This window comes from Prenolepis imparis, unplaced genomic scaffold, assembly GCF_030444845.1.
Source record: "Prenolepis imparis isolate NDT839.2.m4 unplaced genomic scaffold, iyPreImpa1.0 SCAF_104, whole genome shotgun sequence".
In the NCBI taxonomy this organism is placed as follows: Eukaryota; Metazoa; Arthropoda; class Insecta; order Hymenoptera; family Formicidae; genus Prenolepis; species Prenolepis imparis.
Genome location: NW_028141262.1, coordinates 18,408 through 90,496, shown reverse-complemented (window position 1 = coordinate 90,496; position 72,089 = coordinate 18,408). Strand labels below are relative to the sequence as shown.

Genomic DNA, 72,089 nt, shown 5'->3' with positions numbered 1-72,089 from the left:
AGTGACTGATAAGAATGACGATAAAAAACTTTAAAAGGTGACTCAGAGCATACAATATATGTCAAAGTCAAAGTTATCTGCATTATGTATTACATTAAAATGAATATTTATTCTAATTTATTTTATCATATTTTACAAGAAAAAAATTCACACGATTCTTTACTTTTTTAGCGGATGTGCTGATAGTCTCTCTTCCTTTTTCTTTCTCACTCTCTATAAACACTGCCAATAATATTTAATTCGCCGATTTTATGATACCTTCCTGATAAAAAAAATCGATAGAAAACAATAGGAACCGATACGATCTGTAGAAAATCTTATCGTTTCTTATCGTATCTTATTGTTTTACTTTTTAGATTTCGAAAGAAATGTTATCGTTTTTTATCGTTTTCTTTCATTCTCTGTTAAAAGCGGATTCAGTCGTTAGAATACGATAAAATTCTTATTGTGATATATTGTTTTTTATTGTTTTATTGGAATTTATCAAGAAAAAATGATTGAAAATCTATTCGTAATCAATTGTATATTTACAATAAAAAAAGATTTAAGTTTTTTAACATACAATTACGAAAAATCCTATAATTTTTAATCATGCATCAACCATAAACAATTGAAAACGTATTTTATAAATGTATTATCGTAAAGTTACAACAGAAAACATCCCCGATAAAAAATCGATAGAAAACAATAGGAACCGATACGATTTGCAAAAACAGTACATTGCAATTACATTGCAGTAATATTACAATCTTGCAAGTTGCATTGTAATACTGTAGGGACATTATAGAAACATATAACTGTAATATTTTATGAAAAATCTTACAGCAACATTCCAAAAATATTATAAAAAAATAGTATTCAGTCAAATCGTTAGTTCCTTCATTTACCGCTATGCGTAATGACTCTTCGTCCGCGGGATTTATGTTCTGCATGGCATATGTGCACGCGTTTAAAAATTTTTGAAGCTTCTGTTGCGAAGTTCCGTCGAAGTCTGGGATCATTGTCCTTGCTTCTTTCAGGGTTAAATATCGCGAAGAGGTACTGCGTCGGTTCCTGATATCATTTTCGGATCTTCCGTACGTGTACGTTGCGTTGGGGTCGTCGTTGTATGTTTCGCGGCGATCCGTGTATCGGTTTCCCTCGGGGCGGTACCCGTATCGCGTCTGTCGTACTTCTCTCATATTTGCAGGGCGATCGTTTATTTGGTCGCGTAAGGAATCTACTTCTGTTCTCAATTCCCGGATTTCTTGTATGAGCTCAGTGAGTAGGGCGTTATTCGGATCGGATACTGGACGTCCGGCGTCTGCATAACACGCGGCGGCATTACCGTCGATTATTGATCGTAAGTGTTCGATTTCCCTGTCGACATCTTCAGGGGGGGCATTCCGCGTCGGAGGGTTTCGTCTCATGTCGTCCTCGCTTTGCGTGCCTAAAACGCTATCGTCGACTGATACGGGGGAATAGTTTCTCCTAACCGAAATTCGCTCGGAAGACGCGCGATCCGAGGGACGTCTTCTTTCGTCTAAATTAGAAGGAAGTACGTTTTCCTCGATAGGTTCGGCACCTGATTCTGGTGAGCTAGCGTCCGAGTAACGTCTATCTAAATTTGTGCGTACGTTATCGCGAATGTCGCGTACCGCTTCCTCGGCTACTTGTACGGGTGTTACGGAACCGAATCTACGATTAAGTTGAGCTGGTCCGCTCCAGAATCGTGGCTTAAATGAAACGCGTTTTTTAGGTCGTTCCGACATTGAGTAACTTCGGGCTTATTTCTCGACGCTAGAGGGGTTTCTCCCTTACAAGAGTATTTTTATAATAGTTAGTTTCGCGCTTACTGTCAGTTCGTGCCTTTAGTACGCTTTCGTCAAGACTATCGAAAGGGAACTTGCGTTTAACGGTGACGTTCGCGGGTAATTCAACTTCGCTTCTGTTTGAGTATTCGCTCTCTAATTTTCACGAACTCGCTCGAGTCTTTCTAAAGTTAATGGTAACGCTTGAATCGCTCACTTCGCGGAATCGCTATGTCTCCACGACTTGTTTAATATCGGTTGCCGGGAGGTTTCGTGTCCTTCCGACTTTCACGCAGAAATATTATAAGGATCGGACTTACAGTATTACGGTTCGCATCGTTACGCTCTTTATCGCTCGGTACGGCTTGGCTGCTGCTAATGCAACTCGATCGCTCGTGGGCTGATAACGGCTGGCGGCTCGATGCTCGTGCTTGACACGGCAGGTCGTCGCTCCGTGATGACGCGTTGTCCGTGAGATTGTCGCAGGTCGGCGTTGTCCTTGGGACGTTGGCGATCCTACTCGATACTCAGCTGCTTGCTTATCGCTCTTCGTATTGCTTGCGTTGTCCGTCCTTCTCTCTCACTGCACTGTGGCTTCTGCTTATTTCCGTCAGCTGTTTTTCTAACTGACGTGCCTGCTTCCACACGTTGTGTATGTGTGTATTGCGGGTCTTAATTTTTAGTATGCTGCTTTCTGTGTTGTCCGTCGATTATTTCGACGTGCCTGATTTTTCTAATACGGTTGTATTGTTTTTCAGGTCTTCAGGTTCCTGCTGGTCCTGGCGGTCCGTCGGCGCGATCCCACCGCTGCCACCAAATTGTTGTGTGCCTCGAACAAGGCACTGGGGTTGCGCCGAATTAAGGATGAGGATCCTCGGGTCGTGCAGGACTTCGTAGGAAGTTAGGAGTGTTGTACTCTTTTCTTTCTCTTAAAATACACTTTTATTTCGGATTGAATATGGTTTCGCTTTATTTCTCGTCCTTTCTTTAAATATATATTCGCGTAACATTCGATGAGCGTATATTCGTATTCCTCTCAATAATTCAGGTCGTTGTTAGTGAGTCTCGTTCTGATGTTCTGGTTTCTTATTAGCGACCACGTCTTGATGTTTAGGAATTGTATTCGAGACTCGCACTTAAGTTTTAGTCAGGAGAATTATATAAAGTTGATGAAATTAGCTCTAAGACTAAAGGTACAATTGTCTCTTAACTTTAAAATGTCGAGTAAATGCTAGATTTAACGCTTGATGTTATAACATTAATAATGTTTTATAACATCAGCATAAACTAGAATTTACTTAATTTAAAGATAATAATTATAGAAATATATATATTTTACTACATTAAATTACTATAAGTAAACATAATGATGAAAGCGCGTAATATATCGAAATAAAAAGTTTTATTTAATATTATTTTTAATATATTGCACAGTAATAATACCATAGCATTACATTGTAATTTTTTTAAAGGCGGAAATTTTACTGTTGCCACATTCTTGCAGTAATATTGCAGGAATATTTCACAACTCACATGCAATATTATAATGTTAGATCTATGCAATATGTTTCTACAATCATTCAATGCTGTATGGGTTAGCGAAAAGAAATGATAAGAAACGATAACATATTAATAGGATACTTACGAAAGGAAACGCTAGAGAATCAATCGTACATTTACGATATTCTTTCGTTAACTTTCGATTCATAACTACGATTAAAAACGATGTAATCGTTTTCTGTTGTTTTCTATCGATTTTTTTTATCAGGGCTGTCTCACAATTCTTTTGTCGTCGTCACTCGTTAGATCGTTTGTTCACTTCTACAATTCACTTATATTCACAGCTAGCGAAGTTAATTGACGACGAAACTACTAGAAAAAGTAGTCGTCGCACCTTAGCAGAAAAGATCGAACTACATCTTGCTATCCGTTTGCTTGTCTGTCGTTCCGGTGAAAGAAATAATTCGTTACCGATTTTAACATCTCAAATCAGCTGTGAGAGTTGAGTAATAGAAGAAAAGGTAAGTCGATCCGATCTGTGAGATTATCTTTCGTTATGCTGCCTTAGTGTCAGTTTTCAAAAGCTCTTGATATGGTGACAATCGCGCCTTTGTCTTTCGTAATGATAATGAATGATGGGAAATTAACACATTACCGGTCAAATACGCTATCGAATTTAGGTGGAAAATTTTATTATTTGGAAGTATATTATATATTCTCTCAAAATAATTGATCGCGATATGCAGAATAGATATCAAAGCTATGGTTGTTCATTGTAATTGAATCAAATTCTAGCTCAATCCTGAAGATTTTTATAGGTTGATAGAATGATTATGAATAATATTTGTTTCCGATTGCTACGACTTTCACAAGTTTCGCGTTTTTATGTGTGATATTTATATACATAAAAATTACTTTTAACAGCACCTTCAATAAAGTCTTTAATAACTTTTAATTAATCACAAATAATATAAACACTATAAATTATATGATTTTTGTAGTTGATATTATATAACATAAAAATTATAAGAAATTAGAGAATATTATCGAAATATTAAAACTTTAAATATACTAAAGATGAAATTTGCAAACAATTTAATGTTATATAAATGTTGTAGATAATTATTTATGAGATATTTGTAATATCTAACTAATTATTGTTATTCTATAATTATGGTTATTCTATTAATATTTTAGAGTGGAATTGTTATAGCATTTAAAGATATTATCGCTATTAGTATATTTTGAACGATGTATAAGTGCATATGCTCATAAAATATTAGATTACCGACATTTAAATAAAATTTGTGTCACATATACTTATAATGTATAAACACGTATGGTCAAAAATTTGACCAACAAAATTTAAATTTAAAAAGATATGTTCTTTATATGAACATAGCTTCTTGTTGTTTCATAAAATATAATAGCATTACAATTTAAATATGTTTTCCTGCATAATAGAAGTTGCAGTTTTAAAATACTTCTGTGTTTCATCGTATCTACTTCGATTTACTTAAATATTCAAAATTTTTATAATATCCGATAAACTTTGATGCCACTTGTAACATGTTAATTTAAATTAATTTAAATTAATTTGAATTGAATGAATATAATTTATTTCATATTATATATTCTATTTAAAAAATTTAAAAGTCAAGGTTTTTTGTTCACAATTAGTACTTATATAGTACACGCATATATGCACTATTAAATTTATTGAAAATTTAATTTAATAAATTAAATAGTATATATGCGTGTACTATATAAGTACTGATTGTGAACTAAAAACCTTGACTTTTAATTTTTCAAAATAGAATATACAATATGAAATAGATTATTCATTCAATTAAAATTAATATGTTGCAAGTGGCATCAAAGTTTATCGGATATTATAAAAATTTTGAATATTTAAGTAAATAAAAGTAGATACGATGAGACACACAAGTATTTTAATGCTGCAACGTACTTCTATTGTGCAGAAAAACATACATATTTAAATTGTATGTAAGACTACTATATGTATTTTATAAAGCAACAAGAAGTTATATACATATATGTAAAGAACACACATATTTTCAAATTTAAATTTTGCTGGTCACATTTTTGATCATATGTCTTTATACATTATAATTATATGTAGCACTAATTATTTATAAAATAAACATATTTATAAAATAAAAGTATCTATTTATTTAATGTAATGTATGTATTAATTATTGTTTCTATTTTAATTAATCCCATTCTATCCATATCTATAGTTATCTCTAACATATAATCTTACCAAGTGTATTTAACATATGTATATTGTAATCAAAACAAATTATTGCAAAAAAAGTCTTAAAATAAAATTAATAACGACACATATGTTACGATTTGTTCAGATAATTATTTATATTACTTTATTATACATTTCATATATGTTGCATACACATAATTGTATATGATAAAATACGGAAAATACGGAACAAGTTATTGTGCGCATAAGTAGTGTGCAATATAAGCACGCAAAAACAATGTATATATTTGATATTGTATATTGTATATCTATGTGATATTATTAGAAGATAATTCCTTGAAAATAGAATTTTCGAAAACAATATTATTATTATCTACATATGTCTATCTTTGATCGATTTATCTATCTATCTTATGTATCTTGATTGTCATTATAAGTTTCAATAATTCAATTATCATTTTCAAATTTATAAGAAATTTATAAGAATTTATAAGAAAATAACAATAAAATGACATTTTTTTAAAAAAAAGTTTTTTAAAAATATTATTAATAATATTCTCCTTGTAATTATTATAATATTCATGTAAAGAGCTCGTTGATATAAGGTGTTTCATAATATAACAACAACATTACGCATTAATTATACATATATATTGATATGTTTCATTAATTAATTCGTATTTCATATTTAAAACAATTGTCAACAATATTTTACGAAAATAAGTCTAAAAATTATAACGAGATGCATCCTTAATCAAAAGATAGACGTATTTGTTATTTCTTTCTTCGGTTATGTTTCTTTTCTTTTTATATATTATGTCTCTTTTTTGATATTTTATCTGCTATATACATATATCGGATTTCTGTTTCGGTACTTTGAACAACATCGGATGTGTTCCATCACCTTTCTTTAATATCACATTTTTTATCAAGTCGACGGATGTCTATTTAAGATCGTAAGCTAATCCTAATTTCGCGAAACTGTCGATGAAGAATGTGGTATAATTCATTTTATTGTTTCCAGTTTCCGCCGATCTGTAATCCCACGGAAACACGTGATGAAAATTGTGGTATCCTTCTCCCATTGTCACATAATTGACAAAATTATTATCTGCTGGTTTTATGTCTCTAATTAAACGATAAAGATAAATCTCTATTAAACGATATAAATATAATAAGATTAACAATAAGTATTAATTATTATATTTTAATATATGTATAATGTAATTGTGTCACAAAAATTATTAAGGCTAAACTATGTAAGTAAAAATATATTTTCTTAAGAAAATTGTAAGAATATAAAAATACTTTGTTAAAATAATTTTTATAAAATATATTTTTATAAATAATTTTTATAAAATAATTACATGTTATTGTGTGACAAACACAATAATACCAATAAACAAAAAAGTTATATATTTTTATCACATACACACACAGATGCAATTTTGTAAGAGTAATTTTAAGTATCGTAATTATGCGTGCGAATTACGTACTTATTATATGGTCTAGCACCCCACGCATGAGCGATACTATTAATGGTCCATACAGAATTCAGAGTAATCATGTACCGTATAAACACATGCGACATAATGGCCCTGCTCCAGGTCTCGTTCCAGAAGTATACGGGTAATATCGTAGGTAGAATGAAGCCGAAGAAGAGTTGAAGTGGCAAAAAATATCTATAAAAATACTACACTGAACACATTTGGAGATTATTCAAGCGTCATATATACGTTTTGCTAAAAAAAATCTATTGAAATTCTTTGCAATTCTTAGAAAATTTCGATTTTATGAAAAAGTAAATTTAAGATTTATTTATGAAAATTAAATTTATTGCATTATATATATTTCAAGAATGTAATATATGTATAAATACAATATGTCGATATTTATTTATTATGTGCATAAGAAAAATTTATTCTATAATTTATGACAAAATAAACAGAATAGTCTTTACTTTTCGCCAAAGACTACGACGGAATCTGACATGATATCTGACAAATCGAGCTCTTTGCTTTTTTCAATAAATTCTGGATGTTCCTTCATCATTATCCAACCGATATGCGTATAAAAGAATCCACGCTGGGTATTATGAGGATCTGCATTAGTATCACAATATTTGTGATGCATGCGATGATTTTTCACCCATTTACATATTGTGAACATATCTGTGAACAGCAACGACGTTTCTATTTACTATTTTCTATAAAGCAAAATATGAAAAGATAGAATACAAAAATTATTATAATATAGCTTCTATATAAAATCGATTTTTTCAAATTTGAATTGGACACCTTTCTATACCTTTAAGTTTTCAATACAAAATATTTTAATTATTAAGCTTTGTAATAAAATTTTATTTATATGTATAAGATCCATTTATTTGTTTTGCATTATAAAATTTAATTTGTAAAAAATTATTTCTTTTTACACTTTTTTAACATAGAAAAAATACCGCAATATATATACGTAATATTTTTACGCTTTCTATGCATTATATATAATATATCTCTTTTATAGAGTTATCTCTTAATAAGGAACTAAAGTACTAAGAATTAAAGATACTTGTGCACATGCGCTGAAGAAGATCAGAAGTAGAATTCTTAATGATAACTTGGCTTTGTAACACTTATGACACCAAAGTCGGTGTGCGCCAGCAGATACGCCGAGATTGGATATGATGTACATGCCGATTACTTAAAAATATATGAGAAAATTATATTTATTATATATTTATCAAAATAATTGTATAATATAAAAAATATATTTGCAAGAAAAAATAATGTAGAGACCAGTAAAAACTTGAAAAAAATTATCGACATGTTCAAAAAATTTCTTATTCTTTATAATATTAATAACATTCAGCGTTTCAATTAAATAATCGGCTCTTGATTTAATAGAACTAAAAGTATACAAAATGTACTAATTAAAATCACAGATATTTTAACATTTGAATATATTATTCTAAGGCTAAGGAGATCATAGCGTTACACGAAACATATGTAAAAAATCTTGAAAATCTCTTTCTTAGGTCTTTATATGTAGAACTATATCCCAAGGAGAACAAATAAGTCAAAATGATGTCAATTTGACGTCATATTGACCAAATTTGGACATAAATTTGATCCAAATTTGATCAATATGACATCAAATTGACATCATTTTGACTTATTTGTTCTCCTTGGGATGTATATCAAATTTTCGGGATACTTACTCCACAATGTAGTTATTGGATTTTTTAAATAGTTGAAAGTCAATATACCATAAATACCAATGCCGTGCAATAAAGCGACTTGCAAAACAATATACCATATTATGTTGGTTTTGAAATTAAAGAGACCTGATTTCATCGTTTCAGATTTTTTATCGGTGGCATCATTGTCAGTGGTCAGATTTTTCATGTTTTTATTTTTCAATTCTTCCGTATCATCGATTAAAACTTCCTTTGTGTTCATCATAGTAATAGTAGAGCATTGAAAAATTGAGGTATTAGTATCCATATTTTTAAATTTTTTTAACAAATATAAATTATTTTTTCTGAAAAAAAAATCAAGAAACCTGATTATTGTTTTTGCACCTGAAATGTGTTATAATAGCGAAAAGCAATATGATAGCCAATGAATAAAAAAAAAAAAAAAAAGCTTGAGATTTATTAATAATCTCTGCAAAGGGTTATTATTTAGCATTTCCGGTTCTTTTAAAAAAAATCTCAGGCTAATTTTCGATTTTTTAGAGAATAGAATGCCTTCTTAAAAAATTTAATATACAGGGTAAATTTTTTAACGCGTTACAAACTTACACATATCTCGGAAACAAAGCATTTTAGAGAAAAATATTTTATACAAAAATTTTTTGACTTTGAAGTGGACATAATATGGTGTCATTAGTTTGACCTTGGAAAGTTGTTTGAAGATCACTTATGTGATCTTATGTTATGATCACTTATGTACCTTTATATAGGTAACCTTCAATTTCTTAAATGGAAACCCCCATTTTTCAATGCATATGTTTGTAGCTTACCTCGAGAGCTTTTTAAAACACTATAATAAAATATTTTCTCTTAAGTATTTTTTTTATAAGGTTTGAAGTTAACAATTTTTTGACATAAAATGTAAAATATCTTGTTAAATATTCAGTTTTCGGTAATCTTACCTTAATACTTCTATATATACTTTTATGCACGGAATAATGAGACTAATCAATTGGTGTAAAAAAAACAGATAATTGTTTTAAAAAAAGTATGTAATTTGCATACAGCTGCGTACTTTTTCTTAAAAACAACTGTGTTTTCTTTACACCAATTGATTGGTCTCCTTGTTCCGTGCATAAAAGTATTAAGGTAAGATCACCGAATATTTTACAAGATATTTCACATTTTATGTCAAAAAATTATTAACTTTAAGCCTTATAATTCAAAAAGTACTTAAAAGAAAAATATTTTTATAGTGTTTTGGAAAGCTCTTGAGATAAGCTACAAGAATATGCAATGAAAAATAGTAGGTTCCATTTAAGAAATTGAAGATGACTTTCACGTGACATTCAAACGACTACCCAAGGTCAAAATAATGGGACCTTCTTGTGTCTCCCTTCGAGTCAAAAAACTTTTGTATAAAACATTTTCTCTAAAATGCTCTATTTCCGAAATATAAGTTTGTAACGCGTTAAAAAATTCACCCTGTATATTTGTAAGTAATAAGTAAAAATTACTATTTAATTGTTAATGTTTATAAACAGATGTGACTTTATCCAGAAAATATTATTATTAAATTAATAGATTCAAAATTAATAGAAATAATACTTAAGTTTTAAATTAATAAACAGATTTAGAGCTTCCCTGCGCATTTTACTTTCAAGCTCACAACCCATCTATTTTGTTATTATACTTATCACCGTTCGAACAAGGTGATCGTGAGCGATAATTTTCTCGTCGGTTCACTTATTCGTTTTATTACAACTGACTTTTTTCCGTAATTCATTTCTTTTTAATTAAGGACTATATTACCTCTAATCTATTCACACACGCCCGCTATACGTAAGTTAAACATATTTGTTAATTAACACTTAATTTCTATTGTCCTTTATATACATATACTTATTTAAACCTTTAGTACAGTACATATATGTATATGTATAATATAATCATAATGTACACACTTTATTTGAAGAACGTAAAAAATATTATAATTGAAAAGTTATACCTCACTGACCTGATTACTTGGGCTTCCTTTTTAAACAATATTTATTTGTTGTATGTCGTATTTTTACTGATATAAAAACAAAATTATTTCGATATTTTAATATTTCGTTGAAACGTGAAAACGACTATGACACTGATAATGGTTTTATTGTACAGAAAGTTGTTAGTGGCAATGCGCAAAAATTCTTATTTGACATTTTTTCCTGTCACTTTTAATGATCATTATGTAAAAATATTAATATTATTCATAATATTATCCATTATTCAATTTTATTCCATGCATGTACAATTTTATTTCCCAAAATACATTCCCAAGGAGAACAGAAAGTCAGAATGATGTCATTTGATGTCATATTGACAAAATTTGGACCAAATTTGTCATAAATTTAGTCAATATGACATTAATATGACGTCATTTTGGTCAATATGACATTAAATTGACATTATTTTGATTTTCTGTTCTTCTTGGGTTATGTCATATTCACTTCTTAGTTCTTAGACAGAAACTATATGACATAATGTACGGAAATAAAATTGAATGTGCATGGAATATATAGGTATATATATATATATATATATATATATATATATATATATATATATATATATTGTTGCGTCCTTCGGCCGACTTCGAGATTTCTTGAATCGCTGAGAACTTGGTTCACTCACGCGCGAAATAATAACGCTCTCGTAAATAACGAAATAACTTTAATGGGAACAAAACGTAAAGCAATATAATATAATGGAGTAACATAAATGTATATCAATATCCGAAAGCCAGAATACGACCGCGTAGTTCGACAGCTGTCAAACAACCACAACTCTCTTGACGACTCAACCGCCAAAAGACAATCTATGTTTTAAACATTGCACCAAGCAACAGACAGATGTAAAAGGACGTAACATGACGGGCGCAACAATATATATATATATATATATATATATATATATATATATACATATATACACATATATATTTCTTCGTCAATTTCGCATCTTAATTTTGCTTTTGTTAAAAGTACATAATCAAAATAATTATTAAATATACATATATGAATTTTTATAAATTACTACATCAATTACTACACTTATGTTTTTTTAATCGTTTTAGATCATTATTTTAGTACTTTACAAATTTTAATAAAATATTTATTGGTGTATAATTATTTATATTGTTTTGCAATAATTTTAATAATTATTTCAATTATTTTGGTAATTATTATTATAATGTTTTAATTTACAATGCTTTGTTAATAAATTATATTTTGTCATTTTCTATCATTGTGATATGAGTACCTCTTACAAAATGAATTTTTTCTCCAATTTCGATAACAAATTTTATAATTCTAAAATTAATTTCTATTGACATATAACATAATAAAAAGATAATCCAAAAATTCTTCTTATCGAGATGTTATAACAATTCTTAAAGAAATACTGTGTGTTACAAAAGATATTCATTTTGATAAATAATTTACCGGTAAGTTTAACATTTTTTCAAGTTTTTCATTAAGATTTAGTCCTTTTTTTCGGACGCATCAATATAAATACACTACGCAAAACAATTAGGGGAGCGCTTTAAAACTTGCAAATTTTACTGATTTTGGCGATTTTTAAGAAGTCATATCTCAGCTTAAGAAGATCATAGAATGTTTCTAGGTGCGTTTGAACGGGTGAAGCCTCGAAAATCATGAAATTTCCAGACTTTTTTCACGATCTGATTTTGAGTCTCACAAGAAAAGTAGTTTGATGAGGCGGACAATGCAACCTTACCCACCTTAAAGTCGAAGTTTCACCCGTTCAAACGCGCCAAGAAATATTGTCCTACGATCTCCCTAAATTGAGATATGGCTTTTCAAAAATCGGTAAAATTTGTAAGTTTTACAGCGCTCTCCTAATTGTTTTGCGTAGTGTATTTCTCGAACATCCGGACAAGATCGAAGTATCTTTTCGAAATATACTTTGGCCAGAAATCCTGTTGCCCCTGTCAAAAATATACTTTGTCCAGCGTAAAATACCGGAATCGACTTGGCTGGATCAATTGTATTCTCTTATCCATTATTAAAATAAGGCAAACGTAAGTAGCATTAACAACGTAGTTATTACCTCTTTTAAATCAATATTGTTACTAAACAATATAGTTATGCTTCAGCGAGACGTAAGTTTTTAAATTATTTTTTAATTTTTTTATTTGAATTAATGTTTAATTTTTGTTTGTCTAAATTTTTAATTTTTTGTATTAATTTATAATTTATAATTTTTCTATTGATTTTAAATTTAATTTAATTCTTTTTTTTTAATTAATATTTTTAAAAATTTTTATTTATATTTGACGCAATTTTTTTTAATATCACTATTTTTGTTAAATTAAAATAACACCATTTTGTAAATAAATATTTAACAGTTTTCTTAACTGGTACGAGTACTTGTGGTGCTTTTTTATTTAAAAAAATAGGTTTTTAAAAATTTTATTATAGTGTTGACACAATTAATATTTTTTGAAAGCTAAAAATTATATCAACTTAATTTTATAAATATTTATAATTTTGTAAATCAATCTTTAACATGTTACACACTGTAATATAATATGATAAAATACATTTAAAAAGCCTTTTTTTGCAACTTTAAAATTTCTTAAAATTGTAACATTATGGAAAAGTGTCAAAATCAGGATTGTATTCAGGGTGAAAAACAAATATGACCAAAATATTTTATTCTTGTAATTCTTTTTTGTTGAACTGTGTTATTATTACCCGAATCGTTTGTTTATTTATTTATTATAATAATCACAAAATATGCATTTCTATTTCTGATTACAATATTATCAAGAAAATTAATAATATTAAGAGACGCACTAAAAATACTAATTGTAAAAAAGTTATCAAAAATAATATATTTATTAACTATTTTGATCAAAAAACTGACGCAATGATAACTTATATTGTAGCGATTTGCACAAACGGCATATCTCGTTCTGTTTATTTCATATTTATTCCTTTTAACCAAAGAAATCATTACTCTTTATATGTCTATAGATTTTATGCTAAATTTTCTTATATGTGCGCACTTGACATTTAAACTAGTTTATAATGTATATGACATGTATTATTCAACTTAATAAAAAACTTGATAAAAAAAGAAAACAAACTATTTAATGCAAGTAATTATGGACTAGCTCAAGATCGATTAAATTATACAATTAAAAAAAACATGTTATCAAGAGTAATTACTTGAAAACAAAAACTGCAAGATCGCACAGCACGAATAAAAAACACATTATTGCATACGGATAAGTACATTATAATATATTCATATATGCCAATGTTAGATTAAATTATATCTTCATTCTTTTCTAAAGAAGCTATAATAAATATTAAATTAAAATTATTTAAACAAGAGTAGAAAAATGGAATTTTTTTGTAACACATAACATTAGAATTATTATTTTGTTATATCCTTATCAAAACACTAATTATTTTAAACTAAAATTTATTTATATAATTTTTAACTTTATTTCAATATTCTCGAAATATTTTACGTGTTAGGTCACATTAGTAAACTTTATACTATACTGAAATGTGCACTGCTATGCTTACCTCCCGAGCTTAAGAAGAAAAAGACAGGTTGCTTTGGAACAATTTCTGTCTCTGTCTAGTAAATTTTGATTGATCATTTTATATGTTCTCACTACAAACCAATAGAAGGAAAGGAAATGACACAGAAAAAACCCGGATTTAGTTCCAGTTTTTCCTCTCGCTCATCCCGTTTTTTTATAATATAGTCCACACTCCAGTATAATATAGAATTCACTGAATCACATTAGTGTTACACTTTAATGTGACATTTCAAGAATGATTAACGACTTTATTTTTCAACTTATAAGACGCATTAATTATTGCGTAAGATAAGATTTTTATTCTCATTTGTTAGAGTGGGAAAAATATAATAAAAGCGTTGATAAGTCGATATATCCACACATTAATAGTAATATAGATATCAAATCATATTATTATTTCGCAGTTATCATTGTTCAGTATAATGATATTTGTAAGTGTTGTACTAATTATTCTCGCATGTATTGCAAGTTACTTTATCTTAAATTAATTTTTATGTTGAGATGTTCAATAAACAAATATTGATGCACTCTTTTAATAGTGGAGATTTAAATCTATCCGATAAATATAAATACTTGGAAAAATAAATTGTTTCAATATATTAAAAATCTAAATAAATAAATCTATATCCTTAAACGTCCAATCACTGGAACATTTACCTTATTTAAAAATAAAAACTGCAAGATTACACAGCACGAACAAAAAACATATCAATGCATACGGATAAGTACATTATAATATATGCAATAGGTGTGGTAGTATGTTAAATCAGGATCACCAGTAATATAAAAACAAATTGACACCTTATCTCTCGACCAAACTGGCAGTATATTTATTAAGAAAATCACAACGTTTCGACCTCTATATTTGGTCCTTATCAAGTGATCTGTACAACGATATATTATATCAATAATGAGGAATTAACAAATGAAATAATTAATTTACACTTACATAGTTCCTTAAAGTTATACACTTATGTCATATTGATACGTGTCATGCTAGACAGACAGTTTATTGCCGACTAAACGACCTTTATTATTTTGTCATAGATATTATTAAGATTTTCAATGTCCTTATGTAAATTTATTGTGTTGTTATTTTTCTTTATATAAAACATCTCAGCAATCTCTCTTTTTCTTATATGTTTTTCGTTATGTAAGATGTTTGGGTTAGACCAATCGAAGTCATGGTTAAAATCAATCCTGTGCTTACTCACCACTGAAAGATTACTGCTGTGAAGTTTTATATTATTTGAATGTTCTTTAATTCGCGTACATAATTGCCTTTTTGTCTGTCCTATGTATGAGGCGCTGCAATCCTTACAATTTATTTTATAGACTATTTCCGTTTTTTTCTGAATAGGTAGGATATCTTTCCCCAGTTTTATTAAACGATTTAATTTCTTAGGAATGTAATGCACAATGTTAAGACCGATCGTTTTAAAATTCTGATAAATATTATTTAGGCCTTTTACGAAGGGGAGCGAAATAGTATTAGTAATTTCCCGTTTCTCCTGATTGTTACTAGCGTCATTTGTTAAGCGATCGTCCAAGGTATGCAGTCTTTTGTGAACAAACCGATTTATGAATTGTTCAGGAAAGCAATTGTTTGTCAATATTCGTTTAACAATTTCAATATTATTATGGTGAAATTTTTTGTCTGCTAGTAAAATTGCATGATCGACTAAGTTAAAAATCGTATTCATTTTATACTTGAGAGGATGATTTGAGTAGAAATTTATGTATCTATCTGAGCTCGTAGGCTTTCGATACCAATTAGTAACCAAACCTCCGTTCGATCTAATAACCGTTGTGTTGAGAAAATTCAGACAACCATTAGATTCTAATTCATATGTAAACCCCAAACGCACGTGATAATCATTAAAGACCTTCAAAATTTCCTGGACATTATTTTTTGGCACGATCGTGAAAATGTCATCCACGTATCTAAAATAAGTTTGAATATTAAAACTTAGTTCTGATAAGCAAAGAGTATCGAGATCGTCCATTACTATATCAGCTAGAATAGGCGAAAGAGGGGAACCCATTGGACTGCCGAAAATCTGTTCGTAAAAACACCCATTGAATGCGAAACTAGTTGAGTTTAGAATGAACTCGACAACATAGGAAAATTGCGCAAGACTAAAATCTGTGTTAGAAGAAATTTTATTCCAACGTTTTTCAATAGCCTTTAAAGCCAATTCTTTAGGAATATTCGTGTAGAGAGCCGTGACATCCAAGGACAAAAGTGTTTCGTCGTTTGTTATATTTTTATCTTTAATTTTAGTGGCAAAGGACCATCCGTCTTTAATATGTGAGGTAGCTTGTAGATTTGATTTATGTAAAATGTTATGAATATATTTCGCGACATTATAAATAGGACTTCCTATTGCTGAAACAATAACGCGTAACGGGAAACCCTCTTTATGGATCTTTGGCAGTCCATAACATCGCGGTAAATTGCCGTTAATAGTATTTAATTGTCTATACGTGCGTTCGTCGATTAATCCGTTCTCGCGCCAAGATTTTAATAGAGAATTGAGTTTGTTAGTAAGCTGTTTTACGGGATTTCTGTTTAATTTTTTGTACGTTGTCATATCATTTAGTAAACATTCCATTTTTTCTGCGTAGTCTTTTTTGTTCAAGATCACAGTGCATTGTCCTTTGTCGGCTTTTGTTACTAAGACGTCGTTATTTTCCCGAAAAAACTTATTACAAGTTGAAATTCCTTCACTAACAAATCTATCGATATAGCTAATATGCTTATTTACACATAACAATTTTTCAAGAGATTCAGCGATAGATATTCTAGTTGTTTCAATTAATTCTTTAGGAATCTTAGCTTGATTGACCTCTAAGTTCTTTATAATCTCAAGTGAGATTAGCATACGGTCATTTTTGTTGTTAGAATTTATGGGCAACCCGAATTTGTCTCCCAAGCTCAAGATAGTAGTAACCTCAATGGGAATGGTTTTCTTACTTAAGTTAATTATCCATTTTGAGTTGTCTATGTTCAATAAAGGATTCAAATCGACATTATGTTTCGTAGTTAGCGAGATGAATTTTTTATTTAATCTATTTTTTGATAGTGTGAAATGTTTAAAAAGTTTACGTTTATTATGGTCAAAAAAGCTATAAACTAAGTCATGTGGTAAATTTAAAAGTCTGTTTTCTATTTTTTGGTTATTAGATCGAAGGAAGGACAAGTTAAAGTTTACGTCTTTGATTTCTAGTTTCAGCAGTCTAAGTTGGTAATCGTTAGTTATTTTTTGCATTTTCCTTTGAATATTTTTGCTTTGAAATTTGACATTAATATTAAATTTACTTATATGTGGTGGTAAAACATCATAGGTTCTACAGCGCAATAAGAATGTTAATTGTTGGTTCGCAGTTCGCAGTTATTATTTTTTTTACGCTTGTTGATCCATGTTTTCATCAATAATGTGTAGTCATTGCCGTAAATCCTCGAGATTGAGTGGAAGTAGCCTTCCTCTGATGTGAGCTCCATAATTAGGTCCAAGAGCGTAAAAACAGTAGGTGTGGCAGTATGTTAAATCAGAATCACCAGTAATATAAAAACAAATTGTATAATATAATATATATTCATATATGCCAATGTTAGATTTATTTATATCGTCTATTTACATATTTGAGTGGGAAAAACATAATAAAAGCATTGGTTAGTCGATGATATCCACACATTCATAGTAATATAGATATCAAATCATATTATTATTTCGCAGTTATCATTGTTCAGTGTAATGATATTTGTAAGTATTGTACTAATTATTTTGGCATGTATTGCCACAAGTTATTTTATCTTAAATTACTGTCGCCGACAATCTTCCATTAAAACAAGAAACACTCTACCTGGTCCAAAAACATTTCCGATTATTGGAAGTGCCTACTATTTTCTGCAGCGGAGTTCTCATGGTAATATTAAAAAGATAAAAATATATTTAATTATAGAATAATGCTTAATTTATATAAAAATAATCAAACAAATAATAGGAATAAATATTTAGAAATATGTATATCAGTATTGCAAAATAAATATTATTATATTGCATTGTGTACAATATAATAAAATGCAGATAAATTGTTTCTTCTATGTAATTGTTTCTTTCATGTAATATATTATAAAACATATTTTAGAACTTTTGGATATTTTCATTAAACTAGCAGAAGATTATCCGTCTCCATTTCAATTATGGATCGGCAACAAGTCAATAATTGTAATATACGAATCAGATCAAATACAGGTAGAAATATATAATAACACTTTTTTTTATGTTTTATTATATATACTAAATTACTTACGTTTTCCTATATAAATAGATGAATATCTATATATTATATAAAGAATCTATTAAAAATAAATTATTTTTATATTTTTATAATCTTATATTTCTCATCTAATCAAAATGCTTTTCTGAAGTTTATAATAATTGTCTAAATAACGGAAACAGATATGTATTATAGAAATATTTTTAAAAATGTATATGTTGTAGACAATTTTACAAAACAGTCATTGTTTGGAAAAAAGTATAATATATAAATATTTTGAACCAGTATTAGGCAAAGGATTAGTTACAGCCCCTGGTAAGATTTCTTTTAAAAAAATTAAACATAATTAGTTACTTTTAATAACTCATTTTACACAATAAAGTAGTTATGTCACTTTTACTGAATAATTTATTTGCATATTTATAAATTGTACTAGGCGCATTTTTAAAGTAAAATCCGTTTTGAAATAAAAAAAGGATCTCAACATATAAAAATAATTTATTATAGTCAAAAAACTTGTAGAAGCTTACTTTATTTTTCCACATAATCACCATTGACTTCCATTCATTTTTGATATTGTTTCAACAGCTTCGTAATTCCATTGTTGTAAAAGTCCGCCGCCTGTGTCTTGAACCAGTTAGTAATGCTGTTCTTTAGTTCGCTTTTCCTTTCGTTTTTTAGTTCGCTTTAGGAAATTGAATAGACAATTCTGAAACCGTAAACCGCTGATTTTCAATAATTTTTGTATTTACTTCTTCCTTCTGTCATCATTGTTGGCGACCGTTACGCTCTTCGTCATAAATATTTGTTTATCCTTTTTTAAACAAACGACACCATTGTCTAACTTTAAAGTCATTCATAACATTTGGTCCAAAAACCTCAAAAAGTTGTCTATTCAATTTTTTAACGGCGAACTAAAAAAACGTTATTAATTGGTACAAGACACAGGCGGCAGACTTCTACAACAATGGAATTACGAAGCTGTTGAAACAATATCAAAAATGAATGGAAGTCAATGATGATTATGTGGAAAAATAAAGTAAGCTTGTAGAAGTTTTTTTGCTATAATAAATTATTTTTATATGTTAAGGTCCTATTTTTATTTCAAAACGGACCTTACTTTAAAAATGCGCCTTGTACAAATATTTATATTCACACTTCCACGATGGCGTATACATTTCAGAGACTTTTTATCATTTTTTAAATATTACATTTGCGCGCGCGCGCGCGCGCGCGCGCGTGTGTGTGTGTGTGTGTGTGTGTGTGTGTGACATATCATCTTTCAATAAATTTTGTAAAAAAGTTCTAACTCATCGATTATTTTGATTTTCATATAGTAAATAGAATTATGGATCAGTAATTTGAATTATATTGCAGACTTATAATTTCTAAGATACGACATTTTGTATAAAATATAAAGGCACTTTGTATAAAGTATAAAGATACTTTGTATAAAGTATTTCGCTCATATATTTCTGATTATATTCAATTTTTACTATTGTGTGTTATTGTATTGAGTGTTATTCATCTTTTTGTTAATATTTTTGTTTATGTTTATTATTTCATCGTTCAGTATAATTGTTATTTTATCGCATCAAGATATTTCATTTATTTCTGTAAGTTCTTAGACAGCTTTCGATATGCAATTATACAATATTTTGAATCTTGTTAAAAATAAAGATAAATTAACAAACCTTTTTATTTGAATATCGCAGAAAGTTATTCTTGAAAATATTAAATTTCCATGGTGGGAAAAAATAACCCTCACAGCACCGAACATTGCAGTAAGATTATAGGGAGGTTACAACCTTACATATTTAATAATCAATGTTACTGGTATATACCACTAACCTTACAATATAATCTTACGTTATAATATTATCGGAAGATTAATGGAACTTTATTTCAATATTTCAGTAATCTTACACGCAATTATGAAAATGAGATAATTGCGTGAAGATTACTGAAATATTGAAACAAGATTTCATTAATCTTTTGACAATATTATAATGTAAGATTATATTGTAAGGTTAGTAGTATATACCAACAACCTTACAATATAATCTTACGTTATAATATTATCGGAAGATTAATGGAACCTTATTACAATATTTCAGTAATCTTACACGCAATTATAAAAATGAGATGATTGCACGTAAGATTACTGAAATATTGAAACAAGATTTCATTAATCTTTTGACAATATTATAATGTAAGATTATATTGTAAGGTTGTTGGTACATACTACTAACCTTACAATATAATCTTACATTATAATGTTGTCGGAAGATTAATGGAACTTTATTTCAATATTTCAGTAATCTTCACGCAATTATCTCATTTTTCGGGTATACTAAAAATACGTAATATAAAACTATAAAATATCTTTTAAAATATTAATTAAATTTGATGTTTGCACATTTTCATATTTTCAAAATTATTTATTTATTAAAAAATTTAATTAAATTTAATTATAAAAATAATATATTATAAAATATTTTATTATAATATATTATAAAATAAGTATTTCTTCGTATTATTTATGTTTGATAAATTTTCAATATTTTATAAGTGTCATATTTATAATTATTTTATATTTATTTGCAAAAATATTTATTTTGTTTTAACTTTGTTATTCAAATTGCGCGCCAATTAATTTATTGAGCGCGCCAATTATAGCCACTGAACTACTTTCCTTTCTTTCTAGGCTGCGTTCGGAAACGTCACCCGAGTGCATTCCCTCTCTTTCTATATCACTGAGAGAGAAATGATATAGAAAGAGAGGGAATGCACTCAGTGACGTTTCCGAACGCAACCTAATGTGACGATTTTGTTATAATCGGACAAAGCCACGTTTTGAGGAAAAGAATACTTCGTATTTTGTGCATTATTTTGAGTGTGTGCATCGGTTCAACTCATCTGTGCATCTCTTCAATCATCATACTAAAAACTGGGTAATAAATAAAAATTGTATAAATATTTAACTATATAGATTTATGTATATTAAGAGGTTAAGTTAAGTTAGATTATCGTGCTTTCGGTATCTATAATAGCAATATAATATTTATTATAATTATTTATTTATTATAAATAGTTTATTTTATTATAAATATTTATAACGAATAGAATACATAAATATAAAATATATTCTAAGGGTCATCTTAGGCGTTTAGCTAAAATTGAGGCAGATTCGTATTCTTTTAGTAGAAGTTTATTATTACAGACACAAACTTTGCCTTGCAATAGTTCAATGAATACAGATATAGAATGTAATAAAGAAAATACTGCAAATATGAGAAATATAGATGATGAAGTTACTTTTATATCACCAAATGAAGACAATGTAAATGACAACATATCGCAATCAAATTTAATTGAACATTTACATGAGTCCTTAGAAGCAATAAGCACAGATAATAATTTTTATTCTGAAACTATGAGTGATGAGTCTTTAAATAAAAATAAAAATTTCAAACAATCTGTAGCTGCATGGGCAATAAAATATGGAATCACACACTCTGCGCTGACACCACTGTTAGAAATTTTAAATTCTTATACAAATACAAAATTTCCAAAGGACTCTAGAACTCTTTTACAAACTCCTAGAAATATTACTGAGGTTATTGAAATGGGCAATGGTCAATATTGTCACTTTGATATTAAAAGTATTGTGGAAAAAATGATAATGGATATAAGAAAAAGTGGTAAAAAAATTTCTGTACTGGATTTATTAATAAATATTGATGGCATGACTATATCTCGGTCTTCAAACGGTTGTTTTTGGCCTATTCTTGTATCGGAAAATCTGTGTGGTAAAGTATATATTGCAGGACTGTATTATGGATATACAAAACCAAAAGATCCCAATGAATTTTTAAAAAGATTTGTATCAGATATAAAGCCATTAATAATAACAGGAATTAGTGTCAATGAAATAACAGTCAAAGTAAATTTAAGTGCATTGATTTGCGATACACCAGCAAAATCATTTGTTCTTTCAGTAAAAAGTCATACAGGGTTCTCTAGCTGTACAAAATGTATCATAAGAGGTGAATGGCATGGACGTGTATGTTTTCCTGGAATAAATAAAAATAGCTTACGTACTGATTCAGAACTGGCAGATAATAAATACATGGGAGAATATCAGCAAGGAGAATGTATATTAAAGGAAATAAACAATTTTGGATTAGTTTCTTGTGTGCCACTTGATTATATGCATTTAGTATGTTTAGGGGTGATGCGAAAATTAATAAGTTTATGGTTGAAACATGTATTTCCAAAAAGAATAGCTAATACCTTCTGTGAACGAGTTTCTCGATTACTCAAAAATATAAGATCAACAGTTCCATTAGAATTTAATAGAAGACCTAGATCTCTGAAAGATTATAAACAGTGGAAAGCTACAGAATTTAGAACTTTTCTTTTATATTTAGGGCCTATTGTTTTAAAAGATATATTAGACAGAGACATGTATAACAATTTTTTAACGCTTCATATTGCTATTTCAATATTATGTAATCAAACTTTTTGTAAGGAAAATTATTATTTAGATTATGCTGAAAATTTATTGAAACACTTTGTTGATTCTTTTGCAAAATTATATGATAAAGCACATGTATCTCCCAATATACATAATTTACTACATCTTGTTGCAGATGTAAGAAAATTTGGAATATTAGATAACTTTAGTTGCTTTAGGTTTGAAAATTACATGTCAACAATTAAAAAACTATTGAGAAAAGGAGACAAACCATTACAACAAATTTCAAAAAGATTTGGTGAAATTGAAAATATAAATGAAACATTTAAAGAAAAGACTCTGAATTATGAAATAAGAGGTTTTGAATTATATTTAGATAATAAACATTTTGATGGCCCTTTAGAAAACAATATTAAGAATATTAAAAGTCAATATAAAATGTTGTGTAATTTATTATATACAATCCGCTGTGATAAAAGAAATAATTGCTGCATATTAGAAAATGGAGAGTACATAGAAATAGAAAATATTATTCAGTGTGAAGATAAAACTATATTTGTGATTGGGAAAAAACTATTAAATGTAAAAGTTTTATATGATGTACCTATTCAGTCTTCACTTTTACAAATAAATATTGTAAATGAAAATTATGAAAATCAAACTTTAAATGCATGGGACATAAATTATGTAGCAGCAAAAGCTTGGAAAATTCCGTATGGCGATCAGTTTGTTATATGCCCCTTAATACATACATTTAAAAATAATTTATCTAATAATAATAGATAATATAACTATAATAGTTATAATATAAATAAGAGTGCTACCGGAAACACGAGCGAAATTTTCAAATCGAGAATCCTCGCCATACGGAAAAGGTTTTCGATTGGATAGTTGCTCGCATTTCCGATAACGCTCTTATCCGCGCTTTACTTGTAAATATAAAAATTATAAATATATTTTATAAATATATATAAGTTATAAATATAAATGAATTATAAAATCAGCATAGTTTAAGTATGTATATATACGAGTATAGAGTTCGAAGAATAGTTATAATTATTATTTATATAGTCCCGTTTGTTTATTTCTAAAAAATGAAATTTTTAGTTTATTCTGATCTTCTATATTAACGTGTGATTCTATCTTCACAAAACTTATCTACTTTAAGCAGAAATGGCCACCTCGAAAATCTACATTGTCGTAGAATTTAATGATGGCCTGGCAATAGTACCTTCATGTTGGTTAAACGAGAGTGAAATGAAATGTGCTTATCCCACTTTTCGGGATCCAACAAAAATAAAAAAGGCTGTTGCATCACAATTATCTCCTGAAGATAACTCAAACTGGAAAAAATATGATGTTTTAAAAATCTTCTATAGAACAAGTTAGATTTATTTTTCAAAAATTCGATTATGTACATTATTTATAAATATGTCGATTTTAAATATCCTTTTTATGTCTATCTATATTTTCAGATTTATATGAAAAAGCAAAAGAGAAGCTACTTATTGCTGAAAATATGTCAGATTTGACGGCTGACGAAAGCACAGAAAATGATGAAAACAGAAGATGCGTCAAAGAAAAGAAATCAAGACATATGCGAGCTAAAAAAATTTATTCTTCGTCAGAGGAGTGTGAATTTGATTCTGACGTTAGTGAGAAAACAACCAAATTATCACCCTTTCCTAAACTTGAAAAAGATAAAAATATCACGTGTACCGGAAGCAAAAACTTATTAATAACTGCAGAAAATGGTTAATATTTTTAAAAATTTTTTGAGAATATTTATGTATATTCAAAATTATTAGTTTATTACATCAGTATTTATTATATATAATAAGAGATAATAAGTAAGTGCGCACGAATCTTTTATTACCATAGCAAAAGAATTACAACACAGCGATCAAAAAAGCACTTTAGTTATTTTGCATTTTTAATTCATTTAATTTTTTAATGTTTTTAATTATTTTTATTTTTAGAATTTCAAAAAGAGGTTATAAGAAAATTACAATTGTTGTTTAACAACATGACTGCTCTAGAAAATAGAATGATATTGCTAGAAACATCAAACATTATGCGGCATAGGGAGGAAGAAACAGTCGACAATACTATATTATATGAGGAGTATGATCTTCCATTACAAAATATGCAAGCATTAGAACGATTAGAACAGCTATTAAAAACTAGCTCATTTGCAGATAAAATGGTTAATATGTAGTTTTATATATAACATATTCATATATATATATATATATATATATATATATATATATATATATGTACATACACTCACACAAAAATACGTGTACATACATAATACGTACACAAACCTAAAATCATATATATATATATATATATATATATATATATAGGTTTAATTAACAATATATATATATATAATTTTAGTTGATAATATTTCATATTTTAAATTAATAACGAATTTCTTCTTTTCTCTGGCTTGTCTCTAGGTAAACACGCTGAAACAAGTGGGTGGAGTGAATTTGTCCAATATAATCCCAAATATGTTAAAAAAGTTACTAAGCGACCATTTTGCACAGACTTTCAGTTATTTAGGTTTAGGACAACGAAACAAGAAAAATTTTAGTGCTCTAAAATTATGCTCAATTGTGAAGAGTGAGTATTACATGAAACTCAAACAATCGATTCTGCCATATTCAAAACAACAAAACATAGACGAGACTATCCTTATTCACAAATTGTTCTTAAAATATTTGAGTTTATAGAATAGAGTATTTCTAGTACCAGATTTGATGCTTTCAATAATGAAGTTATATTTATTTTCATATTAACATAATAAAAATTTTCCATAAAAATATTTGTAAAAATATTATATCAATATAAAATTATTCAGGAAATATATATGTTAGTACATATTTATATAGAGTTACTAATTCACACACACACAATGCATAGTTTACACAAAAAAGTTAAATAAAAATCTCAAAAATAAGTTTAGATAGTAATACATAGTAGTATAAAAAAATTTACTTATATGAAACACTTTATAAATATACATATATAATTAATGCATGAAAAATCTCAATATATTTGTTCAGGAAATATGTATACATATAACATTTGACATTATTATATTATATATGACAATTTGTTGGATAAAATCCTTATATATGGTGACTTTTTAATATTCAACATATCTTTATATAACTGTATACATATAAACTCCAAATTAGAATTCTATTAAAGCCTGCTTGAAATTAATCGAAAAAATAATTTTATTATCCATTTCGTTGAAACTTAGTTTGCAAAAAGTTTTTTTTTCACTCGCTTTTTTTCTTGCAAACTACTGATAATATATATCTTGATATTTTCGTTTTTATATAAATATAACGTTTTATTTAAGAATTATTGTAGGAAAATATTTATGTAAGTAAATATTTATTTTTCATACATATATTTTAGTATCATTATAGTAATATCGATTTTTTTCCTATTTATAGGAGTGATACGAATTCATAAACCGGAATCAACTGATACACAGATTGCTAAGTCAATATCGAGTTGGTTAATACAAGCTAAGTGGCGAGTGCAAAGAGCAGAGTATGTATATATATATATATATATATATATATATATATGTAGATACATGTATATGTATATTCATTAATAATAATAAGAATTTTATTTGTTATATTAATATTACAATATTATAGTTAATCATATATATACAAATATTAAAAATTATAATAATTAATAAAAATAATAAAAATAGTATATTAAGAATTATAATTAATAAAAAGGAAAAAATACAATACACATATAACGCTTTTTATAATTACTCTAAAAAAATATATCACAGATAAATTTGTTTGAAAAATACACACATTAATTGGAGAAATTTTTATAGAACAAAAGCGAAAAAGCAACAGGAGCGTGAAGCAATCGACGAAGCAGAACTGATGATGGAAAGATGCAATATATAATTCATATTAAGTCATATTAAAACTCATATTTAGTTTATTTTATATATATTGTAAAAGTTATATATAGTTTATATTATACTATTAAGTTTATTATCCGCAGTAGCGTTATTTCCGGGTGCTTTTTTTTCAATTTTCAATTTTCTAATTGGCTGGTTCTAAAAGTAAGAATCACGTTCGATTGCTACTTGAGCTGTTGAGTCTGTTGAACGCGGCCAATAAGTATTATTTTATTTCGTTCTAATTTTTATTTAAATTTTTATTTAATTTTTTAGTTTTAATTTTTCTTTAAATTTATTTAAAAATATAATGCAATTTTTTATATGTTTGTGCAAGGGGACTCAAAAAATTTTTGCGGAAGCATCCCAGTCAAATAAATTGTTACGCTACTGCGTTATTATTATATAAAAATCATTTATAATAACATATATATATATAATGTTATATTAAAATAATATATAATATATAATTATATAATGATATATATATATATAATATATATATTAATAATGTAATAATTATATATATATATATATTTATATATATTACATAATAAATAATATAAAACATATATATACAATTTTATAATTTTAAATGAATCTTTCATATATCCTAATAAGGTTACAATAATCTTAAATTGTAAGATTCCACAAAGATTAATAAATATGCCATTAACCTCCCAATAACATGTGCATGTTCGTCCAATCTCATTCCCTTAACATTCCAGAAACCTTATAGGACATGTTGTATTAATATTCATATTACATGCTAAGAATCTTTTAATTTGTAATATTAAAAGGTTCTTAGTATGTTATATGAATGTTAATACAACATGTCCTATAAGGTTTCTGGGATGTTAAGGGAATAAGATTGGACGAACATGCACATGTTATTGGGAGGTTAATGGCACATTTATTAATCTCTGTGGAATCTTACAATCTTACAATTTAAGATTATAGCAACCTTATTAAAATGTTGATGTGCTGTGAGGGAAGTATGTCGGGAATATATACTCTATACATTTGTTATATTATAAAATATAAACAACTATATATTTTATTATCTTACTGCAAAATATACATGCGTGAGCAGAGAAGAAGCTGTGTTCCTTCTCCTGTAGTCTCCACGGCAGAAAATTTTAATCTAATCAAAACAAAAGAAAATGTTTAAAAAATACCGAATTTGGCCTCCAAAGGTGTAAGTAAGAGGAGTAGTGATTTTGTAGTTTTTTTTTTTTTTTAGAGGAGAGCGGGAAGAAAGTGCATTTTTAAAAACATACAAAAACAATCTAATAATAATTAATTAATTAATTAATAATAATAATAATAATAATAATAATAATAATAATAACAAAACACCATACCATAGTACAAGTGCAACAACCATCATTGAAAATGAAGAATACAAACTATACTGTGATATAACGAAACACACGAAACCTGGGAATTATTTCTCATATAGAGACTGGTGCCTCATATAAGGAGAAGTCTAGCTTTAATTTTTCATAACATGGCTATAAAGTAAAATATCGAAATAAAAAAAATGCATTTTATAGGGGATGAACAATACATTCATGACATCTGATCAGAATTTCCAGATAACGTTAACCTTTTTACAAATAAATCTCAAATATCGCAAAAAAGCCATTTTTGCGATATTAAACCTCAATTACTTCTAAAACCTAACATGCTAGTGAAAATTGGCTTGCGGCATCGTGTTTAGTATTCAAAAATCTATCAGAAACATCTTGTCTTGTTTAAAATAATGAAAAAAATATTGTTTGTAAACTAGTGTTATTATTATTATTAATTATTATTAATTAATTATTATTATAGATTGTTTCGATATGTTTAATAAAATGCACCTCCTTTCCCCCCTAAAAAAAACACAGATGCATTTTGTGGTAGCTCGATACATCATGTTGTTGCTCAATTTTCAAGATGTTTTCTATACCCAACGAATTTTTTCATAGTTTCATTCAAGAGATCAAAATCTACAAAAAACATTATTCCTTTTACTTACACCTTTGGGGGCCAAATTAGGAACTTCTTTAACATCCTCCTTTCTAGTTTTTTTTTTTTTTTTTTTTTAATAAAAGTTAAGTTATGAGATTAAAAATTTGTATTATATTACAATTTTTTCGGAATTTTTGGATGCAGGGGAAAAGCGGAATCTTTTCTTCGGCCACGTACTTTGCAGTAAACCAAAACAATATAATAAATCGTTCCACATAAGTTCAAAGTTTATACTTTCCTTTATATGTAATCCTTGTGACTGCTTTGCATAAAAGTGTTACAAACTAATGTGAAATTATACAATTATAACATTAAAAGTACTAATATTTTTGAATATAATATGTCAAAGTTATAAAAATTGATAACCACGAATAATTTATATACATTACTCTTAAGATATATATATATTTTTTAAACGGTTTAAAAAGTACAAAACTTTAAAGAAAAAAATTTTAGAAACTTAGAAGAGTTTATATATAATGTGATACGAGAGAAAAAAAAATGAATGTAAATCAAAACTATAATATCTGTGAAAATCAGAGTGGTTTATGACGTATAACTTATTTGCAATATTTCTCATCTTTCTTTCTCTTTATTATTTTCTTAATAAAATTTCTTCTTATTAAATTCTTCCTAATAAAATTTACTTCAGCATCTATGTGGACTAAACAACGAAAAATAGTGGCGCCAAGTTTTAATACAAATATGTTACAAAAATATTTTGATATATTTGTGGAACAATCTTTAATATTTACGGACAAATTAGAAAAAGTTACATTAAACGAGAATGAAGTTTTTCTTCTTCAAAATATAACAGAATATGCTCTGTCTACTGCGTGCGGTAAGACTAAGTATTTTTATTCATTTGCAGTATTTTAAACATTTCGTATCAAAATTATTATAACGAATAAATGGCACCGTAAAAATGAGAAAATTTGCTAATGATGAAAAAAGCCTACACGTTACAACGATAATTACATTCTATAAACTAAATATAAAACTTTTATATTAAACGCAACTATTAAACGCAATTTATTTAAAGTTAAAATTTTAAAGAGTATCAAATTATGTATTAATTTTGTAATAGCAAAATCAGATTTATAATATTTTATTCAATTTAAATATAATTATAAGTCTATGAAATAAGTATAAAAAAGTATCAATTTGTTTTTAAGATTTTATGTTTTTATGTTTTTATTTTCTTATATTTTAATAAAAAGATATGCAAAAATGCTGTAAAATATCGTTAAACATTTGACACTAATATAAATTAATAATGCAAAAATTATAACAAACAACAAAAACAATGAAATAAGCACAGTTTTTCACAACTGGTTGCTATTTTCAAATACTTGTTAAAAAGGCATTTATTTTCTATTTTGAAAAATTACATATCACATTTATTTATTAAATCTAATGTTTAATATGTAACTCAATATAATTAGTCAGTTAGGTTAGATATACTATTGGTATCTTGAATATTAAGTTTATTTTTATATAATTGTTATAAAGCTACAATATCGGACATAAAACTGGAATATATATCGAATTTAATCAGTCAATGTTTCCAATTTATAACAAGGTAAAAAAAGGTTTTATCGTAACTTTATACAATATCAAAATGTACATTATTCGTAAAAATAAATTTATTTAAATATTAAAAAAGTTTATAAATGTATTTATATTACTAATTAAAGGTTTCTTATAAATAGATTTATTAATATATAAATAGAGAAAACATTATTTATTATTAACTTCATTGTTGGAATTTAATAATCACAATTAGTTAAATGCCTTCTTACATATCTTATAAAATATTTAAAAAAGATGTTTTTCAGTTTCAAACAAATTGTAAGAACAAGGATGAAAAATATATTTTTATATTCTAATTTTATATTCACTCTCACTGCTACGGGACGAAAAATGCGAGAAGTTGTAAACTTCTGCCATTCAATTATAAATAAAGTAAATATTGCAAATATTATTACTTTAGCTTACATAGCATATTATATATGTATATTACACAATCTCTATTATTACACAGTTCATACAACAGCAGATATATGCATTAAATGATTTGAATACCAAGAATAAAAGTGAAACAAGTCGTAAGTTTATTATTTTATTTGTATCATTTGATCTTACTAATTATAATATTGTGCAAAATAAGATTTTTCTTAGATAGCTTTAGATAAAATATTATTAGTGTGTTTTACTATTAAAATACTTAATTTTATTCGTTGATAAATTGTCATTTTTTTACTCCCGCATTATTTTTAATATTAATTTTCAAAGTAACATATAGAATTCTTACCATAAAACTGAGAAAATAATAAACACACTTATACAAAATATACGCGCACGTACGCACAAAGAAGCTTTAATTTTTTTAAATTACATTTTTTATATAGATAAATCGCTTCTTCGCATTTTATTGGAAACATCTTATAAAAAGAAGATGACACAAGAGATGATCCAGGATGAAGTATTTACTATAGCATTAGCGGTAAATACAATATATTTACATATAATTGTAACTATATACATATAAAAACAAAGAAATAAATATATAAAATTTATTTATTAGGCCACCGACACAGTCGCTCATACCATAGATTTTGTGGTCTTAATGTTAGCAAATTTTCCAGATATACAAGTATGTATATATTAAATTTATTTAGATATAATTTATACACTTATTTAAAAAAACGTAGCATTGCGAATAATATAGATTTATAAAAATATAAGAAAATATACATATATATATATATATAATAGCAATAATTTAAAAATTCTCTCTACATATATCCTTATATATGTATATCCATTTTTTGATTAAACTGTATAAAATGGAATTTTTGGATTGCTTATTTCTTTAAATGGTTTGCTCGTTTAAATATAATAATATTCCTAAAGCCTAAGGCCCAAATTCTGAATCCTCTTTTATCGATAAAAGAGGATTCAGAATATGGGCTTAAATCTACTAATATAAACTTTCATTTAAACCGTCATTCAGCTAAATTGAACGTAATAAAAACAATAAGAAGTTTTTATGAAAAACTTGACTCTTTTTTGCATCTATTCATTTATCTATTCAGTATGCGCACTCTGTATATATTATAATGATATAATAATCATATCTATCTATATAAATTCTATATAATATAATCTATATAAATATTTACAATTAATATAAAATTTTTCAATGTGTCAGTTCACGTTAGTGTCTTATGTAGAACTTAATTTATTAATAACTTTTGAATATATAATGGGTGAATGGTAAATTATGGTAAAGAATGGTAATGATAAATTATAAAATAAAACTTTTTAGAAGTTACTCATCTCTAAAAGTGTGATGATTTTAATAATATATATAAAGATTTAAGATCATTGATTTCTCTTTATACAGGTTTATCTATTCTTTAAATATAATTAGGGCTGCTTTCGCGAGAAAATCAAAATGATCCAGATTAAAATGAACCTGTGCTGTGATTGGTCAAATTTGAAATTTCACTGAATTTCATTGAAATTGAACTTAATGAAATTTAGTGAAATTTCAGATTTGACCAATCTCACAGCACATGATCATTTTAATCTGGATCATTTTGATTTTCTCGCGAAAGAAGCCTAGAATTATCAGGGTTATCTTTTGACATATTGTTCTATAAATTATAAAATAATTTCAACGTAGTTTTCATAAAATTATTATATATAGCTACAGTTATGTTCGAATTCTAACTTCAACTTGTGTGCGGTTTGTATAAATATTATTCTTTTTCAACATAAACGCTTATAACATGCGAGCAAACGAAAAATATAATCCTGTACGAAATTTATTATAAATTCGCTAAAGTAGAAATTTTATGTGGAATGTTTTAATTAAATTAAGAATCCTACTAAAACGTACAGAAATGTCTACATTAATCTTTAACATTATCAGTATTTCGATACCAGTATTAATAAGATTACATTTCTTTTATTATTGCACATGTTTATACATATATATATATATATATAATTAAATATTATATTCAATCGTATAATAGGAAAAAGTGTATAAAGAATTATGGAAGATTTATGGAACAAAAACTACAAAATCTGTCCCCATTAAATATGAAGATTTACAACATATGAATTACTTGGATCGTGTTATAAAAGAAACTATGAGAATATTTACTCCCGTTCCTGTAATTGCGCGTCATCTAACGGAAGATGTACAAATGGGTTTGTTTACATTTAAATATAATTATGTAATTATTTTATGTGCCTATTTATTATTGCGTATACAATTATTATCGTATACCAACTAAATGCGACAAAAATTTGTTTTAAAAGGTAAAAGATACTGTAACTTATTGTTAGAAATAATCACATTTTAAATTATTAAAAATTAAATGTATTAAAAAGGCACAAGAAATCGTGCTTATCACACATCAATACGAACAAATTTGAAAAAGTTTATTTTATATATTAACAAGAAATATTTTGTAAAAATAAATACATCCTTGTTTGTGGAAAATAAAATAAAATAAAAGTGCTTTTTATTTGACTATTTTTTATTGCTTTATTTATAAACTATTTACTCTTCTTATAAGTAATTACATTTAAATACAAAAATATGTGTTTCAGGAGAGGTTATTTTACCAAAAAATTCTGAGGTCTTAATAAACTTTATAACGATGTATCGAAATGAAAAATATTGGTCCAATCCGTTAGTATTTGACCCAGACAGATTTCTCCCTGAGAAAATAGGAACATCTTATAAGCATTACATGCCGTTTAGTATGGGACCCAGGAATTGTGTAGGTAAATATAAACAAGTCACAAAAACAACATAGGTATATCACGATAATATTGATTTGTATTATTATATTGTAATTGCTAAACTTTTGCAGGCATGAAATATGCGATGATTTCAATGAAAGTTTTCCTAGCAACTTTGGTACGAACATTTATGTTCAAAGTAGATAAAAGTATCCAGATTGATAAAATAAAATTACATGGCGACTTCGCATTATCTACTGTTGAGCCTATAAAAGTCAAAATTGAAAAACGAAATTTATATTGAAATGAAGCTAGAACACACTTATTAGAATATAATATAATATTATATTACATTCTAATAAGTGTGTTCTTGCTTTATTTCAATATAAATTTTATTTTATATATATATATATATATGTATATACCTATATATACACAGGATGTAACTGAAAAAACATATGGAGCACATCATCAAAGTCTCCGGCCAAAGGAGACGATTTTTTGTCAGTGAAAATGTCGAGGTACCAATAATTTTTAAGTTATAAATGATTAAAAAAGAAGAGTTTCTCGCAAAACTAAACTTTGTAGAGTTAAAATATTAACAAAATAACATTTTGCTTCCTCATAGAGGAAGCTTTGTTTTCGTAAAAAAATTTTTTTTTCGGATTTCTATGCCAATATGTTTAGAATGTTCCAAAACATCGAAAAATCACATTTTTACAAAATGTCTGTATGTGTGTATGTATGTATGTATCCATCTACGGATTTTTCAAACGTCCATAACTCAAGAACTGCTTGAGCTACAGCGCTTTAATTTTGCACACAAGTAAAGTAGTACAACACTTTTATTTACTGTAATTTTTAGAAAAATTCATAAAGTGTTTTAGATTTTAATCCAATTTTAATTTTTTTTTTAAATGGCGTGATTTCTCTAATTTCCGTAAATTTTGAGATTTCGGGTTAAATTTTTTTATACAAATAGATTATCATTAAAGGTTGGTTGGATTTGAATTTGGCTTGAATCGGCTAAGTGGTTCTTTTTTCATAAAATTTTGAATTTTTTAAAAAAAGGGCGTGATTGCTCTAATTTCCGTAAATTTTGAGATATCGGTTAAAATTTTTTTACATGAATAGATAATCATTAAAGGTTGGTTGGTATTAAATTTGACGAAAATCGGTAAAGGGATTTATTTTTTATGAAATTTTAAATTTTTTAAAAAATGAAAATTTTACGAAAGAAACATACGAAAGGAACATACAAAAGGAAGTACATACATACATACATACATACATACACACATACACACATATATATACGTGACAAAAAATGTTATTTTATATGAAACAAGTGTGCAAATTGGAAACTTGTACATTGCTTCCTCACCATTCTATTTCGCTCATTAAGCTTCCTCTATGAGGAAGCCAAAATTGAAAAACTAGCTTGCTCATAGAGAAAGATTAATGAGCGAAATAGAATGGTGAGGAAGCCATGTGCAAGTTTCCAATTTTTTAAAATTAATTTCAAGTAGAATTTTAATAGAATTTAAATTTAAGTCTTACTTATTGTTAGTTATGATGACAAAAATTAGGAATACAAAAAATGATGATCTCCCTCGACATTTTTGCTGATGAAAAATCGTCTCCAAATTGGCCAGAGGCTATGATGGTATGCTCCATATATGTTTTTTCAGTTACATCCTATATACAGGGTGTAATAAAAAGGTCGGGTGACGAAGGTTCGGTTACTAAATTATCTCAAAAAATATAAATTTTATGAAAAAATGTTTTAAATAAAAGTTGTACGGCTTAAAAAGATCGATTTATTAGAGTCTTATTAGTTTTTTGAAAAGTATACAATTCGCAACGTGTAGCTACATATTTTTTCTTAAACAACTATGCGCTTTCTTTACACCAATTGAATTGTTTAATTATTCTATGCATAAAAATATTAAGATGAGATCATCAAAAACTAAATAAATATTTTACAAGATATTTTATATTTTATATCACACTAGAACAATACAGGCGCGCGCTACGCGCGCGCTATTTATTTATTACAATTGATATACTTGATATCACAAATAAAATAATAGCATAAATTATATAAATGCTAATATATCTGTATATATATATATATATATATATATATATATATATATATATATATACAGATATATTAGCATTTGTATAATTTATGCTATTATTTTATTTTAATATATTATTGTATTTTAAGTTAATAAACTATGATTTGATGTAAACCGAAAATTTACCTTAAGCAGACTTACAAGCTGGTTACAAACTGGTAAATTTCTGATTAATAACATTTTTTGTCAGATTATTGTAAGCGCCTTAAAAATCGTGGCGATCCTTACGAGTATCACCTTTATGAAATTAAAATATAAAATATCTCGTAAACTATTCACTTTTTTATCATCCTACCCTTATAAATTTTTATGCAGAATATTGTGAAGAATCAATTTATGTAAATAAATATATGATGGTTCCATTTAAAAAATTCAAGTTGACATTAATTTGTTTATAAAAAAAAAATTTTTTTTAAATTTTCTATTGCATGTTAAAGCTTGCGTAAAGCAGATTAATTTTCACTGTATAAACTTTTTTTTGAACAGGCGGAAATGTCCCAAAAATCGTGGCGAAACTGTTACGTGAATCACCCTATATATATATATATATATATATACAGGGTAGGCCATTTTAAACAATACGGTCAATTTTCTCGTAAACTAAGCGAAATATCGAAAAATGTTTCAAACAAAAGTTGTATGGCTGCAAAGGGGCCATAAGATAGTGACAATGATTTGACCTTGGATAGTCAGTTAAAGGTTATGTGAAGGTCACCGTCAATTTCTTAAATGGAATCATCTATTTTTTATTGCATATTCTTATAGCTTATCTTAAGAGCTTTTCAAAACTCTATAATAAAATATCTTTTTATGGAGTTATACTCTTTGAGTTATAGAGGTTTCAAGTTCACAATTTTTGGACATAAAATATAAAATATCTCGTAAAATATTCAGTTTTCGATAATCATACCTTAATACTTTCTTGCACAGTATAATAAGATCAATCAATTGGTATAAAGAAAACAGATGATTGTTTTAAAAAAATATGTAATATTTAACATACATAGCTGCATACTTTTTTTTATAAGCTATGTATTTTTTATATTTTATAACTATGTATTTTTTTACACCAATTGATTGGTCTCATTATTCCATTTTGAAAAAAAGTATTAAGGTGATTACCGAGAACTGAATATTTTACAATATATGTTACATTTTATGTCAAAAAATTGTCAACTTCGAATCTTTATAACTCAAAAAGTACTTAATGAAAAAATACTTTATTATAGGGTTTTGGAAAGCTCTTGAGATAAGCTACAAGAATATGCAATGAAAAATAGGTAGTTCCATTTAAGAAATTGACGGTGATCTTCACATAATCTTCAACTGATTTTCCAAGGTCAAATTATTGTCACTATCTTATGGCCCCCTTGCAGTCATACAATTTTTGTTTGAAACATTTTTCGATATTTCGCTTAGTTAATTAACCGTATTATTTAAAATGGTTCACCTTATGTATATAGATATGATGATAAAATTATATTGCGCTCATTTCTTACATGTTCATACGTGAGATATAATTAAAGAATTAAAAAATACAAACAATTTAAAATTTTAATATTAAAGATGAGTAACAAATTCGTGGAAATACTATTTAAATATATTATCGTTATTGTTTCTATTAATGGATTAACCAAGAATTTTTTTTCAAATCAGATTAGTGTTATTAATTTTATTTGTATCCATAAAAACACTTATAAAAATCATTATTTAATTATTACGATTAAAGGATTAATTTCTATGGATCAAATGCTTTTTTTTAATAGTTTTGTTAAAATAAAGTAAGGATATCTTTTTCTTAGAAAAAGATGTAAAGAGAATCTGCAAATATAATACAAAAAAATGAAAGAGCCCACCAGCTTTTAAGTTTTGTAAGTTTTCATTGCATATTCTTGTAGCTTATCTCAAGAGCTATATATATATACAGAGTGATTCACGTAACGGTCGCCACGATTTTTGGAACATTTCCGCTTATTTAAAAAAAAGTTTATACAGTGAAAATTAATCTGCTTTACGCAAGCTTTAACATGCAATAGAAAATTTAGAAAAATAATTTTTTTTATAAACAAATTAATGTCACATTAAATTTCTTAAATGGAACCATCATATTTTTTTTACATAAATTGATTCTTTACAATATTCTGCATAAAAAATTATAAGGGTAGGATGATAAAAAAGTGAATAGTTTACGAGATATTTTATATTTTAATTTCATAAAGATTATATTCGTAAGGATCGCCACGATTTTTAGGGCACTTACAATAATCTAACAAAAAATGTCATTAATCAGAAATTTACCAGTTTGTAACCGTCAATAAATTTAACAATAATTTAATGATTGCATACAATTTTACTTTATGTTACATTTTTTCAATTCAAAATCAACAATTTTTAAGCTTCTACAGCGTAATTCTTTGCTATCGAGGAAGATTCACTAAAAACGTAAATAGTAAACAGACTTGACTTTGACCTTATGTTACCGCCAGTTTAAAGAAAAGTTTATACAGTGAAAATTAATCTGCTTTACGCAAGGTTTAACATGCAATAGAAAATTAAAAAAAAATTTTTTTTATAAACAAATTAATGTCACATTGAATGTTTTAAATGGAACCATCATATTTTTCTTACATAAATTGATTCTTCACAATATTCTGCATAAAAAATTATAAGGGTAAGATGGTCAAAAAGTGAATAGTTTACGAGTTATTTTATATTTTAATTTTATAAAGGTAGTTATAACTATTTTAATTTTATAATGGTGGTAATAACTATTACCGGACATCCTGTATATATATATATATATATATATATATATATATATATATATACAGGGCGCGAATTATGAGACACCCTGTATATATATATATATATACAGGGTGTCTCATAATTCGCGCCCCACCCGTCAGGGGCAGGTAGAGCAGGTCACACTGAGTAAGAAAGTCCTTTACCGTTTTGCGATTTTCTCAATAATAAAGGAGAAATTAATTAATAAAGTTCGGCCAATCTAAGCGAGTGATAGCGCGCGGCGAGAAGAGACAGCCCATATAATTATACGTTTCTAAGCGCGCGGTGGAGGGGTAGGAGGAGTTCGACGTAAAGCTCCAGATCACACATGTGCATACATACACCGTCAGTCTTTTGTCAAGCGCGGACTCCTATCGCTTCGCCGCGCGCGGCCTCCTATCCCTCCGCCGCGCGCATAGAAACAGTGTATATGGACTGTCTCTTCTCGTCGCACGCTATCACTCGCTTGGATTGGCCGAACTTTATTAATTAATTTCTCCTTTATTATTGAGAAAATCGCAAAACGGTAAAGGACTGTCTTACTCAGTTGGACCTGCTCTACCTGCCCCTGACGGGTGGGGCGCGAATTATGAGACACCCTGTATACAGTGTGTCCGGTAATAGTCGCATCAACCGTTTTGGGCGGGTAGAGCACGTTATATCGAATAGAAAAATCTTATACCATTTTGCTAAATTCGTAATAATTATTGAGTTATTAATTAAAATATCTAAGCGAATGAGCGGGTGGAAAGCAGTAGGCTGGACTCGGTGTCGAATAACTTATTTGTTTAAGTCGCTTATTAACAAAAGCATTATTTGATCGAGAGGCGGCGTCATGCAGCAAGTGGCGAGCAATGTAGCGGCGCCGAAAAGTAAGATGATACTTTTGATACTAAACGACAGCCATTTGACATGCCCACCGAGTCCGGCCTACCGCTTTCCAACCGCTCATTTGCTTAAATATTTTAATTAATAATTTAATAATTATTGCGAATTTAGCAAAATGGTATAAGATTTTTCTATTCAGTTTAACGTGCTCTACCTGCTCACGACGGTTGATGCGACTATTACCGGATACCCTGTATACATACATACATATACATATATATATATATATATATATATAGTGTCTTAATATTATTTTTGCAAAATACATTAAGTTATCATTATCTTATTATATAATCATTTTTGTTATAAAATAATATATAAAATATAAAATAAAGTAAAATAATATAAAATAAAAATATTAAATATTTTTGTGTTAATAGAAATATTTACATTATTTCCGTTAAACACTACATTTTATTAGTAAATAAAATGTAAAATTTTCCAATATTAAAATTTATATTTGTAAAAAATTTTTATATATTCCCTGATCAAATTATTATTATTATTATTTTAAAAAAATTGTTTTTTATCACATGTAAAAAACAAAAAATTAAATATATATTTCTGTATATACATAATTTTTAACAAATTTGTTATTTCGTTGATTATCAAGATAAACTTTTAATGCTTGCCAAGAACGAACTCGCGAAAAAGCAACATAAAGTTGTCCATGATTAAAAACATCTTTGCGAAGATCTAATCCAATTCTATCAAACGTCTGTCCTTGTGATTTATTAATCGTCATGGCAAAAGCTAATTTTATTGGAAATTGTCTTCTGGAAAAAGTAAAAGGATATACATTTTCACAATATAATGTTATTCGATTTAAAAAAATAATATCTCCTATTTTATCACCTGTTAAAATTTTGCACTTTAATAAATGATCTGCAAGTTCTATAACCATTAATCTAGTACCATTACAAAGACCTTCATTGATACTAAGATTTCGAATCAACATAATGATACAATTCGGTCTTAAACGTAATTCATGTGGAGGAAGAGATGATGGAGATAAACTATTTAAATATTCTGATAACAAAGCTTCACCAATATCACCATTGTCATTATTTACAGCGCTGTCTACACTTGTATAAATTCGTTCATTAGTTATATCTAATAATTCAACAACTTTCTTATTAATTTCATCTACATCAATATTTCTTGCAGAAAGTATTGCACATTTAGCTACTTTAGCAAACTCCTTTTTTCTTATTAACTCGCCGTATATATCTTCCACAATATCAGCATTAATAGGTGTCACACAACATTCAGGAATCTGTAAGTTATCATTAAAATCGTTTAATAAACCGTCTCCCATATCTAATAAAAACTTTGCAAATTCAATTTCTTCTGGAAGAACTCGCATATTTTGTATTAAAGAGAATTTTACGAAATGCTTCCAAAGAGAACTAAACTTAATAGAAAGATTTACAATTTCACTTCGAGTAGCATGTACTTTAATAGGCAAAAGTTGTCTAAAATCACCACCTAATAAAACAATTTTTCCACCAAAAGGAATATCATTATTCATAATATCACGCAATGTTCGATCCATTATTTCTAAAGCATATCGTGGTGCCATTGGTGCTTCATCCCAAATAAAAATATCAACTTCTTTTAAATATTGAGCTTCTTTTGATTGGATTTTAATAGTTGATGATGAATCAGCAAATAATGGAACTGGTAATCCAAATATCTTATGGACTGTTTTTCCAAAAGGTAATAACGTAGCTGCAATACCCGTAAATGCCATTGTACATACATGTTTATTTTTAATTCTAGCTAAATAATAGATAGTTGTATATATATATGTTTTACCTGATCCACCTGGACCATCAATATAAAAACAATTATTAGAGATATTATTGTCTAATTCATTTAATATAAGATCGACGATCTCTTTCTGTTTATTATTTAATTGTTTATATTGTTTGGTGCCTATTTCCATAGCTTCTTCAAATGCCATGTAATCCTCTTCTTTGTCATTTTTAGTTAATTGTTCCATTTGTGGAAAATTAACAAAACTTTTACCTTCAGCACAAAGCATACTATTAATTTGTACATATACTTTATTTTGTGCTTGTAACATACCAAACTGTCGAACATAATCCTCAGACATTGCTACTTTAAAGTTTTCCCACAACTCTTCAGGATGTAATGGTTGACAATGTAATAATATACGTACAAATAATCTACGAAGTTGTCGTGGCATCATCCATCCAACAGCTTCATTCATAGCTCTTTTCCATTCATCATCATCTTCGATTAAACCTAAAGCTAAACATGCCGCTGAAAATGATTGACAAAATTCTTCATTTACAGTTCTTAAATCGTTAAAACTTGTGGCCCCTTTTACTGTGAGTAACAATAATCGTAAATGAAATAATTCTATTTGTGTTGGACTAACGGAATACATTCGTCCTATACAATTAAAATGACTTTTACGTTTGACCCAACGCGAGACATTTCTGCCATTAATTTTCTCTTTTTTAAATGTATAATAGCGTGGAATTTCTATATATAAGTATTGTCTTGCTTCTTCATCTCGTAAGTTTAATGAAAAATAATCTATTAACATAGTAACTTGATCTAAAGCAGAAGTCATTGCATCATCAATGTTATCATTTTCAATTATAATATTTTGCTCATTAGGAAGATGAACTGGTAAACGTGTTATAGCATGACTTTTATCTTGTAGTTTTTTACCAAGAATACGCCAGCTAGCTTCAACAGGTCCAACATAACGAGCTTCGATGTAATTATGTATCTCATCATGATCAATAACAACACTTTCTGTTATTGGTTCAATAGTTATAGCAGCAACATCATGTCCTTTATAAATATATTTATATAGATATTTAACTGATTTAATACTTGAAACTACTTCAACATTTATATGACTGTTAAATATAATTGATAAAGTAGGACAATATGGAACAACATAACGATTATCAACTACATATCCACCAGGACGTTCAAAATTTTTTCCATTATTTCGTCGACGATAATAAGGATAAGCATCTTCATCCATTTTAGTTTCTTCAAGAAAAGATTTCGGATAGTGTTTCGAACAACGTCCATCTATCAAACACCAATCACCACAAGGTCCATGAATCATATGTTTCATGATTATATCATGTAAAGTACGATTTTCACATGGATCAGGAATTTCAGCAGAAATATATTTATCAACAATTTGTGAAGTTGTTATTTTAAAATTGTATTTTAAAGTAATTAACATATGAATATGTGGCAAACCACGTTTTTGAAATTCAATAACATACACAAACGCTGCTACTTCACCAAAAAATTTTTGCTTAACGATTAAATCAATTAAATAATCTTTTTTAATATTAAAAACACGAGCACAAATGTCAGGTCTATCAGAAGCTTGTTGACCAGGCAATAGATTTTCTTCGATTTCACGCCATTTTGGATTGCAAGTCATTGTAATAAAAAGATCTGGCTTACCAAATTTACTAACAATTGCCATTGCATCTTGATAATTTTGCAACATATTACGCGGTGACCCAATAAATGTGGAAGGAAGTATAACCATTTTTCCAATACGTCCATTTAAGTTATTCGCTGTAGTTTGTAAATAATCTCTTAAGCCTTGATATGTTTCGGTACGTAATTCTTTTTGATGATTTTTACAGTAATCAATTCTATCTTTTTCTATTTTTACATAACTATCTACAAGCCATTGCTGAAATAAGCGACGTCCTAATAAAAAGACATTAAATTCATCACGAATAGCCATACGATATTTAATATACTGTCCTCTAGTTATTCGTCTATTACTATTTAATTTTTTTAAATCACGATGCCATCCTTGAGTGCCGTATGGATAAAATAAAGGATATACCCATGGTTCAACATTTGGATCCATAATACTAACTTTTTGTAAAGTTTTAGTGTTTTTATTACATATAGTAACATATGAGTCTGGAATTTCTCCATCAGCAGTTGTATAAAAAACAGCAGCAACTTCATTAGTTCTTTGAAAATTATATCGACGTCGATCCATTCCTGGTTTTAAAGTAAATAATAATTGTAATTCTGGTAACAATTGACCTGATTCTATTGCAAATTGCCGTTGATTTTCTAGTTCTTCACCCATCATTTGATATGACTGTGCAAATATGTTATTATTTCGCATTATACATTCAAGATTTTGTAAAATTTCAATATTTAAATGTGAATTCTGATTAAGACGATGATTTATCGCTTCATTTGAATCTACAATAAAAAGTTGACCATAAGAAGGAGTTTCATTTTCTGCAGCATGTAATGCTGTATTAATTTGATAATAAATCTGCCCTTGTATTTTAAAACAATATGGACCAGGTCGTCTATCTTGAAAATTAATTAAATTAGCGTTAAATGAGGCAAATGAAAATGAACTGTTATAACTACGAATATTTTGAAAAAAATTATTAGATTTTACGTGACTACCATCAAATAAACTACGAATGAATTGAGGAAATTCAGGCAATGGTTGCACAGATACTGCACCATGATTACAACAATCATGAAATGAATATCCTTTATTAGAAATTTTTTCAGCTGCAAAGTGTTTTGCATTACAATGAATACAATACACGTCCATGGGACCAATATAATATTCAATTACATCGTTAAGTGATATTGTACTAATATTACTTAAACGAGGTTGTTTTTTATGTCGTGATCGATAACGAGTTTGATATTCTACAGATGATTGTAATGTTGATTTAACATTTAAAGGATTTTCTTCAACTTCCCAATCTAATTCTATTACACGATTATCATTTGATGTACCAGCAATACAAATAGTTTGTTGATTTAACTTCTTTGAAGAATTTTCAACTAATTTGTTATTTTCACGACGCCGTCGTTGATTCTCCCTTCTTTTTTCTCGACGTCTTTGTAAAAATTCTTCTTTTTCTTCTAAAGTACGTACAATTTTACGTCTTCCCATTTTACAAGAATTTTCTATATTAATATACTATATATACTGTCTTAAATATATACACGTAATGTTATTAATAAATATTAATAAAGAGAAAAAAATAATTTATACAAAAAATTTTTTATTATTTAAATATCTTTTACTATTTAAATAATCTACGTATTATATTAATAATATATATTATTATTATTTATATATTATATTATTTAAATATTATGATTACTTATAAATTATTATTATTAGATTACATTTTCAATTAAAATAAAAATTGATATTCTTTTTAGAAATAGAATCTGGTGAATTATTATCGGACTGACAATTATCATATACTTTAAGACCAAATATAGATAGACGTCGATATAAAGAATTAATAAAGTTGTTGCTGTTTTTCTCACTTTAAATAAATTAACTTACATAAATGAGTTAATTATTATGGTTATTATAGTTATTGTTAAAATTATTTTGTTTTCAACATTGTCATCATCTTCATTGTCATTATTATCGTTATCATTGTAGTTATCGTCAATATTATAATAATTTATATCATCAATATCATCATTTATATATCATTCATATCATCGATTATCATCAATATCATAATTATTATTAATAATAATATCAATACTTCTTAATAATATTATTTATTTATTAATTGCACATACATAAAAAGATATAAAAATAATTACAATATATAATAATTAATACCACTGTAATAAAATTAATATTAATTAAATTCTTATAAATACATAAATTATATTATAAATAATATAATTAAATATATTATAATACAATAAAATTAAAATATCATTAAATATAAAATACTAATTATAGTTAAATCAACATAATTTATAATATAGTTTTCTCAAATAATTTTCTTTTTTCACTCTTTCTTCTTCTCTTTTCCTCTTTTTTCTCTTTTATTTATTTTGTCACTTTGTATAGTTTCCTCGCCTTTCCTGAAACAAAAGAAACAAATATTAATAATCTACATTTATTTAAAAAAATAATATGTAAGAAATTATAAATAATACACACATACATACATACATACATAAGTATAATTTATATATACATATATATATATATATAAATTATATTATATATGTTATATACATATATATATTTAAATTGTATTATTATATTAATATATAATTTTATAAATATATAATAATATATATAAATATATAATATATAATTTTATATAAATAATTTTGTAAACCTTATTAGAAATATTATGTTAATAAGATCTTAATCTCTCTTTCTCTCTCTCTCTCTCTCTCATAAATCTTTTCTTGTAACGTGAACTTATGAAAAGTTAACGAATTCAATATTTGTGTCAATAAAATTTTTCACTTTTCATGAGTTTATGCTAAAGAAAAAGATTCTCTTGATCGAACGCCAAATAGCGGAAAGATCATACCACTTATATTATATTTATATTTACAATTATATTTACAATGTTTATAGAATATAAGCTATATTTTAGTGTATTTAATTATGTACATAAACTTGTATATGTATATATATATATATATATATATATATATATCTAATTAAATATGGAAAACTAAATAATTATATATAGGAATTATTTATAAAATATATATTGTTTATTTTATTAATAAAAATTTAGTGAATATATTTATTATATTTTGAATATTTTTTCAATATAACCTATATACAATTCTTATTAGTTTTTTTCAATGAACTAAGTTATTTAAAAAAATATATGTATTGCATATATAAGTTATCTTGTATACGCAATACTCTAAAAAATGTATAGCCACTTTTTTATAGACAAACTCTTCTTGCAATATTTAAATTAAATTAATAATTTTGAATCTATCCACATTAGTACATTATTATGATGTACATAAAATAAAGTTTAATACATGTATTTTTATAAATAACATATTGTAATGATTTAAGAATATACGTACTAACAAGAATAGAATTCAACATTATTAATCTAATTTAAACATTCCAAGAAGAGTCTGCTTATAAAAAAACTTATATAAAGAAATAGCTATACATTTCCTCGATAACAAGCTTGTTATACAAGCTTCTTTATGAGAAAACTCTTCCTGCGATATTTAAATTAGATTAATAATGTTGAACCCTATTCGCATTAGTACATACTCTTAAATCATTACTACTTATATAAGATAACATATAACATATAATGCATATTTACAAATAACTTGAGTTGTTGAAAAAAATAATAAAAATTAGGAAATATTTATGAAATATTACTTGTCTTCTTAATAAAAATTTAATGAATATACAATTTAATATACGTATATATAATTTTTATTACTTTTTCAATTAACCAATTGTACTCGTATTATATTGTATGTATTATTATACAATCCATGTATTATCTTGCATATGTTATGTCCGCATTAGGATAATGATTTGTTAGCAGAACCTGCTTACAGAATTTGACAACACATTGATGACAGAAACTGAAAAAAATCTTGAGTTCAAATTGTGTGCGCACAGATCCTGTTCGGTTTCTGATGACAATCTGACCTAAAGTCATGTTAGATTCTGTCGTCAATCTGCTGTCAGAGACTGTGAACATAGTTCTACTCGATTTTTGGCACCAATTTGTTAATTACATCAGTAATAATTAGTTCTGCAACAAATCTGTAACCTTTTTCATGACAACATTTAATATCAAACACTTGGCATGATTTGATATCGACAGACTTGGCTATCTGGGTACATACATATAATAACAATATAGCTTATATATTTTATACATATTGCAAATATAATTGTAAATATAAATATGTACAAGTGGTATGATTTTTTTACGTTCAAAGTTTTTCATACTTTTCTTTTAAAAAAGAACATTATTTATACACATATTTATATACATACCTTCTCTATTCGACTTTTCTTCTTTTCCTCCTTTTCCTTTTTCTATCCTCTCGAGATAATTTTTGCTTCTTTCTTAACACACGAAACTATGTACTTTCTTAACACACGAAAGAGCAAAGTAACACGTAACCAACAAAATAGGTTATGGATGACGAGGCGCTCGAACGCTACGCACCTTACCTACCCTTACCACGAATATATCGCAAAGCGCCAGCATCCAATCAGCATCGCAGAAAAAGAGGCTTCAACATTTCGATATATTCGAGTAATCGACTTAACATACACTTTTTAAGGAAAGGAATATCTCAGATTAAAATATGAATATCTCGTGAACTATTCAATTTTTGGCTATTTTACCTTTATAATTTTTTATGCAGAATATTACAAGGAGTCCATTTACATAAAGCACTTAAGGTAGTTCCAATTTTAAAAATCGAGTTAATCTTGAAATGACCTAGAAAAGCGCTACTCAAGGTCAAACTGATTAAGCTAATAAATGGATGTTTTTAAGCCCTAACTTTTATTTAAAACATTTTTTTATAAAATTTATATTTTTCGAGATAATGCAGAGTCCCGACCTTTTTGTTACACCCTGTATGCATATATGATATCTTTATATACAGCACATTATATACGGGCACGGAGGGGAAAAGATAAGCCGCAATTTATTTATAACACGTTAACAATTAAATTAATATTTGTCACAAATAATTGACAAGAAGTAATCTACAAATGTATTCTATATGCAATAGTTGAATAGGCATTTAGCAAATGTATGTTAAAATGAGTGAACAAAATGTTTCTGTTCCGTAACGATAATTCTTTGCTTTCTAATTAATGTAATAATTAAATTACAGAATTTTTGAGTACAATTAATGCTCAATTTAATATAAATTTTTTTTCAATTTAAATGTATCATTAGGTGGAATCTTTAAACAAAAAGCATACAAACTGTGGAGAACGAAAATTATTTTCGCAGCCAAACTTTTAAGTTTCTTGCTAAAATGAATTGAATCAGAGCACGACATTTTTATAACAAAAATTTTTATAACTCTGGTTTAATTTTTGAATTATCCGAACAAGAAAAATTAAGTGGCAAATAAATATCAAATCGTTGTATTAGAGTGTAAAGAAATTATGTAAAAAAATATATTCAATTATTGTAATTTATCTTTAGAAATGAATTTAATGATAAAAAATTTAATTTATCTTCCTGTTTAAATTACACTTGTATATTAAACAATATTAATATGTGCATATATATATATATATACACACATACAGAGTGTTCAAAAAGTATGGAAACCCCTGAATAACTCCGAAAATATGGAAGATAGAAAAAAATATTTTAAACAAAATTTGCAGGACTTCAAGTAATAAATTACATAACAATATCAGTATGACCTTGAATATCGTCGTCACGTAAAGAACACCTTGAAATTTTTTAATGGAAACCCCTATTTTTTATTGCATATAGAACAACACAGGCGCGCGCGCAGCGCGCGCCATTTACTCTTTTACAATAAATATTTATTTAAAAAATTATTATTTATATAATAATTTAAATAATTATATTTCATATAATAAACATTATTCTTCTAATACTTCTTCGAACGACACGCAAATGATAATTACACGAAAATGAGTCAGTACTGTATGAGAGATATTCAAATGGTGTACAGAAAATTTCTATTAGCAAGACCACTGACGAGGTACTATTAAAGACCGACAGCCCTGGGTAAATTTTCGTGTCTACCAAGTGGGCTCGGCGGGCCCGGAGGTAATTGGAGGATGATGACATTACCGACCGGTTTGATCTGTACAAAGGATAACAAATAAGAACAGTTTACCCAGTTTACCCTTACCAAATCATATTATACATATATCATATATATATATATATATATATATATATATATATATATATATAATATTATACACATTATTTTTGAAATGACATATAGGAAATATAACAAATTTAAAAGCCAAATTTCTCTCTCTCTCTCTCTCTCTCTCTCTCTCTCTCTCTCTCTCTCTCTCTCTTTCTCTTTTTCTTCTTTTCTTCTTTCATATCTCGTAAACAAGCATTGAAATCTCTCTCGAGGGTTAATATTTCTTATTTTACTTTTCTGGCTTGTTCTATTTATGTGACAAATGGCTTTTGTTTGTACTAAATTTTTTATATTTTTTATTTTATATTTTTGAATGTAATTTTATTAGATTAATAAGATTTTTGCGATTAAAATGACATCAATTATAACATAAATTGGATAATTTTTCACTGAACAAGTAATTCAAATTACATATTTAATTAAAAATTATCCGATTTATGTCGTGTTTGGTGTCATTTTAATCGCTAAAATTTCATTAATTCATTATTTTTAAACCGATAAAATGCAAATTAAAAGTTTTAATTTTTATTTAAAATATATTTACATTCGTGAATTTATTGTAGATAAGGAAAGGTTCTCGATGTCATCGAAGGCAGAGCGAGAACGAATAAAGAGCGAGCGAGATGACGTATCATCAAAGAGTTCCGAAGTCTCTCTCGCGAGGCTCCCTTTATCTATAATCTTTCATATCATATGACATGTTACTATAGAAAATAAAATTTGTATAATTCGCAATTCATCGGTTTGAAAATAATTTTAATGGATTATTGAGATTTTTGCGATTAAAATGACACCAAACACGACATAAATCGGTTCATTTTTAATTAGATATGTAATTAAAATTTTAATCGCTTATCTAATTAAAAATTAACCGATTTATGTCGTGTTTGGTGTCATTTTAATCGCAAAAATCTCAATAATCCATTAAAATTATTTTCAAACCGATAAATTGCGAATTATACAAATTTTATTTTCTATAGTAACATGTCATATGATATGAAAGATTATAGATAAAGGGAGCCTCGCGAGAGAGACTTCGGAACTCTTTGATGATACGTCATCTCGCTCGCTCTTTATTCGTTCTCGCTCTGCCTTCGACGACATCGAGAACCTTTCCTTATCTACAATAAATTCACGAATGTAAATATCTTTTAAATAAAAATTAAAACTTTTAATTTGCATTTTATCGGTTTAAAAATAATTTTAATGGATTAATGAAATTTTAGCGATTAAAATGACACCAAACACGACATAAATTGGATAATTTTTAATTAAATATGTAATTTGAATTACTTGTTCAGTGAAAAATTATCCAATTTATGTTATAATTGATGTCATTTTAATCGCAAAAATCTTATTAATCTAATAAAATTACATTCAAAAATATAAAATAGAAAATATAAAAAATTTAATACAAACAAAAGCCATTTGTCACATAAATAAAACAAGCCAGAAAAGTAAAATAAGTAATATTAAATCTCTGGAGAGATTTCAATGCTTGTTTACAAGATATGAAAGAAGAAAAGAAGAAAATAAAGAGAAAAAGAGAGAGAGAGAGAGAGAGAGAGAGAGAGAGAGAGAGAGAGAAATTTGGCTTTTAAATTTGTTACATTTCCTATATGTCATTTCCATAATAATGTGTATAATAATATATATATAATATCTGAAAAATGACGTGAAAATGTGTGTATATATATATTATAAATTTAAGAGCTAAATTTTTCCTTTTAAAAAATATTGTGAATAAATGTTTTTGAAAAGAAACATCGTCATTTCGAAATATATACATGTACGATATATTTAAATAATTATATATATATACCAGGTGTCCCATTTTAAAGGACCCACTCAAATATCTCATTGTTAGAAACACTGCGTTAAATCGAAAAATGTTTCCTACAAAAGTTGTAGGGTTTCGAGGGGGACATAACATAGTAATATTCATATGACCTTGGGCGGCGTCTCCAAGGTCAAATGAAGGTGAGAATAAATTTTGAAAAGAAGAAAAAATATTAGGAAAATAAAAAAATGCTTCAGATAAAAGTTGTTCAAATTAATTAGTAGAAAAAGATGTTATAATAAAAAATATGGGTTTCCATTTAAAAAATTCATTCTCACCTTTACTTGACCTTGGAGGCGTCGCCCAAGGTCATGTGAATATTACTATGTTATGTCCCCCTCGAAACCCTACAACTTTTGTAGGAAACATTTTTCGATTTAACGCAGTGTTTCTGAGATATTTTATGAGTGGATCCTTTAAAATGGGACACCCGGTATATAAATATTTCGTATATACTCGTATATACATATATATACTCTAAAATGATTTTTTTTTAAATTGCATTTCTCGTGTTACTATATACATGTATTATTTTATCATCTCTTACAATTAGATTTAGTTACTATTTCTCACTCCGGCCGCAATATTACTGACAGGGCGCTAGTACACAGCGCTCTTTTTCCAGTCACACTAACTCCCGTAAGACCACCGGTCTTTAATAGTACCTCGTCAGTGGCAAGACAGCATTTTGAGGATGATACGAAAGTGAAGAAATTTATGCGCAATTGACTGCAGACGCGTCCTTCTACTTTCTACGAAAATAAAATTGTCCAACTCTCTCTCTCCGTTGGCAAATATTCATTTTTGTAGCGGAAAACTATGTAGAAAAATAATGTATTTATTTTGTATTTTCATTTTGTTTAAATAAATTATAAAAAAATTCTGTTTATATTTTATTTAAATAATTTATATAATAATAATAGTTTTACACAATATAATAGTAATTCGTAAGAATCATACGACTTTATTTTCATAGAAGGTTAATAATTAAACAAATAAATCAACATATACATTTTTTAGTTTTAAAATATTTATTTTTGTTTACACAATTTTTTACAAAGATTTACATATATAATAACAAAATACAATTATTTAATTATTTATTAACTGAAACTACTTATTAAATTACTTAATTATTCAATAATTAAACTGTCTATTAAATTACTTAATTTATTTAACTAAATATATTAAAATGTCTAATAAATAATATTTATAATTTTTTAAATCTTTTAATTATATTATTATTATACTATATTATTATATTATATTATTATTTTGGAATATATTAATGATTAAATTAATGATTAAATTATTAATTCAGCAGTCTCAATCTTGCTTACTTTTTTTTGCCTTTTGAAACTATAAGAATAAAAAAATGATTTATATATTATGTATATATATACATATGTACATATTTGTTACACACACACTCATACACACACACACACACACACACATATATGGGCTGTCTTGAAAGTAAGGTTAACCGACCAGGAGCTAAAAGAAGAGCATTAGCATTAATTACATAATATAAATAAAATTTTTTTCGTATTTGCTATAATTTGGAAAATACAGCGCTTTATAGGGGTACATAAAAAATATTAAAATCCCCTAATATTTTAAAAAATACGTATTTTTTAAAAAATTGTAGAGTTTTAAGTGAAACATTACATAGAAAAATAAAAAGTAAGAATTCCTATTAAAAAATTTCAAGATTAGTTTTACGTGATCTTGAGAATACTTCAAAATCATATTTTTCTATCTAATGTTTTATTTAAAACTATAATTTTTTGTAAAACATTGTTTTTTAATAAGTATAATTCAAAATATTTTAAATTAAGAAGAGATTTCAACACTTTTTATAATAAATTAAATTAAGAAGAGATTTCAACACTTTTTATACATTCCTTATAAAGTTCTGTATTTTCTAAATCATAGCGAATACGAAAAAATGTATTCTATTTATGCTTCTTTTTCACCTCTTGATCGATTAACCTTTCCTTTCAAGACACTCTGTGTGTGTGGGTGTGTGTATATATATATATATATGTATATATATGTATATATGTATGTATGTATACATAGTATGTATTTCTATACATTAATAGCAAACTATGTTACGTCAAAAATACTGATTTTGCAAGAGAGTTATTTAATGATTTTTTAAGAAAATCTTTAAGACTCCTGGATCCTCGTCGCGGCCATGTTAAACTGTGACGTCAGAGGCGAGAAAATATACAATTAAAGATTCTTAGATGCCATTTCGAAATAAAAAAATTTTTCGATGAAACAGTACTTCAGATGGTTTTAGTACACTTTTGAAATAGGTCAAAAACTATTCTTTTCCCTTGACAGTCAATCAACAACCGTAAAATGATCGGGATATCAGACTTTGACATGTGGAATGACTGTGCATGTGCAAAGATCAGACGGACTGAGCTCATATTATGGTCATTTTATAGCTGTTGATTGATTATAAAGGGAACAGGATAGTTTTCGACGTTTTTTAAGAGTGTGTTAAAGCCATCTGAAATGCTGTTTTATCAAAATATTTTTCTATTTTAAGATGATATCTAAGAATTTTTAGCGTGTGTTTTCTCGCCTCTGGCGTCATGATTTCAACATGGTCGCCGAGAAGGAGCCTTAAAAAGTTTTTACGTATCAATCAATATTTTTGACAATATAAATATTTTTTCAATATTTTTGCGTTTGTCACGTAGCATGTATGTATATATTCAAAATAAATACATATAAAAAAGAAATTATATAAATATAAATATAAATTTTTTAAATGATACATTTATACCTCTTCAGATGAATCCATTTCATCTATTTTTTTTTTTTAAGTATGCGAGTAATCTTTAATAATGATGCCAATGGCATATGTCCTTCTACTTTTGTAATATCTTTTAAATTTTGTACTACAAAATATGGCGGATCAACTGTAAAAATTATTAAACAATTATTATAAAAATAAAATATATAAATGTATAAATCCAAAAAAATGTATAAGCAACCAAAATATAAACTTTTTTAATTGTTAAATAAATTGTTTAAAATAATTAATAAATCGTTCAAAATAATTTTTATCAAATAAATTTCTAACTTAATTAAATGATTACGTTTTAATATTGAAACTAACTACACATTATACAGGATGTCCTATTAAAAGTGGTACTCCCTTCTAATTTTAAAACTAAAAGAGAAATTATAATAAATACATATTATATTAAGTAATTTAAACTGAACTTTATTGCAAGTATAACAATAATAAATAATAATAATAAATAATAAATAATAATAGATAAATATAATAAAATAATAAAATTAACAGAATTAATAATAATAAATATAAATAGTTTATACCTGTATTTTGCATTACGCCGATTATTTTAATCTTGTTGCCTTTTGAAAAAATGTTCTCATTTTTATTAAAATTCATTATATGCACCTCTAATTTCGAATATCCATCGGTTATCGAATCACAGCCAATTTGTTTATTTAAACTATTATATATTGCTCCAAAATTTGATTTTATATAGCCTTCTACCACTATAAAAAAATATACATATGTATATATACATATAAACAAAATATATATGTATATAATATATATATATGTAAAGAGAATATACTCTCTTTAAATTTAGCGCGCTTAGTATGCCCCGCGCGCGCTTCTAGGACACCTGTTAGATGTCTCGTCGAGTATAGAAGTAATCGACAGCTAAGTAAAAAGAGATAGAGAGATATGGATAGATAGATAGAAGAAAGATAAGAAAGAGCACGTGCTAGAATAAGTAATATAAAGATAATCCATTATAAACAATATAGTCGGTAAAAGCAGAGTTGTGAAAGAGAGACGAATAATTGACCTTAATTGTCGTTTCTCTTATTTACAGGTAACTTGTAAATTTTGTACATATATAGTAAATAGTAATATCAGTTATAATATAAAAACTCTTATTTACAGAGAAACTGATTTGGTCTGTTTATTCCGACAATCCCAACTTCTGATATAAAGAAACATTATAAAACGACAATTTTCGTCACAAAATGAAATTAAAATTTGAGTTCAGGGCGGTGGCTTCCCCAAAGGACAGTAAAACTACAGTGATAGCCATAACCTCAATTGGTACAGAACAAGGAGAAAAATATGCTATACCAGATGAATTCATCTATGCAGATTTTCATGAGGAATTAAAAAATACGGATGCTTTCAAAAAGGTAAGAGAGTCACTAGGAAAAAGGTACGACGAGTTGAAAATATGGATAACGCTGTCAGAAAAATTGCAAAAGATATATTTGGATGATGAAGGAAATATCCAGTTTGGAGGAAAATATTTAAAACAAATATTTCAAGAGAATATTAAAGAACACTCAGACTTGGCAAAGATACTGGAAAAATTAATTGAAAAATCAGAAAAGAAAGAAGAGGAAAAAAACTTAAAACATATTGTAGATAAATTTGTATTAGAAAAATTTAATTATAAAACATCTAATGTTAGACAATGGTTAGACATATTTGAAAAAGAATGTGCAAGATTTAAAATAGAAAAAGACGAAACCAAAATCGAATTATTGAGATTATTTTTGGATGGGACGTGCCAAGACTGGTACACTTCTACAATAATAAAAGGAGAACATAAAAACGATTGGCATGGATGGAAACAGGTATTAATAGAAACCTTTTCAGGTAAAGGATGGAGTAGCAGAACATATGCTCATTATTTTAAGTACAAAGAAGGTTCACTAGTACAATATGCGATAAAGAAAGAACGACTTTTATTAGAAATAAATAAGGACATGGACGCTGACACAATGATAGATAGGATTGCATTTGGTTTGCCAGAATTTATTAGAGAGAAAATTGACAGGAACGAAATGGAAAATACGAAAGATTTAATTAAGGAATTACAAAAGCTCGAAGGAATAACGGATAAAAAGAAAATATTTAAAAAAGAAAGTAAACCAGAACACAAAGCTAGAAATGAAGAAAAAAAACCATGTAAGACATGTGAGGATATGGGTAAAGGTGTAAGATACCACCCAGAAGAGAAATGCTGGTTTAAACTAGAAAAAAAAGAGAAACCCAAAGCTATAGGGAGCAATTCAGTAATAGAAGCAGATCTAAGTACAAAAACAAAAAACGAATAGTCACACCATTGATCAAACTTAAGATGCTAGTTGAGAATAAGATGGAGATAATGGGAACATATGACCCGGGTTCTCAGGTCTCCTTAATAAACTCGAAGTGGATAAAGATAAGAGATAATAGAGAAGATGTAAACAAAATATTCTTAAAGTCTGTCAATGGTGTGAATCATACAAATGGATTGGTAAGAATAAGAATAAAAATATTTAATATAGAAAAGGAAGTAGATGTATACATAGTTGAAAGAGAGGATTTCGAAGATTTCATAGTAGGATTAGATTTAATTCCCATGTTCAAGTTGAGGTTGAATGAAAATTTAGAAGTTTCACAGAAAATAGAAAAAGAGATAGAAAAACCAAAGATAATTTTAAGTGAAATAAAGAGTAAAGCTATAAATGGTTCGGTTAATTTTAATGAACATGTGGAAACAGGGGAATTCCAAACAAAGATAGAACATTTAGATAGAAATAAAAAGATTAAGATAGAAAGATTAATAGATAACAACAAATCAGTGTTTGCAAAAGACAAATACGATGTTGGAACTGTTAATGAGTATGAAGCTAGAATTGATTTAATAGTGGAGAAATACTGCAGTAAAAGACCATATAGATGTAATATAAATGACAAAAAAGAAATAGAAAAACAAATAGCCAAATTACTAGAGAAGAATTTAATCGAAGAATCTTATAGCCCTTTTGCTGCACCTGTCACGCTAGCATATAAGAAAAATGAAGGAAAGACACGTATGTGCATAGACTTCAGAGATTTAAACAAAAACGTTGTCCCTCAAGCACAACCATTTCCTTTAATAGATGATATAATAATAAGAGCCAGAAACTGTAAATATTTCACGACGCTGGACATAAACTCAGCTTTTTGGTCAATACCACTAAGAACTGAAGATAGAAGAAAAACGGGATTTGTAACGCAAGATGGTCACTTTCAGTGGACATGTCTACCGTTTGGCTTAAAAACGTCTCCAGCTATATTTCAATGAATTCTGACTAACATACTAAGAAAACATGGACTAATCGAAGTTTCAGTAAACTATATAGATGATATCCTAATTCACTCACCGACGTTTGAAGAACATCTAGATCACATTGAAAAAGTATTAGATGCAATAAAAAAAGAAGGATTTAGGTTAAAATTTAAGAAATGTACGTTTGCTGCTAGTTCAGTTAGATATTTAGGATATGTAATAGGAGAAAACACAGTTACACCATTGAAAGATAACATAACATCAATAAAAAATTTTCCGACTCCTACCACGCAAAAGCAGATCAGACAATTTCTGGGAAAAATAAACTTTTACCACGAATATATAGAAAAGAGCTCAATATTATTAGATCCATTGCATCAACTATTAAGGAAGAATGTAAAATTTATATGGACAGAGGATTGCGAAAAAGCTTTCGGAAAGATAAAAGAAATGCTATGTACCCAACCAGTGTTAGAGATATTCGACAAAGACCTTCCAATCAAGATATATACAGATGCATCAATTGAAGGCATAGGCGCAATATTAAAACAAACACAAGATGATGGAAAGGAAAAACCGGTGGCCTACTTCTCAAAGAAATTCAATGAAACACAAAAAAAAAAAAAGCAATATATCTTGAATGTTTAGCTATAAAAGAGGCAATAAAGTACTGGCAACACTGGTTGATAGGGAGATACTTCGAAATACACTCTGATCACAAACCACTAGAAAATATGAATATAAGAGCACGAACAGACGAAGAATTAGGCGATCTAACCCACTACCTATCTCAATACGATTTTAAAATTATATACGTCCCAGGGAAAGATAATACAGAAGCGGACTGCTTAAGCAGAAACCCTGTGCTAGAATCAAATATAGAAGAAGAAGAGGACTTATTAAAAACGGTAAATCTTATTGAGATAGATGAAATAAAATTAGATCAGACGAATAACACATTATTACAAAAAAAAAAAGAAAAATTAATAAAGAAGAATGGAATATATTACAAAAAAGTTAAAAAAAAAAAAAAAATCATACTATCTGAAAAGTTCAGTATTGAGTTAATTAAGAAAATACACAAGGAATGGTGTCACACAGGGATAACACAAACAAGAATGAAAATAAACCCATACTATACTGCTAAAAATTTAGTGGAGAATATAAAAAAAATATGTAAAAAATGTGACATTTGTATTAAGAATAAATCAAGAGGACAACACAAATTCGGCTCAATGTCACAATTAGGACCAGCAACCAAAGCATTCGAAATTATGTCCATAGATACAATTGGAGGATTTGGAAGCACCAGATCGACAAAAAAATATATACATTTACTCGTCGACCATTTCACGAGATATGCGTTTATTTTAACATCAAAGACTCAAAATGCCAATGATTTTATAAAATTAGTCCAAACGGTGCTAGAAATAGAAAAGATCGGAACAATCTTAACGGATCAATACCCTGGAATAAATTCGAGAGAATTTAAAAATTATTTAAAAAAGAAAAAAGTACAATTAATTTTTACTGCAATAAATGCACCATTTTCTAATGGTTTAAATGAAAGGCTAAACCAAACGCTAGTAAACAAAATAAGATGTAAAATAAACGAAGAGGAGAAGAAGAGAGCATGGACATCGATAGCGAGAGAATGCGTGAATAAGTATAATAGACTAGAACATACAATCACAGGATTTACACCAGAATATCTATTACATGGCACAGACACCAGCAACATACCAGAAGAATTAAGAAGAAAGAAAAACGGAGAAGACTGGATAAAAGATAAGAAGTTAGCATTGGAACGAACACTGAGATCACATAAGTATAATAAAAATATATTTGACAAAAATAGAAAACAACATGAATTCAACGTGGGAGATATGGTATTCATAGAGAATGGGAACAAACTCAATAGGAAAAAGCTGGAAGAACTAAGAATCGGACCATTCACAATAGAAGAAAAAATTTCAAACTCAATCTATAAAATAAAAACTGAAAAAAGAAATCAAGATACAAGCCTGTTCCATGTGACAAAACTGATTCCAATGTTAGAAGACGAGGATGATTGAAAATTTGTGCAATTTTCATCTCGAAGAGGGGAGATGTAAAGAGAATATACTCTCTTTAAATTTAGCGCGCTTAGTATGCCCCGCGCGCGCTTCTAGGACACCTGTTAGATGTCTCGTCGAGTATAGAAGTAATCGACAGCTAAGTAAAAAGAGATAGAGAGATATGGATAGATAGATAGAAGAAAGATAAGAAAGAGCACGTGCTAGAATAAGTAATATAAAGATAATCCATTATAAACAATATAGTCGGTAAAAGCAGAGTTGTGAAAGAGAGACGAATAATTGACCTTAATTGTCGTTTCTCTTATTTACAGGTAACTTGTAAATTTTGTACATATATAGTAAATAGTAATATCAGTTATAATATAAAAACTCTTATTTACAGAGAAACTGATTTGGTCTGTTTATTCCGACAATCCCAACTTCTGATATAAAGAAACATTATATATATATATATATATATATATATATATATATACATATATATATATATATACATATATACAGGGTGGGGAAAAAGTCCCGGACCCCTGAAATATCTCAGAAAATACATATTTTCGAATAAAATGTTTCAGACAAAAGTTGTAGGGTTTTAAGTGGAGCATTATATAGCAATATTATTATGACCTTAAAGAGTGCTGTCAAGGTCACGTAAAGGTCACTTTCAATTTTTTAAATGGAACCTATTTTTTATTGCATATTTTTGTAGTTCATCTTGAGAGCTTTCCAAAACACTATAACAAAATTATTTTTCAATAAGTACTTTTTGAGTTATAAGGCTTAAAACGTACAGTATTTTGACATAAAATATAAAATATTTTGTTGAACATTCTGTTTTTAATAATCTTACCTTAATATTTTTATGCACAGAATAATGAGATCAATCAATTGGTATAAAGAAAATACATAATTAATTTTGAAAAAATTCTTGCAAATTATATATATTTCTTTTTTAAAACAATTATGTTTTCTTTACACCAATTGATTGGTCTCATTATTCTGTGCATAAAAATATTAAGGTAAGATTATTAAAAACAGAATGTTCAACAAAATATTTTATATTTTATGTCAAAATACTGTACGTTTTAAGCCTTATGACTCGAAAAGTACTTATTGAAAAATAATTTTGTTATAGTGTTTTAGCACACTTTTAAAATAGGTCAAAAATTATAATAGGTTAAAAATTATTAAGATAAGGTTATCAAAAACTGAATGTTTTACAAAATATTTTATGTCAAAATACTGTATCTTTCAAGCCTTATAAATCAGAAAATACTTAATGAAAAATAATTTTGTTATAGTGTTTTGGAAAGCTTTCAAGATGAGCTATAAGAATATGCAATAAAAAGTAGGAAATTCCATTTAAGAAATTGAAGGTGACCTGCACGTGATCTTGACAGCAATCTTTAAGGTCATAATAATATTGCTATATAATGCTTTACTTAAAGCCTTACAACTTTTGTTTGAAATATTTTTTTCGAAAATGCGTATTTTCTGAGATATTTTAAGGGACTTTTTCTCCACCCTGTATATGCAAAATATATTGTATATTTATCACATAATATTGTTAATACTGCTTTTTATAGATTTTATAATCAAGTTAAAAATAATAATGAATTTTATTTAAAATTACAATAATTTTTAAATTAGAAAATTATACAAAATTAATAAATGCAATTTTGAACAACTCACATGCTTGTTTTTATGATTATTATTTGTATTCAAACATATATATTATTTGTTATTAATTTTTATAATAATTAATTAACATAAATATGAAATCAAAATAGAATAATATATATAAAAATCGATACGACTTTTAAAAATCAATAATAAATCTCAAATTAAGTAAATTACAAAATTAGTTAACACAAGAATTTTGTACGATTGTTACTAATTATCATAGCTAGAATTAAAAAAATATGATCTTGGAATTTTTATACTAAAATTTTAATTTAAAAAAAATTTAATAATTTTTAATATATTTAAATAATTTATAAAATAAATTATATATTAAAATATTGTACGATAATAAAGATATTCATTGTATATATACATATAATGAAATAAATAAAATTTATAGGATCCCGACCAATTCTTAGGGAAATTTGAATTTTGATGGAATTGACTGGTTTTTTCATATGTTGTATCTTATGACCTACTAAACAAAAGATGTAATAGACTTAAAATTAAATAATGGACATTTACTAACAAGGGACATGTCACAACTGTCCGGAACCGATTTGATTCTTCTTTAAATATGTTGTTAAATACACAAATCTAAAAGTCACGTATTTTTTTATATGTGCGGATATTGAGTTTTAAGGGGTGAAACACTTCTTTAAAGAAAAACGGTATTTTTCTTTAGGATCGAATATCTGATAAACTATAAGAGGTTGAAAAAAAAGACGTACAACAAATTTTAATGGCTTGAAGAGTACTTTAAAGTTATATGAACAAAATTTTTTTATTTTGAAAAAAAAATTAAGTAATGGGGGTATTTAAAAAAAATAAAAATAAAAAAATTTTGTTCATATAACTTTAAAGTACTCTTCAAGCCATTAAAATTTGTTGTACGTCTTTTTTTTCTACCTCTTATAGTTTATCAGATATTCAATCCTAAAGAAAAATACCGTTTTTCTTTAAAGGGGTGTTTCACCCCTTAAAACTCAATATCCGCACATATGTGCGGACAAAAAATGTGTATTTAACAACATATTTGAAGAAGAATCAAATCGGTTCCGGACAGTTGTGGCATGTCCCTTGTAAGTTATAGTCAGTAAGCTATAGTTAAACAAATCGAAAAGCCTGAATGTTTCGTGTTTGACTAATTGTAAATTAATAACTATTATTTTTTATTTTATATTATTTTAGCTTTGAGCTAATTACATTTTTTATTCAGCAGATTATAAGCTACAACATGAGAAAATTAACTAATTTTACTTGTAAGATTCTATTTTATGTAAGATTAGTGGACTTTCGAACTTATATGAAATCTTAGATCAAATTAATGTTTGTAAAATCAGTTGGTTTTCCCATATGTTATAACTTATAACCTGCTGAATAAAAAATTAGTTCAAAGCTATTTAATATGCAGTTACTAAGAGGACCGTCGTATTTTTAAAAAATATGACGGGGGTGGTGGCGGGTTCTTTTTTTATTTATCCCAAAAAATTTACCCTTTAAAAAAAATTAATATATTACAAAAAAGAATGATATAATCTATAAAAAATTACCTTTTCAAAAAAGGTTAAAAAAAGGCGCCAAGTTAACGGGTGCGAGTACATTGCAAACCGATCGTACCAGTGAAAAATTATTCAATGCAAACCCATTTAGATTTGTACCAATCAAAAATTACTCATTACAAACCCATGTAAAACCATACATTGCAAACCTATGTAGAATTGTACAAATAAAAAATTATTTGTTGCAAACCCATATAGAATCGTATTAACTAAAAAAAAGTTGTAAAAAATATTTGTTTAAATTTTCAAGATATATCCTAAAAAAATAATGATATAAAAAAAAATTGCGCCAAGAAAAAGTTAAAATTTGTAACATTAAAAAATTAAAATTTCAAACCTATATAGAGTTTTATATAATAATTATACTCGCTTCCGATTGCAAACTAATGAGAATCATATAATTATATTATAGATCTCCTTTTACGCTGGAAGTTGCAAACCCATGTAGAATCGTATAATTATAAATCTCTCTTTACACTTAAAGTTACAAAACAATGTATATCATAAAATTAAAAATTAAAAATTTATATAAATTATTAAAAATAAAATACTTATTAAAAACATTAAAAATTAATACAAAATAAAAAAAAATTTATTTAAAAAACTTGGCGCTGCTAAATTAATTTTATAAAAATATGACGGGGGTTGCGGGTTTTAAATTTAGCAGCGCCAAGTTTTTTTAAATAAATTTTTTTTTATTTTGTATTAATTTTTAATTTTTTTAATAAGTATTTTATTTTTAATAATTTGTATAAATTTTTAATTTTTAATTTTATGATATAATGGGACAGGGTGTCCCAGAATAAGGGGTACACCTGTTAATGGCAGATTCCTGGAATCATTTGGAGACGATTTTTCCTCAGCGAAAATGTCGAGAGAGGTCATCATTTTTTGCATGTTCCCAATTTTTACCATCATGTATCTTTGTAACTAAGCCTTAAATTAAAAAATTCTATTAAAGTAAACTCTACCTGAAAGAATGTGAATTTATTATTATTTTATTTCCACAAGGCTTAGTTTGCAAAAAACCTTTTATTTTTAATCGCTTATAACTCGAAAATTATTGGTATCTCGACATTTTTGTTGAGGAAAAATCGTCTCAAAATGATTCCAGGAATCTGCCATTAACAGGTGTACCCCTTATTCTGGGACACCCTGTATATATATATATATAATTCTAAAAGATTAGAATTAATTTTCGTGCTTGGCTCTATTGGCCGGATTTGTAAAAATCACATTTATTTATTTATTAAATACTGAGAGCCGTTAAAAATAAAAATATTTCCTAAAAATATTCTTAATTGATATATTCGCGTCTGGGCCTTTTTTTTTTTTTTTTTTTTTTTTTTACGCTGTGGAAACCATCATGGTACCCTCGCCCTCTGGGTAGAGGACGAGGGTTATGTGGGACTCCTTGTTCCCCTTGGCCGGTCCACTGATGGGGGCCCAAGACCTACCGCACTAAAACCACAGCGTGTGCCTGCGCTGGCGCTTACGGTAATGGCGGGGAACCAGCAATTGCATCACTTCCCGCCATCATCTGGTCCTACCTGTCCCGGGAGAGTATCTTCCCCGAGAGGAAGATACTCTCCCCCGTCATCGTGCGGATCCTACCCGGTTGCGACGCAGAGGGGCACAACCTCCACGCCGCGCCCTCCCAAAAAGTTTGGGGGGCGGGGTCACGGCTCGAGTTTTCCCGTTCGAACCGCCACCTCCCGCCCCCGGAATGAGGCCCCCTCTCTCTCCCAAGAGGGAAAAGAGATTCGGCCAGCGCACCGGGAGCCCTACTTCGCGTCTGGGCCTAATCATGGCGCTATTTACCAACATACATTATAAGGCAAACGAAAAATATAGGATCGAAAGGGTCTGAATAGCTTAGAGGTAAGAGCAGTCGCCCGGCAAGCGAAAGACGCGGGTTCAATTCCCGTTTCAGCGACTTTTCGGACCAATATTTTTCTCGCCTATTTTCCCGTTGTAAGTTCGAGGATTATTAATTGAGGGTACTTTGTAATCTCAAACCAAGAGATGCAGTACCTAAAAGATTAGAATTAATTTTCGTGCTTGGATCTATTGGCCGGATTTGTAAAAATCACATTTATTTATTTATTAAATACTAAGAGCCGTTAAAAATAAAAATATTTCTTAAAAATATTCTTAATTGATATATATATATATATATATATATATATATATATATATACACTCGTCAACAAAATTAACGCATATGTATTTTAAGTCCAAATTTCGCATAATTTCAAATAAGCATAACTCCGCTAAAAATGATCGGATTAAAAAAATTTTTTTTTCACTGTCAAGCTTGAAGTCTCTACTTTAAAAACCATTCGTCAGATTTTTAATTTATCCTCCTCCCCCGTACGCTACTGCTTCAAAAGTAAGGACGTGTTTTGTCTCTAAAAAATTGCGTACTTTGACGCACTCCACGGGGTAAAATAAATTTTTTTCGCAAATCTTATAATAACTATCGTAAAATGTGGACTTTTTACTACAAATTTAAAAAAAAAGCAAAGTTTGTACGATTTTTTTTCGCGGAGTTATTACATATGAAAGTTACCCATACATTTTTTCCATTTACCGCCAGCATTAGTATTACCCGACACGCACCACAAGGTTGCTGGTTGGATTTGGCGCATAGTGTATGTGTATGTGTGTGTGTGTATGCGCCCACGCGTGCGTGCGTGCGTGTAAATTTGGGCTCAAATTCCTTAAACAACAATTAGAGCATGCATTAATATGCGTGAACGTATAGAAGAAGTAATCTGAAGACGAGGCGGGAACACACAATTTTGAATGAGAACATTCCTACATTTCCCTCTCCTAACCATACGCACGCACGCATACGCACGCACGCACACACACATACACACACACACACACACACAGCAGAGAGGGTTTGGAGTCATTAAATGGAAAAAATGTATGGGTAACTTTCATATGTAATAACTCCGCGAAAAAAAATCGTACGAACTTTGCTTTTTTTTTTAAATTTGTAGTAAAAAGTCCACATTTTACGATAGTTATGATAAGATTTGTGAAAAAAATTTATTCCACTCCGTGGAGTGCGTCAAAGTACGCAATTTTTTAGAGACAAAACACATCCTTACTTTTGAAGCAGTGGCGTACGGGGAGGGAGGATAAATTAAAAATCTGACGAATGGTTTTTAAAGTAGAGACTTCAAGCTTGACAGTGAAAAAAAAATTTTTTTAATCCGATCATTTTTAGCGGAGTTATGCTTATTTGAAATTATGCGAAATTTTGACTTAAAATACATATGCGTTAATTTTGTTGACGAGTGTATATATATGTATATGTATATGTATATATTGTTACGTCCTCGGGACGGCTTGTGCGGTTCTCGCAAAAATGTCACACTCACTCACGCACTCACTCGCGCACGAAATGAATCCACTCTCGTAAGGAAGCAATGATCTTTAATATAACGACCCAATACGCGAAAGCGACGAGATACAATATTATTTGCATGTACAATGTAAGAAAGCTTGTTTGATCCACATGCGTCCGCTCGATGCGTTAGCCAGACCAAATCTGTCATGGAGCCAAAAAAAACAATGACAGGGCGGTTGTCAATAACAACCCCCTTTACGATGAAGCTCCACGATGACACTCAAGGGATGATATTCAGGGGAAGAAAGACCAGGGACGTAACACTGCCCCCCCTCCGTCAAGATTGTCGCCCCGACAATCGATAACAAGGGGCATTCATTGTTAATCCAAAATTCTGTGTTTCGATGTCGACTTCATGACTTCAGCGAATATCCCTGTTCTACCCTGGGCTCCTGCCACAGGTTACTGAACAATCCGCGATTCTGGATCCCGTCGCACATCCGCACAAGTTATCTCCGTGCTCCGACGTCCAACTTAGGATTTCGACGAATTCTCGTTCTACCGTAGGCTCCCGCCGCAGGTCGTTGAACTATCCGCCAATCTAAATCCACAGTACATCTGCACCAATTGTTGATTCCAGGGCACCGACGAGTCTTCTTGCCTTACCCTGGGCTGCTGCCGCAGGTTACCGAGCGACTCCGTCAATTTGGTCCCAATCGACTTTCAAAGTTCCTTGAAGACAAGTCCCGGTCTCCCTACGTCCTTCGGTTCAGACAAGGGGGGGGGGTATCTTCCGTGGACCCATCGTCCCTCATGGACTCCCCAAGTCCCTGTCTCGGCATTTGCCCAAAGTCCCGCGGGAAAACCACGGATCAAAAACCGCGGGCGAGACAGTCTTCTTAGAGTAGAACAAAGACAAATGAAGATTTTCTTCCTGGAAGACTAAGCTGGAAGATCAACTTTTCCGCCATTCAGGAAACTCTTTCCAAATTGAAGACTCTAAAACGGAAAATAAAATGCGCAATAACTTATTCTACTTTCCCTTTAATTAAAAATATCCCGCTAAGGAAGAGAATCCTTTAACAAATTTACGATAATAAGAACAAAATCCGAGAAAACTTCGTAATTGTTTTTTTGTGTGAGGGATTGGCCAATCTTTGACAACGGAAATCTTATCGGGATCTGTAACAACGCCCTCCGCGGAAACCACATGACCCAAATATTTTACGCTTTTACTAAATAACACACATTTCTTCGGGTTTATTTTTAAATTCGCTTCTCTTAATCGTAAAAACACTGTTTTAAGATTGTTTATCATTTCAGTAAAACTTTTTCCAAAAATTATCACATCATCCAAATATACAAGGCAAATTTTTGATAATAAATTTTGTAAATTTTCCATAAGGCGTTCAAATGTTGCAGGGGCGTTACATAAACCAAAGGGCATAATTGTAAATTGCCAAAGTCCCTTACCGATTGAAAAAGCCGTTTTCTCTTTGTCCTCGGGACGGATCTTAATTTGCCAATACCCACTTTTAAGATCAAGTGTGGAAAACCAAGAATTACCTGCTAGCTGGTCAAGAATGTCATCAATTCGGGGAAGGGGATAAGAATCCTTAATAGTCACCTCGTTTAATTTTCGATAATCAACACAGAATCTTATAGAACCGTCCTTCTTTTTAACCATGACAGCAGGGGAAACCCATGGACTCTGTGATTCCTCAATTACTCCTCGTGAACTCATATCTTCCAAAATCTTATCGACTTCTTCCCTCATTTGAATCGGAATCCTACGAGGAACCTGTTTTATGGGAGGAGAATCTCGCACATTTACAATATGTTCTACAACATTACAATTCCCTGCAATAATGTTTTCAGAAAATAAATCATCAAATTCATCAAGAAAATCGACAAAACTTTCTTTTTCTACTTCAGTTAAATATTGAGAATTCGTTTCATAGAGTTCTTTCAAGGGGATCGGAACTTTTTTAAAAGAATCTTCAATTCTAGCTATTTCTTTTTCAAATATCGGAATTCCAAAAGCCGATTCAAAGACTTTATCTAAATTAACAATTTTTAGAAAATCTATTCTCAAAAGACATTCATCATTTATGTCTGCAATAAACATTGGAATTTCTAGAGAATATTTTCCTAATTCAACTTTAATTTCTGCCCAAAACTTTACACGAACTTTTTCTCCGGTGGGATATCTCAAATTAACAAACTTCTTATAAATCTTTCTTTTCTCTTTATCAACAAATTTGCTATTTATTATGGAAACATCGGAGCCCGTTTCGACCTTGAAAGAACATACTTTATTATCTACTTTTCCCCTGTAAATGAAATAATTATTATTCTTAATCCTATTAACATTTAATACAATTTCCGAGGAATTTTTCACGGAAGCCAAACTCTCCCCGGAAAGCTCGGCTAAATCGAGTTTCCCTTCTCAATAGGACATTCGTACCGGAAATGTCCGATTTTCCCACACGTCCAACATTCCCTTCGGCCGGCACTAAATTTGCTGCCTGGCCAATTTCCTTTTCCATTGTTTTCCTTCTTATCTTTTTCATCCCGTTCGCCTTCTAATTTATTACCCTGCGCGCTCTTTTTTTCAACACCCGAAAAATTTTTATTAAAATTTAAATTTCCTCTCTTTTTCTCATAACCCTCCCCTTGAATTATTTTTATTGCTTTTGCCCTTTCAATTGCCAAACTCAAAGAGGTTATATTTTCCAATTGTAAAGTTCGTTTGACAAAACTATCATATATCGCCGAAATGAATTGCGCGCAGGCGATCTTATCTCGGATTTCGTATGGGCACTCGGGATACGCAAGGCGAACCAATCTATCGAGTTCTGAACCTAATGTTGCCAAATCTTCCCCAAACTTTTGTTTCCGATTTGTAAATTGTACGTAATAATTTTGTGATAAGTGTCCTTCTCCAAAACGTAATTCAAGCTTTGATTTTAATTCATTAAATTCTAAATTGGACACGTCTTCTACCGTCTCTAATACCGAACGCGCTTTTCCTCTCAAACTCGAAGCAAGTGCAACAGTCTTTGTCGCATCATCCCAACTATTTGCTCGTGCAATTAAATTAAACTGCGAGAAAAATTCACGAAGTGATACTGTCCCGTCATAAGTATCAGGTTTTAATTTGAATCCTAATATCGCGCGAAAATCATTCTCTCTCTCATTTGAAAAGTGCGCACCCGAATTTCCACACGTTCTATTAATAGAAGGACTTAGCTGTAGATTTTGTGGTCGGGAATGAATCTCTTTTAAGGCTTGAAGTTCCTCGTCGTGACGACACAGCATCGCCGCAATTTCGTCCTCTCGACGTGTTTGCTCCTGTCGCATCTCTCGCATTTCAAGAAGGAGAGCCCGAAGAGCTGTAGATTCTGTCGCTGCTGGTTCTCCTGCGTCTTCCGGTAACGAGCCCGTTTGCTCTCTCGATTCCTCGCTGTCAGTCGCTCGAGACAGAGCTTGTGAACGGGTAATCCTCGGGGAATGTAACATTTTCGATGTTCTGTTCCGTTGCGGTGAGATGTTCCTTCTATCCCGGACGAGCCCCCAAAATGTTACGTCCTCGGGACGGCTTTTGCGGTTCTCGCAAAAATGTCACACTCACTCACGCACTCACTCGCGCGCGAAATGAATCCACTCTCGTAAGGAAGCAATGACCTTTAATATAACGACCCAATACGCGAAAGCGACGAGATACAATATTATTTGCATGTACAATGTAAGAAAGCTTGTTTGATCCACATGCGTCCGCTCGATGCGTTAGCCAGACCAAATCTGTCATGGAGCCGAAAAAAACAATGACAGGGCGGTTGTCAATAAACAACCCCCTTTACGATGAAGCTCCACGATGACACTCAAGGGATGATATTCAGGGGAAGAAAGACCAGGGACGTAACAATATATTACTTTGATGCACTTTATTTCATAAAGTATATCTCGTACAAGTATTTTAGATTACATTGCAATATTATCTTTTAATTGTTTAAATCATATTATTGTCTAATTTAATCATATAATATAATAATTTTAATTGACATAAAAAAACGTACATAATGATACGGACACAATATAAAAAACGTTATTTTTATTATTTAATAGATCATATTTTTTTTATGCTAATAACTTAATTTAATTTAATAATCTATAACATAATTTATAACATAATTATAATTTTCTTTTTCTATAGCTAAACTCATTTTTCTATAGTTTAATTCATATTGTGTTCCTTTTCTTTTGTATCTGAAATTAAAACATCACTTATTATATTTATTTCTTTGTATTAATTTTATAAAATAATTTAGTTAAATTAGTTAAATTAAATTAATTTAGTTTCTAAAATTCCTTTTTATATTTCTCTTAATTTAAATATTATTAATCGAATAATTTAATTACTTTTAAGTTTTCATCACTTTTTCTTATCTTTCGAATTTGTACTCCTTTTAGTAAACTTGCTAATGGCATATGACCTTCTATTTTGCACAGATCTTTAATATTATTTACAAGTAGAATTACTGGTTCATCTGCAATAATTATAATGATATTATTTATTAATAAAAATTTTAAAGTAAAAAAATTTAAAAAGTATAATAAAATTTGTACTTATAAATATAAATATATTAATATACCTAATGTTTGTACAATTCCTACAATTTCTTTTTATCTCCTTTTTTAATATCCATAGCCCAATACTCATCATTACTAAAATTTAATATATGTGTTTCCACTTTATATGTTCCATCAGTTATGGATCCGAAACCAATTATTTTATTTTGTTTATTATCGTGCATAAAAATTATTTCCATAAAATTTGTTTTAACATAAGCTTCTAATACTAAAAAGTATATATGTATAAATTTAAACAGAAATTTGTAAAATAAATAAATAAATTTTTTAATTTTAAGAAGAGAAGAATGTCTTTTGGGTAGTTATTTGATTTAGAAGATGTTGAAAAAGTGGTCTCTGTTCGGTGCAATACAAACCGCTCCATATACTCGTGTACTCTCGTATATTTCCGCCATTCTTCGGCCCGACGGTTCGTCCCGAAAGGCCTCATAACCTTCTTGTTACGATTGTTCGTGCGGTGTGTATGTAACGCGTCTCTATATTTATATCTACAATAAAAGCCGTGTTTATATTTCACATTGTGTCCGAGTTCTTTTCCGTTCGGCTCCTTGAATCGCAACAGGTTATGGGCCCAGGACTCGCGTGTAGATTTGTGAGCGCCGCGTATACAGAAAGCGGAAAGCGTGCGCGATAGACATTTTCGAGGTTAGCATTCTTCCAGAGACGTGCCGAGTACCGCAATCATGAATTCGAGCGGAACGATTCGCATCGAAGCTCTACAAAAAGAGAACTACGACACGTGGAAGATACAGAAAGCTCTTCTGGTAAAGAACGACGCATGGGGCTATGTGAACGGCACGAACGCAAAGCCACAGCTCGTCGTCGGTGATGCCGCGTCAGATCTGTTATCTATTATGCTGTTGTATAGCCTACCGACAAGCTTTGAGAATTTCCGGTGCGCAATCGAGTCGCGCGACGGTATGCCGAAACCGGAAACGCTACGAGTGAAGATCGCGGAAGAGAGTGACGCGCGGAAAGGCACCGAATCTCAGAACGCGACGCAGAACGCAATGGCGGTAACTAGATCGTTCAATAAAAAATACAAGAAGAAAAATACCTACGCGAAAAATCATACCACGAAGAGTGAACCTGGGAAGGGTGAGTCCAGCGAGAAACCGTTCAAATTCAAGTGTCATAAATGTCACGAAGTCGGACACAAGGCGAGCGACTGCAGAAACAAGCATCAAGTTGCAAACAAAACGGAAGACGTAAGTTTCTTCGCATCACCCGAGGCGAACGCGTATAAAGTTTCCCCGAGAAACGGCATCAACGACAAGACGTGGTGCGTGGACAGCGGCTGCTCGTCACACTTGTGTCGTGACTTAAAAGACTTTGTCGAAATAAAGACAAGCGAGAACGGAATACTCAATTTAGCGAGCAGCG

At 28.3% G+C, this 72,089-nt stretch overlaps 5 protein-coding genes, 1 long non-coding RNA gene and 1 pseudogene across 15 annotated transcripts; 2 read left to right on the top strand and 5 right to left on the bottom strand.

Annotated features, from left to right (window-relative positions):
• Nucleotides 1-6,072: 6,072 nt before the first annotated feature.
• LOC145947597 (acyl-CoA Delta(11) desaturase-like) lies at nucleotides 6,073-10,422 on the bottom strand (annotated as a pseudogene).
• Nucleotides 10,423-14,416: 3,994 nt separating this feature from the next.
• LOC145947591 (uncharacterized) lies at nucleotides 14,417-17,850 on the bottom strand. Its single transcript, XM_083057389.1, has 3 exons — nucleotides 17,757-17,850; nucleotides 16,132-17,349; nucleotides 14,417-14,538 (listed from the first exon to the last, which is right to left on the bottom strand). Exons 1-3 carry the CDS (start codon nucleotides 17,848-17,850, stop codon nucleotides 14,417-14,419), a joined length of 1,434 nt encoding a protein of 477 aa, XP_082913515.1.
• Nucleotides 17,851-18,021: 171 nt separating this feature from the next.
• LOC145947588 (cytochrome P450 4C1-like) lies at nucleotides 18,022-34,197 on the top strand. Of its 8 annotated transcripts, XM_083057380.1 has the most exons (12): nucleotides 18,024-18,275; nucleotides 18,498-18,604; nucleotides 18,854-18,944; nucleotides 29,736-29,924; nucleotides 30,596-30,665; nucleotides 30,922-31,048; nucleotides 31,128-31,191; nucleotides 31,495-31,589; nucleotides 31,671-31,739; nucleotides 33,130-33,307; nucleotides 33,713-33,889; nucleotides 33,979-34,196. In XM_083057380.1, exons 1-12 carry the CDS (start codon nucleotides 18,104-18,106, stop codon nucleotides 34,149-34,151), a joined length of 1,512 nt encoding a protein of 503 aa, XP_082913506.1. In that variant the 5' UTR covers nucleotides 18,024-18,103; the 3' UTR covers nucleotides 34,152-34,196. The 8 variants fall into 8 exon arrangements, with proteins under 8 accessions (XP_082913510.1, XP_082913512.1, XP_082913511.1 ...); XM_083057383.1 differs by lacking the exon at nucleotides 29,736-29,924 and having other exon boundaries at nucleotides 18,023-18,275; nucleotides 33,979-34,197; XM_083057384.1 differs by lacking the exons at nucleotides 18,498-18,604; nucleotides 18,854-18,944 and having other exon boundaries at nucleotides 18,022-18,275; nucleotides 33,979-34,197.
• Nucleotides 34,198-40,710: 6,513 nt separating this feature from the next.
• Nucleotides 40,711-42,367, bottom strand: LOC145947599 (uncharacterized). Of its 3 annotated transcripts, none has more exons than XM_083057397.1 (3): nucleotides 41,482-42,367; nucleotides 41,152-41,394; nucleotides 40,711-40,939 (listed from the first exon to the last, which is right to left on the bottom strand). In XM_083057397.1, the coding sequence occupies exons 1-3, from the start codon at nucleotides 42,266-42,268 to the stop codon at nucleotides 40,932-40,934; spliced, it is 1,038 nt and encodes a 345-aa protein (XP_082913523.1). In that variant the 5' UTR covers nucleotides 42,269-42,367; the 3' UTR covers nucleotides 40,711-40,931. The 3 variants fall into 3 exon arrangements, with proteins under 3 accessions (XP_082913523.1, XP_082913522.1, XP_082913521.1); XM_083057396.1 differs by having other exon boundaries at nucleotides 41,152-41,694; nucleotides 41,755-42,367; XM_083057395.1 differs by having other exon boundaries at nucleotides 41,152-42,367.
• On the bottom strand, nucleotides 42,337-43,786 carry LOC145947590 (uncharacterized). Its single transcript, XM_083057388.1, has 3 exons — nucleotides 43,027-43,786; nucleotides 42,548-42,744; nucleotides 42,337-42,456 (listed from the first exon to the last, which is right to left on the bottom strand). Exons 1-3 carry the CDS (start codon nucleotides 43,784-43,786, stop codon nucleotides 42,337-42,339), a joined length of 1,077 nt encoding a protein of 358 aa, XP_082913514.1.
• Nucleotides 43,787-45,242: 1,456 nt separating this feature from the next.
• LOC145947598 (uncharacterized) lies at nucleotides 45,243-47,781 on the bottom strand. The gene is made up of 2 exons (XR_014427197.1): nucleotides 47,504-47,781; nucleotides 45,243-45,573 (listed from the first exon to the last, which is right to left on the bottom strand). It is a non-coding gene; the product is annotated as an uncharacterized LOC145947598 (long non-coding RNA).
• Nucleotides 47,782-54,924: 7,143 nt separating this feature from the next.
• Nucleotides 54,925-56,398, top strand: LOC145947595 (uncharacterized). Its single transcript, XM_083057393.1, has 2 exons — nucleotides 54,925-55,134; nucleotides 55,206-56,398. The coding sequence occupies exon 2, from the start codon at nucleotides 55,289-55,291 to the stop codon at nucleotides 56,387-56,389; it is 1,101 nt and encodes a 366-aa protein (XP_082913519.1). The 5' UTR covers nucleotides 54,925-55,134; nucleotides 55,206-55,288; the 3' UTR covers nucleotides 56,390-56,398.
• Nucleotides 56,399-72,089: the final 15,691 nt, after the last annotated feature.

Bases quoted from the DNA above. Each gene is read 5' to 3' on its own strand.
- LOC145947591 (XM_083057389.1), bottom strand. From the start codon at position 17,850: ATGGAGCTCACATCAGAGGAAGGCTACTTCCACTCAATCTCGAGGATT. The intron at 17,350-17,756 runs GTAAAAAAAATA...TATTGAACATAG, and splicing joins GAAAACATGGATCAACAAGC to ACAACTCAAAATGGATAATT. The intron at 14,539-16,131 runs GTTTGGTTACTA...AATGTGATTCAG, and splicing joins GGTTATTAGATCGAACGGAG to TGAATTCTATATTATACTGG.
- LOC145947588 (XM_083057380.1), top strand. From the start codon at position 18,104: ATGATATTTGTAAGTATTGTACTAATTATTTTGGCATGTATTGCCACA. The intron at 29,925-30,595 runs GTAAGACTAAGT...ATTGTTATAAAG, and splicing joins TGCTCTGTCTACTGCGTGCG to CTACAATATCGGACATAAAA. The intron at 33,890-33,978 runs GTAAATATAAAC...AAACTTTTGCAG, and splicing joins GGGACCCAGGAATTGTGTAG to GCATGAAATATGCGATGATT.
- LOC145947599 (XM_083057395.1), bottom strand. From the start codon at position 42,268: ATGACTTCTGCTTTAGATCAAGTTACTATGTTAATAGATTATTTTTCA.
- LOC145947590 (XM_083057388.1), bottom strand. From the start codon at position 43,786: ATGGGTGAAGAACTAGAAAATCAACGGCAATTTGCAATAGAATCAGGT. The intron at 42,745-43,026 runs GTGTTTTTAATA...GGTGTTTGATAG, and splicing joins TAGACCTGACATTTGTGCTC to ATGGACGTTGTTCGAAACAC. The intron at 42,457-42,547 runs GTAGTTTCAAGT...AACCAATAACAG, and splicing joins ACAGTCATATAAATGTTGAA to AAAGTGTTGTTATTGATCAT.
- LOC145947595 (XM_083057393.1), top strand. From the start codon at position 55,289: ATGAAATTAAAATTTGAGTTCAGGGCGGTGGCTTCCCCAAAGGACAGT.